The sequence below is a fragment of the Solanum pennellii genome, chromosome 9 (genome assembly GCF_001406875.1).
Source record: "Solanum pennellii chromosome 9, SPENNV200".
Taxonomy (NCBI): Eukaryota; Viridiplantae; Streptophyta; class Magnoliopsida; order Solanales; family Solanaceae; genus Solanum; species Solanum pennellii.
The window spans coordinates 10,729,974-10,802,062 of NC_028645.1; the positions used below are offsets into that span (position 1 = coordinate 10,729,974).

General features: G+C 35.7%; 4 protein-coding genes across 4 annotated transcripts in view; all 4 read left to right on the forward strand.

The window, feature by feature from the left end:
• Window positions 1-243, forward strand: part of LOC107029138 (PRA1 family protein B4-like) — a 1,033-nt gene extending 790 nt beyond the window's left edge. Inside the window, exon 1 of the mRNA XM_015230467.2 lies at window positions 1-243. This exon is cut by the window's left edge and continues 790 nt beyond it. The gene's annotated coding sequence lies outside the window, so the exon portion shown is untranslated.
• Window positions 244-3,164: 2,921 nt separating this feature from the next.
• Window positions 3,165-6,764, forward strand: LOC107031627 (probably inactive leucine-rich repeat receptor-like protein kinase IMK2). The gene is made up of 2 exons (XM_015233059.2): window positions 3,165-5,785; window positions 5,891-6,764. The coding sequence occupies exons 1-2, from the start codon at window positions 3,808-3,810 to the stop codon at window positions 6,514-6,516; spliced, it is 2,604 nt and encodes an 867-aa protein (XP_015088545.1). The 5' UTR covers window positions 3,165-3,807; the 3' UTR covers window positions 6,517-6,764.
• Window positions 6,765-14,540: 7,776 nt separating this feature from the next.
• Window positions 14,541-19,180, forward strand: LOC107029242. The gene is made up of 3 exons (XM_015230614.2): window positions 14,541-15,610; window positions 15,803-15,888; window positions 18,830-19,180. The coding sequence occupies exons 1-2, from the start codon at window positions 14,717-14,719 to the stop codon at window positions 15,848-15,850; spliced, it is 942 nt and encodes a 313-aa protein (XP_015086100.1). The 5' UTR covers window positions 14,541-14,716; the 3' UTR covers window positions 15,851-15,888; window positions 18,830-19,180.
• Window positions 19,181-19,544: 364 nt separating this feature from the next.
• On the forward strand, window positions 19,545-20,281 carry LOC107029981. The gene is made up of 2 exons (XM_015231405.2): window positions 19,545-19,961; window positions 20,100-20,281. Exons 1-2 carry the CDS (start codon window positions 19,787-19,789, stop codon window positions 20,279-20,281), a joined length of 357 nt encoding a protein of 118 aa, XP_015086891.2. The 5' UTR covers window positions 19,545-19,786.
• The last annotated feature ends 51,808 nt before the right edge of the window (window positions 20,282-72,089 follow it).

The following is a 72,089-nucleotide window of genomic DNA, read 5'->3' on the forward strand; positions in this document are numbered from 1 at the left end:
CTGTTATTAGTAGATTAACTCATAAAGAATTGATGGAAATGAGACGAGAATAATGATGTATGTATAAGACTTTACTTTTTCCGTTGAACTTGAAAATTGTAATTTGGATCCTACCAACTTGGGAGTTTAACTACTGTAATTGATTCTTGAAAATGAGTAATTTTGCACCTGAGATCTGAGATGATCAAGTCTGATAGGAAGAACAACTTTTTATAGAGTATGATCTTTAGATTGATTTATTGATTTCTGATTGACCTCGATCTATTGATATCACCTGTTATTTTGAAGAATTGGATTTGGTTGATATTGATCAGATCTGGATGATTCATATTCGTAAAGATACTTTATGAGGTAATCTCATTTGTGTTTAGGATTTATTTGTATCCAGTTCCATGTATCATAGGTTAATTCAACCTTTACAATTGTTTGGTTATTGATAAACTCGTATTGGTGGCCTTCATATTGGACTTGTTATTGATGAAAGTTATGATGTGCTTTTGTTGAAGGTCCACAGTTAATTTTGTTGTTCTCACTCATGAGTGTTGCATGATGTCTTCCCTCTTTAGGAGTCCATTACACAGGGATAGTGTGCCTACCTAAAGAATGATGTGCTTTTTATTAGAATGATTGGGCTATTTCCGTTTGTTGAGAATATTGAAATTGCGGATCAACATTAGATAATAACCACAACAGAACACCACACATTCGGAGGTGTGCCTACCGACGGAACTGATTTACTTTTCATTTACATTGAGAAATATCTCATCATATGTTTTGATTTCTCGATCAGCACAATGTGTGTTGAGACAACTATTTCTTGGTGGATTAGAATCATTCAGACTTATTCTGTTTGAGAATCTTTGAATTGCTGACGAACGCTCTAAAGGCGATTTCTGTTTGTGGTTGATTAATTATCCAATGTTGATGGAAAAAGTTGATTTATGAAAGGTGAGAGCATTTTGTTGGATGATAAATGCACTTTGAACTTTAAAGAAAGTAGCTTGCACGACAATCTTTTGGTAAAATCTTTCGCCTCTCCTCCTTAAGCATGCTTTTTTTTTATTTTTCAAATTTATCTTTTCTGATTGATGAGTTTGAAGTTAGGTCTGCTTGGGAGGTAAGTCAATCTTTGCTCACAAGTATATGATAACACATTTTTGTTAGAAGCTGAGATGGTATTATATTAGTGGAGGATATTCAGAAGGTCTACTTCCTGCCATGGAGATGATATTTTAGCAGGAAGAAAATGAAATTTTCCTGTCATGATGGTCTCTGTTTAACGGTTGTAGCTGTAAGATGCTAAACTTCTTTTAGTCATGATTTGAATGTTTTGTAACCTCAGAATACATATTTGTATTCTTCATTTTATCCGTTTCTCAATTTTCTCATGTTTTTGATTTGAAAAATATTTTTTAAATCTACTCATTTTCTTCAATGACTTGCCTCCATGTGTAAAAAGGAAGGAAAACATTTCTTAGAACTTTTCTTTTAACCTCACACCTCAATTTTCCATCCTAACTCTAGTTTGAAATATTGATTCTTGATACAAATTCGAGGTCCAACTCCTGACCTCAATTAGAGACAACACTTGGGTTTCGGGTCGGGGTAGGATCGCGTCTTGGTTTTGGTGTCAGGTCCTCATATTATTGAGATTGAGTTCTTTTGTCAGATGTCGGGTTTAGGTCTTGCAATCTCTAGTCTCTAATTGGTATTCAGGTTGGATCCTAGTTCAAAAGTCTGGTTTAGGATTGGGATTGGATTTTGGTTTGGAAGTTTGGTTTTGTTGGTGTCAGGGTCAAGTCTGGTCTCAAATTAGTTATGGAGTTTGGGTGTTGATGCTGGGGCTAGAGCCGGTTCTAGTTTTAATGCCGGGTTAGGAGTTGGGTTCAGGTTTTGGATTGAGTGTTGGTGTTGGATCTTGGATTGGTCGTGTCCAAATTGGGATGTCAGGTTCGAGACCGGTCTCAATTCAAATGTTGAGTCCTAAGTTAGGAGTTGGTGTGAGGTATTGGATCGGTTGTTGTTTGTGACTTGATTCAAGTGTCGGGCTGGATCGAGAGTTGGGATCAGGTCCTGGGTTAGGAGTGTCAGATTCTGGATTGATCTTGCGTCCTTGATTGGGGTCATGTCCTGGGTCGGGGTCGGAAGGTCATATTTTGATCTATACGTTTGCTTTGGTATTTTCATTTTTGGAATGTGCATCGAATTAAATTCAATTATTTTCAAGGTTGGTTCAATGTTGTAGAATGTTTTTTTCGATATTTCAAAAAGAACTTATGATATATAAAGAATTAAACAGGTGAAAGCATAATTCAAACATTACACCAATTTGGTACCTTTTATCTCTTTTAATCAAGTATTCTATTCACATTATAGTCGTCTATAAATAATATGGTATCTATGAGGTATTTGGTTAATTTTCAGATGTGCTTATCGATAAGAATTAGAAGGACAATGGTGATACCATAATTTTGGAAGAAACAAACTCACTACTCCTTCAAAATTTATAAATGACTCTTGGAGGAAAAGGTGCAGGAGATCAAAAACTGGTATAGACCATGAAGACTGCTTTAGAGAAGTTAACAACGTAGTAGATGACGTATCAATAATAATTAGAGGTTTGCTAACTATTGATAGATGACAAGTCTCATCATTTAGAGTCGAGATGAGAAAATCGGAAAGGCCTCCAATATGATGAACTTTTCTTTTCCCATTGTTTTGGACTTAAAACTTTTTTGGTTTCCTTCCTATTATGTATTTATTTTCTATACAAGGACACCTTATGAAAATTGATTTTATTCTTATTTTTGAAAGTACTTGCTCGGGAAATATATTTTCAAACCAATCAAACATACTATAAAAGAGAAATATATTTTCAGAACTCACTAACCAATCAAACATAATAAAATTTTTTAAAACGTTTAACAATTTCTGTAGGTATTTGCTACACTTTTTCCCCCTCATTTACATGATAAAAGAATTACTCTCTTTTTCTCAATTTATGTGACACTTTTTATTTTTCGAAAATCAAATCATTTAAGTTCGATCGAAAATTTGCATGTGGAATATTCAATTTTTTAAAAATTAAATTTATATATTTATAAACTAGGTAAAAATTAATAATTGACAATTTAAAATATATGAAAAATTTACGATCAAAGATAGACTTAATTAAATCTTGAAATTTAAAAAGTGTCATAACAAAAAAAAATATTTTACTCCGTCAAATTGTTTTAAAGATACCTTAATTTGCAAGTAATTATTCGTAATAATAACTAATAAATTAAATTGACACCAACAAAAATTCTTTTATATTATCCATATTAAAATATTTTCCAATATGAATATAGTAAATTACAATAATTAGTAAAAGTAAAGAGGAAAAGGTGGGAGAAGAGGAAGTCAAATCAAAGTAATTATAACGTTCCAATGAAATAAGGTATAGTTTTATAATAATAATTTGGCAATGTAGCCGTTAGCGTCAAACACGGGGGCATTTGGTTTCCCCAGTAATGTGGACCAGCTGAACTGAGACTCTACATACAACAACAAACAAACTAATAAAAGCAAAATATATCATCTTCATGAATTATCAAGAAAACTAGCCGTTAACCACCATAATATTCTTCTGTTCACTTTGTCTTCAACCTTAACCGTTGCTCTTAAAGATTCTCTCCATCTTCACATGCTCTGTTTCTTCTACTACTAATATCTCTTTCTTTTCCCTTTTCTCTTCATTTCATTTTGAAAAAAAGTTGATAAGCATTTCTTTCTTCTAACTTCTTCTTCTGAACTTGTTTTAAGTTTATGGATAGGTGGGATACTTCACTGAGTGGATTTTACACCTACCCTTTTCGATTCTTGAATTTATACTCAGAAATTAAAGATGGGTCTAGCTGGGTTCATGACAAGAAGAAGGAAAAATGGAAGCTTTCTTCTTCTTCTTGGAATAATACTCTGTTCTTGTTTGTTGTGATTGTATTTTCTGTTTTGCCTGTTATATCAGCTGGGAGGAATTCAGATGGGGTTATTGTGACTCAGTCTGATTTTCAAGCTTTAAGAGCTATTAAACATGAATTGATTGACTTTAGGGGAATATTGAAGAGCTGGAATGACACTGGTCTTGGAGCTTGTGCTGGTGGTTGGCTAGGAATTAAGTGTGTAAATGGGGAAGTTATAGCTATACAGTTGCCTTGGAAGGGATTGGGTGGAAGAATATCTGAAAAAATTGGGCAATTACAAGCTCTTAGAAAGCTTAGTCTTCATGACAATGTTATTGCTGGTCCTGTTCCAACTTCCCTTAGCTTCCTACCAAATCTCAGAGGTGTTTATCTGTTCAATAATCGGCTTTCGGGTTCAATCCCACCATCAATCGGAAGAAGCCCTCTTCTTCAGACTCTTGATCTTAGCAACAATCAGCTCAGTGGCACTATCTCTCCTAGTCTTGCAAACTCCACCAGGTTGTACAGACTCAACTTGAGCTACAATGCACTTTCAGGGTCAATCCCAGTAAGTTTCACTCAATCTCCTTCTCTTACTTTTCTTGCACTTGAACATAACAATCTTTCTGGATCAATTCCTGATACTTGGGGCAGTGTGGTTGTGAACAAGTCTTATCAACTTCAGTATCTTACACTTGATCACAATCTTTTATCTGGGAAGATTCCAGTTTCAATTAGTAAGTTAAGTATGCTTGAGGAGATTAATCTTAGTCATAACCATATTAATGGTACTATTCCTGATGAATTAGGTAGTCTCTTAAGGCTTACTGTTCTTAATTTATCTAATAATACCATAAATGGAACTATTCCTGCTAGTTTCTCAAACCTTTCAGCTCTTTCTACTTTGGATTTAAAGAGTAATCTTTTGGATAACCAAATCCCAGATACTATGTATAGAATGAGAAACCTGTCAGTGCTGGATTTGAGTAACAACAAATTCATTGATCATATTCCAGCTACTATTGGAAATATTTCTAGGCTCACCTCACTTGATTTGTCTGGAAACAATTTCAGTGGTGAAATTCCAGACTCTCTTGTTTCTTTGGCAAATCTGACTTCTTTGGATGTGTCTTATAACAATCTTTCTGGGATTGTTCCATCTCTTCTTTCAAGAAAGTTCAATTCAAGTGCTTTTGTTGGAAATCTAGAGCTTTGTGGATATAGTCCCTCAACTCCATGTGCTTCACCACCCCCTCTAACTGTTCCTTCTCCTGTTAGTGGGGTTGTCAAGCCTCACCGTCATCGTAAACTTAGTACCAAAGATGTCATTCTCATAGCATCAGGTGCTCTTCTAGTTGTTCTGCTTCTTTTGTGCTGCATGTTACTTTGCTGCTTGATTAGGAAAAAGGCAAATTCGAGAGCGAAAAATGGTGGCAAAGCTGGTGGCCTAGCTACCACTACAGGGAGAGGTGCAAAGTCAGTTCCTGCTGTAGGAGGGGCTGAAGTTGAATCAGGTGAAGCTGGTGGAAAGCTAGTCCATTTCGATGGACCTTTTGTGTTTGCAGCAGACGACTTGTTGTGTGCCACTGCAGAGATCATGGGGAAGAGCACTTATGGGACAGCATATAAGGCAACATTGGAGGATGGTAATCAAGTTGCGGTGAAGAGGCTACGCGAGAAGATCACGAAAGGGCAGAAAGAATTTGAAGCTGAGGTTGCTGAATTAGGAAAGATTCGACACCCAAATATTTTGGCCCTTAGAGCCTATTACTTGGGACCAAAAGGAGAAAAGCTTCTTGTGTATGATTATATGTCTAATGGAAGTCTCTCTTCCTTCCTTCATGGTAAAATTGTCTACACTGACTCACTGTTTGTTTGTATATTCCTTTTGGTGTTCCTTATCACGTCGACCAATCCTAACTCTATACATGTGTTCTCTCTATATGCAGCTAGAGGTCCCGAGACAACGATTGACTGGCCAACAAGGATGAGGATTGCTATCGGTATAACAAAAGGAATTTGCTTTCTGCATACGAAAGAAAACATAATTCATGGGAATCTTACATCAAGCAACATTTTACTTGATGAGCATAACAATCCAAAGATTGCAGATGTTGGACTCTCCAAGCTTATGACCACTGCTGGAAACACCAACGTAATTGCCACTGCAGGCACACTAGGATATCGCGCACCAGAGCTTTCTAAAATTAAGAATGCAAGCACCAAGACTGATGTCTACAGTCTTGGAGTGATCATGTTGGAGCTCTTAACAGGAAAATCCCCTAGCGAGGCAACGGATGGTCTCGATTTGCCTCAGTGGGTAGCTTCCATTGTGAAAGAGGAGTGGACTAATGAAGTGTTTGATGTGGAACTTATGAGGGATGCACCTAATATTGGTGATGAGTTGCTTAACACATTGAAACTAGCTTTACATTGTGTTGATCCTACACCAACTGCTCGACCCGAAGCTCCGCAAGTACTACAGAAATTGGAGGAGATAAAACCAGAGATGATGTTAGCAGCTACTAGTTCTGGAGATGATGGCACAACAGTTCAAGAAAAGAGTGATGAATAAACTCTGCTGCAGTTTTGGAAATTTTTGAGCTTTTCACTTGATATCTATTTGTTTATTCTTTCATTTATTTTTACAGTTAGTAGTAGAAATGTTGTTTCATATTAAGATCTACTAGTTAACTGTATATAGGAGATTGTGATTGCTTGCATAGGTTTTACTGATAAAGAAAAATATTTATTCAATTATTTCATTAAATTCATTGCAATGTACTCATAAAATAAATGCATATTTAATTTTTTTTCATGAGATAAGTGATAAATTGATGACTTGAACAATTTGCAATAATTCCATTTGATTCTTATGAAAATTGGAAACTTTTATCAAGCCTATTTTACATGTTGTTTTTACTAAAAAAAAAAATGTTATTTAATTTTTGTTTCTTATCAAATTTTCACTCTACAAGAGAATTGTCTATGATTTGTAAAAAGATGAAATTCAATCGCAACAAATCTTAACAACAAAAAGGGAAAACGGGTTTGTCATGATAACCAGATACTCTTACGTTATCATTAAGAAACATTAGTGTCAAAATTTTAAGTCTGTTTTTTAATAAAAATATTTTTGTGTTTAGTTTTATAAATTTAATAACTGTGCGAAGCAAAAATAATATCATAAAAAATAACATTAGATTTTATGATAAATTCATAAAAAAAAAGTATTTTATTTATAATATTGATGAACTTAAATAACAATAAATAAATAGTATTTGAAGTATTCTTTTTTCTTTTTTTTACCAAAACAAAATACTTTATAGCATATATTGGTGTTTTGATTGACAATTTTTTAAATTATAAGCTAAAGGTCATATGACTTGTCATAACTTGCAAATATATTTGAATACTAGAAAAATTAATATTTGGCCCAAGTTTCAATATTTGTAAATTTTTTAAATTTAATAAATTACCCCAACTTTTCATATTTTGTAAAAAAAAAAAACACCTCTCATTTATCAATTTCAAACTTATATTTAGCTACCAAATTACTTCAGTAATAACTAATAATTAATGCTCTTCGCTATCTATACGGAATTTGCTAACAAAGAATAATTTATTTTTAATGGGTTATATCATCTTGAATTAGTGACAAGTTAGATAGAATATACTAATGTATTGTTGTTGTCCATGGGTTATATCATCCTGAATTACTGACAAGTTAGATAGAATATACTAACGTATTGTTGTTGTTCATGTTATTTTGTTGATGATGATTGTTATTGCTCGCAACAAATTCTCGTAGCGCTTAATATTAATTGCAAGCAAAATAAATAAAAAAAAATGTGATTTTTATAAATAAATTTGTCAGTACAATTCTGTTACTATCTTGATTTCTTCTCTCCTAATATTTTTCCGTGATTTGAGGGTTGCAAGAAGCGTATTTGTCGAATGTAGGATGATGTAGATCTTCTTGAAATGTGTTTAATCTCTGAAAACGTCGGGAAGCACTTCGTCATTTCAAGTCGATCTCTAGGAAGAACTATGTTGACCACTCCTTCGAAGAGCTATATAGCCTATGTTGTGGCTTTCTCCAATGCTTGCTGAATGTTTGTTGGAGTCTTTTTCTTAGCATTTTCTTGAATGTCATGTATATTCTCGAATTATAATTGTTGTGGGCGGACAAAGTGTTTATGATGGGCCAAATTATGTCATTTTGATACTTGATGGATTATGCTTGATTCTTGAATTTGTCTAGAACTATCACATCATTTGGATACGTGGTGTCATATTGTTGGTCATGAATGTCTAACTATTGTGACACGTGACATGAATTTGGGCTTCAAGGTAAAATAGACTTTTAACTTAAATTGACTTAAATGGACTATTTGTAAAGTCCAAATTAATCATTCAACCCAAATAAATATGAATTTAATTCAAATTTAGTATGAATTAGATCCAATAAAAATTTTGTATCTACAATTTTCAAATACTTCCTTTGTCTCATGTTATGTGATGTAGTTTGACTCGACACGGAGTTTAAGAAAGAAAGAAAGACTTTTAAAGTTTATGGTTCGAAATGAATGATAGAAATTTGTGTGATTGTAAATCATTTCATTAAGGGTAAAGTAGACATTTTATGGTTAAATTGTTACTTAATATAGAAGTATGTCATTCTTTTTTAAGCGGACCAAAAAAGAAAGTAAGTTACATAAATTGAGACAGAGGGAGTATGTTATAAAGTTGTTTTCTAACCGTACAAATACTTTTTGTCTTTTCCAAATACAAATAAATTGTTTAAAAGTAAAGTTCATAGACTAAGTTAATCGAAACACCTTTTTAAAAGGAAAGAAAAATTTATTTATATGATTCAATTCTTTTTTTGTCCATTCCAAAAAGAATGAGACAAGTCTATATTTAATAATAATTTAATTTCGAAATACTTATTTTATCATAATGAAATAATTTATACTCACAAAGATATTTATCACTTATTTTAGAAAATAAATTTCAAAAATCAAAACAATGCATGATTTATTATCAGTAATTTAAAGTACGCCTTGCAATTTAAAGGATTTGTGGCAGTGTCAACACAATAGCCATTTTGGCTAAAACCTCGAAACTTATTAAGATTCTTTGGGACTTGTTACAATACAATGCATTATCAATAACCAATAATGTTTCTTCAGGTAGTAACAAGGGTTCTCTTCTAGAGCCCTCAATCATTTTTTACAGATAGTTTATTAACATATGCCTTTTTTTTTAATAACCAAATGAGAGAAGTATTTCTTTTCTGTTTGTAGTATATTAATTATGACATTGTCCAGAAGATATCTCCTTACTCATTTTGGATTCAATTGAAGACTAAAATTTTTTATTTATCTTTTTAAAATAAAAATGCATAATAAAAGTATGAAACAAACTAACAAAAGAAAATTTAAGGCTTCAACTTTAAGTTAGAAATTTTATAAACACATAATTACTACATTTTTCATTTTCAGTTTAATGATCAATCTTCAGTTGTGATCCCTAAGGAAGTCCTCAACTTCTAAATGAGTAATATCATCGAGCCCATCAGAAACATCATATTTCACGTGTGCATCTATATCATCATCATATTTTTGAGAAGACCCTGTCTGAGCATCATCTTTGAAAGTCAAATATGACTCCCCTCAGGCAATAGAAAAGGTGAAACCACCTTAATTTTATTTTATTTTGAAGAAATTTTGATACAGCCTGACAAAATGTTTAGGTGCCCGACAATCATTTTTAGTGACATTTTAGGTCGTAACGATGGCAGTGATTGCCCTTGGCTTTTGAATAATTATTTTGAGAACTCATACTGTTCTCCCTTTTTTATGACCACCACCTAAGCGATTATTATTTCGTCTTTTGCCCCTGTCACGCTCACACACATTATCATGACCTCAATTATTTTATCACGTATCGTGTGCTTCTATCCTGTGTGCTTTTGGTGACGGAGCAGTTCAATGGGACGAGCTTTATGATTTCTCATTTAAAGGGCATTATGTTACTCGACCACCAGAATACATGAGATTCATTCAAAGAATTTTTGAAAATCCTTTTCACGATATTGTTGCTGTGATATCCCATTAGAGGCATGAAAAGTGTAGTTAGTGTATTTTTCAACATGTCCTCATCTTTTATAATTATTTATGTAATTACATTTGAGAAGTGATTTTAAATAAAACATAGTTATATTCAATTACGATTTTTATAATCTTGAAACTGTGAGTGCATTAACTCATAACGAGCCCTTGTCAGTACCGTTGCGTTGAGATGATCATACCTCTCTTTCAAACATATCCTCAATTCAAGTGGATCTTTAAACATCAAGTACTCATCTTTCAGGCTTTCATCAAGATGATAACGAAGAAAAATCATAGCCTTTGTAAATCTCGCAAATAGAAACAGCTAGGAAAAAACTTAGAAGTTGAAATAGTCACTTTAGGAAAGTTTTAAAATCTGGAAACTTTCTTAAGTTAGGAAAAAAAATGATATTTTGGTCAACTTCAGACAGTCATAACTCCTAGATCAAGATGAGTTATGTGTAGTTCCAAATATGGTTGAAAAGCCGTTGCAATAATCTTTCCAGCGTTGTCGAGTTTGCAAAATTTTGAAATCGGATAAGTGAGTTATTCCCTTTGGAAGTTGGACTGTTGGATTAAGAAAATATCCAATCTGTAAATTTAAAGGGTAATATGTTTTTTTTTACTATCCAATTAATTAAATTCGTTTTTGATAATATTAACGGTCTAAACTAAACTTGGTCAATTTTACACTTTAGGAGAAAGGCTAGGGTTTTGGATAAAGAACACAAGAGAAGAAGAAAGGAAAAGGAACCAAGATCGCCGAGTTCGTAAAGAATAACTTGTGGATTTCGTCGGGAGTGATCCCCAAAAAGGTATGTGAGTCTTCCATAACGTTGAGTTCATTCACACACGTGTCAAACATGTTTGATTCAGCGTGATTTTAACCTAAAAAGATTGAATTTTGAATGTTCTTGAATGTTGTTCTTGAATTGCTTTCGTTCTTGAACATGGGTTGAGATTTAGGAATTCTAGACCCTTGTGTGTATGATTTGGGTACCTTAAATCTAAGGAGAATTTGAGAAAAAGAATCGATTTAAAATGATTTAAGATCAGAAAATGAGATTAAAAGTTCATCAGATTTTACCTGAAGGAACAAGTAGCGTGATGCGCCCCCTTAGTGCCAGGAAGGCTGGTGCGGCACGCCAGCAGTGTGCTAGAATGGTGCCTCAGTCATGTGAAGCTGGTGCTGCGCGCCTAAAACGTCATTTTCACCTAAATTTTGTTATTCCGTTCATTTAAACTTTTCTAAAGTGTTTTAACACTTCCTATTGATTCTAACTACTCTAAATGACTTCTAAACATATAGAAATTATCCAGAAACATGAATTACAACCTTGAATCCATAACTTCTAATTCAAAGAAAGTTTAGAGCCAAGTCTAGAAAGTTCTTAGAGTCCTTTCAATAAGTCTTTTACAAATCTTTTAACTTTGATTTAAAACTTACATATAAAGTTGTGTAAAGAGAAAAGATTAGAAAAAGAAGTTCATTTCAAGCTTCAGAAGTCTTTAACAAAAGTTTTAACTTCATTTTAAGGCTCAAGTTTCAAGTTAAGCTAAAAATAAAGAGTTGAGTTAATTTCTCAAAAGTATAAGGGAACTAAGTATTCACAAATGTTTTCACATTTAAGAAAGAAAACATTGATTCCAAGAGAGCTTTTAAGCTAAGTTTTTGAGCACTAATCTCAAATCACAGAAGAAGATGTTTTTAAACATATGCACTAAGTATATTTTTAGGAGTAGTATTGAGCACCTATATAGGGATGCGGGTTCATATTAACTCAAGTCTCCATAAACCATGTAGCCGTCATGGGTATCAAAGGGTCATACTTTTTAGATGATCACTTAAGTTAAGCTAGTGGATCCACTTAGTCAGTTAAGCTTCCTATATATACCTCCGGCAAGGTATAGGATGATCCTTGACAGTGCGAGGTAAAATGATATATCATCACTATAGCTTTGAAGTTATGGTTGTCGGTTAGAGAAGTTTCCATAACATTAGTTGCATGGTTCTTCAAGAGGTTATGCTTAGTATGAATTGGGGTAATGAGACTTCATTCATGCATTGCACAAGTAAACTTTGAGAGAAAGCATGATATATCTTTTATTATGATTATGAATTGACATCTGTTTATTTCGTATTTCTACATACATCTCAAAGTTATTTTGTAACTTTGCATACACGCAGATTTACATGTTTTAAACAGTTTTTCTTTATTATGTACTTGCTTTTAAATTGCTATATTGAAATGAGTTTATTTAAGTATTCATGAGTTGAGAAGAGCCAAGGTAAATATTTTTTTCCCCATAATTTCCTTCAAGCCTATGTTGTTTACAACTCCAACTCGCATACTCGTATATTTAATATACTGATACTAATTGGTCTGCATTGTATTATGATGCAGATGCAGATGCAGGTAATTAGGATCGACATTCCAGTGCATCGTTGATCCAGTGAGTAGTTCAAAGTTATTTGGTGAGCCTCCTTGCTTTCCGGAGGATCCATTTTCATTGATTTCTAGTTTATTTCATTAGGATGTTGTGGGGTATGTCCCAACATCCATCTCAATTATTAGAGGCTTTATAGATAGTCAGTCAGATGTTAGTTCGTTAGTTATCATTTTGTTACTGACTTATATTCATATTTGAGTTGTCATTTTGGCTAAGTTAAATGTTTATTTTAGAAACATTTTGATTTCTGTTCCAAACAGTTGAGTTAGTTAGCATTCGAAATCTTTTCTTAATGCTTTTAAGTATTCCGCTGAGTAAGTAAGCCATGCCAAGAGTTCGCTTGAGGCCAACAATAGTCTCCGAGTGTCGGTCATGTCCAGGGTGTAAGCTCGGGGCATGACAACCTTCGCTTTATCTTGATTTGATGCTTGATTTCCTTCTATTATAGTACCATCAAGGCCCCTAGCGGCAAGGTGAATTTTAACATTAGGTATCCATAGCAAATAGTTTTTTTCTCTCCAAAAATATCAAGTGCTACAAATTCAAACTTTGATAAATTGATATAATGAAACTATCATAAAATAGTTGAGTTAATAATATGATGTTGAATTCTTCATAATAAAAGATAAACTAATGTTTCAAATGAATAATAATGAGTGTAAAATATATTATTTGCATGAACACGAACGTTGCAAAAGCAAGTAAACTCATGAAGTATTGAAATAGTATTTTTTATTGTATATTTTGATTATTCTATTATACTTAATACTAGTTTCAATAGATATTACCGTTAAAATTTTGTAAGAATTATATTTTAAGTCATATTTAATGCACTATTCTTCTTTATGACACACATACTTGTCATAATGTATGGCAAGGAAATACACATGTGTATTCTAACTAGCATGCTATCATATACCTAGGTATTTAATTTAGAGTTATAAGTTTGTAGCATATAATAGCATAAAAGTATAAATCTGAAACGTATTAACTATTATGCCTGGTAAAGTATCATAATAATACCTAAAGCAATTCATTTATGTAGTAATTAAATTGTAGATTAAAGACTTATGAACTTATTAGAGATGTTTTGAACATATAGATGTATACCCGACTTGGAAAGAAATCAATTAACTTTTAGGAAAAAGATAATCCTGTATTAAGTAGGTATCAATTGGTCAGAGAATCGTATTGATAATGTTTTGTAAAATGAAAAGAAAATACAAAAATACTCAACAAAAAAGGAAAACAAATGGCAATAGAAAGTATAGAGTAGAGAGTTTTACTTGATCTCTCCAAGTGTGTTTTTCACAAGGTGAAGGATACCCTTTCATAGAATGTAGAAATCATCAATTTAAATTCTTTAACCAAATACATTAATACATCTTTAGAAGATACATTAAATAGGTACATTATGCCAGGTATAGATTTAAAGAAACATCTACACAATTAAATAGATATGTAACACTTTTGGTCTTTTTCAAAAATGAATAAAATGCATACAAAATAAAAAAAATTAAAGTAAGTCAATTCAAATACCATCTATACGTGTTTCACTTTCCTTCCATTCCAAAATAAAATAACATAACTCTACAATTAGTTGTAATTTAATTTTAAAGTACATATTTTATTATTGATGTAATAATGTGTACTCACAAAAATATTTACCACTTGTTTAGATCATAAATTTTCAAGAATCTTTCTTTTATAAACTTCTTGATAAATCAAATTATATTACTCTATTCATCTCAATCTATTTGAGTAAGTTTCATCTCAATCTATATGAGTAAGTTTGATTTGACATAAAACTTAAGAAATTTTTTTTTTTTTGAAATTTATGATCTTAAAATAAGTTATAGATATTTGTTTGATTATAAATTACTTCATCAAAATAAAATAAATATTTTAAAATTAAATTATAACTACTAGAGATGAAAACAATAGTCTTTTTTTTTCTTCAAAACTATATATTAAAAAAGAAATAAGTTTATATTGTTATATAAATAGAACAAAGGGAGTATATATAAATGGGATGGATGAAATCGGACAACATATATATCGATAGAAAAAACATTTTCCGTCTCAAAATCGGATATAATTTTTCTTTGCATTTAAAGGGTTTCCATTTGGATTTGGTACCGCCCCAATTAACAAATACGCCGGCGCCGGCGATCCTCAGATAACCAATTCTCGGTATCATCGGGAATCATGGACGATCACCATATACACAAGATTCAAATCTCCGGTACTACTCTAGCCTCTGTTCTCCACCGTTTTTTCTCATCTTCCGGTGACATCCACGGTTTACTCTTCGGCCACGTGTCATTCTCCACCACCATCTCTCTCTCCGATGACCTCACGTCCAATTTCTCCTCAGTAACCGCCATGAACTCCGCCTCATCTTCCGGCGCTGATGGACCAACTCTTACCGCCACCATCACCGATTTCCTCTCCATCCCTTCTCACTTTCCCCTCCCTTTACAGCATAAGCACCGTGAGGACCCTTCCTGCGTCCTTCTAGGGTGGTTTTCCGGTCGACGGAAAACCCCTTTGAGACCTTCTTTGAAGGATTCTACTACTACCATTTCTCTCTCTTCCTCTGTTTCTCACTCTTTTACCCCTCAAAATTCTCCGTATCCACTTTCGCTGCCACCATCTTTGTTCCTTCTGTTATCGACGCCGTTTCAGGAACAACTGATTCATACCCATGAATACAAAGCTTTCCAATACCGTATTTCGACTGATTCATTTGACCCCAAAAGCTTAGATGTTATCAATATTGGTCCTTCGTTTCGATCCCATTATGGTTCTTTCAGTCCTATTTCACCATTTCCTTCAATGACATGTGACTTGAGGGGACCTAATGCAATGGCAGAGGATGAAAAGGCGGAAACCTTGGTGGGTATTAAGAGGGGTTTGAAGGATCAGAAGGAATTGGATTTGTGTGCTGAGGGTTTTGAAATTGGGAGATTGAGCAAGTTAATGGGCTCAGATTCATCAAATTATACTGCTGAATTGGAGCATTTATATGATAAAATGCTTCTTAAGCTTGATAGTTTGGCTAGATCGGTGGAAACGAGCTCTGCTAAGGTTCTCGAACAGGTATGATTCGATAATGCAGGAGTATTTATATTTCAATCTGTTGTTATATATAGATTTTGTGAACCGCCCAGACTGTGGGGGATTACATTCGGTATGTTGTTGTATTGAATTTGTGGACTACAACTAGCTTGGTCGCATAGTTGGATACTGATGAGCTGACTCTATATTCATACTGATTTGAAATTCTGGCAGGAAAAGCATAACATGAAATTAAGGTACAAAATTGCAGGCTTGGAATGAATTTTGATAATTCAGGCTGGAATTTCTCCTTTTGTAAGGTAAGGATCTGTCGTCCTCATGCACATATATGATTTTGCCATGTTAATAAATATTGCGACGGTCCCATGTGCGCAAATTCCCTTGTCTTGTGTGCGGAGCATTTATGCATTGCAATTGTTTCATTGTGTTTCCTTATGCATTTGGTAGTGATGGTTGATTCCTTGGCCTGCAGTTGCTATCTTACCTCTCCACCACACGGTCAGCTTTTAGTGGTTTCTGTCAGTAATTCAATATAAGGATTTGGGTTACCTTACACTCTATTTGCGAATTATGTAGGTGGGACCCATCGTTAGCTTCTTGAAGTTAGACACCAACTTTCACTTAAACATCTCAAGTAGGTGATGTTCATTTTAAACACCTCCAGTAGGGTCCCGCTCTGTCATTTTGACATTTTTCTACAATCAGCGACAATATATAATGTATGTGTTGCACTCGCGAATGATGTGTAAAGCGTCAAATTAAAATTTAAATGAGGACATTTGTCCTTTATCCCCCAACTAATTCTTGAGCAATGAATTTTGAGTAAAATAAAAAGTAGCCAATGATTTGTTGACGAGTAGCATTTTTGCCTAGATAATTACAAAAAGGGGATTTAACCACTTCTAAAAAATCAATTTCGCAGAATGCCCACCCCAACCCCTCGACCCCGATCGTCTTCTCCAGCAGAATCAAACCAACCCCCCTTCGTCTTCTCCGTCATACCCAAATGTCCTTTAAATACTCTTCCATATAAATTAAGCATTTCCTTAAATCTTAAGGATTCCAATCCATATCCCATTGTAGAATTAGTTGGTGGTAGCTAAGTGGACAAAGGACTCCACAATTGCTAATTAACAACAACATACCTACTGTGATCCCACTAGTGAGTCTGGGGAGGGTGGTGGGTGTACAAGACTTTACCCTACCTTTGTCGGGGTAGAGAGGCTGTTTTCGATAGATCTCGACTCAAAAAAACTTCATTTTTTTAAAAAAGGAATAAGTTATGCCAAAAATATTGACGAAAGAGAAGTACTAACAACAAAAATAGTCAAGATAACCAAAGTAGAAGTACCATGATTGCTAATCACGGACGCATATTTGAGTGTTCACTATTTCGGCCGAATTGTGTTTTAGGGACCCTTTGAGGCTATTTTGGACCCTGTTTATGATTTCATAGACCTACTATAAAGATCCCTGTTTCTTTCTTCCGAAGGATTAGGCTTTGATGAATGATGTCCCTTTGAGTCTTGCACACTCTTGTTAGCTTAGATTAGGGTTAGCTTGGTTCTCTTCTTCAACCTCATTGAATTATTACCTTAGTTAGGTAATTCTTGTATGAGTTCTCTTTTCTTTTCTTGGATTGTTTCTTAATTTGAATGTTAATCTAGTAGACGTTTAGTTATCTTTTAAATGTTATTGATGTGAATTGATTGCATTCTGATTACTTGATTTGTCCCTTCTTCACTAGCTATCTTGGGTAGCGATTATCGTTGTATTATCCAGTTGCCCAACTTACTTCATGGTTATGTGATTGATACTTATAAGCACTTGTGGGATTACACTGGGCTTGTTGTGCTTGATACTTCTAACCCTTACCCCTATTCCATATATCCCTTTACATGTTTTTCATTTGATCTTCTTAGTGTTCTTGGGGTTTGGTTAAATTCATAACTCCTATTTTTGCATCTTCATGGGTTGAGAGTTATCTTTGCATCTTCATGGGTGATGGGTCGAGAGTTATCACTAGCTCAGTGGAGTGATGAAGGAAATAAGAGGCTCATTTTATCTTGATATATAACTATATCAAGTTTTTCATCCAAGTAGTATTGCTTCATTGGTTGGATAATTGCTTGAGAGTAAACATCAGCAGTGAATAAACAAGACGTGCTCCAGCACAAAACAGTTTTAATAGGTAGCACTAGCATAGAATAAAAAGAAATCAGTTACCACCCACCCACCCCTCAACATAAAAAACAAAATGAAATTCCCCTTCTTTGTTTACTTCTTTTATTATTTTTTTATTTTTTATATAGGTAATGTTAAGATTTTTATAAATGTAAAAGACCACTATGAAAATGCTGGAAAGGTATACATCCAATAGAAAGCTTGATTCGTAAAGAACTATTAAGAAAACATTCTTTGTTTACTCCATTCATTGTCTCTCATGAAGATTCTCAACGACTCTCATATAACGTCTTAAAGAAAACAGGTTTCTCATGGACTCATCATAGTGTAACTCATTGCATTCTCTTCTCTTAGGAAATGATTACGTCTGTAACTATGTGTTCCAAGCCTTTTTGTTGTAGTGGAACATTCAGTATTATATGCTATGCAGTTATTGCTGTCTTGATAAATTGCAATGGACATTCCGTCATCCTCTTTGCCTCTGCTCGTTATTATAGTTGTCTATTTGATGGCCCCATTAAGGCATTAACTTTGTGATGCCTAATAGGGAACTAGAGCATAGTTCTTTATACTCTAGGGTACGAGATGTTGCAGACAGATGTCCACTACGGGCTTCCTTGAACTAGTAGAAATAGATGATCCCCTTTCTATAGATGTGAACAAATCTCTGTAATTTGTTAATGATGAGGACCACAAAAGAAGGAAATGCCTGAATAAGCCAATCGACCAAATAGAGTGTTGGGGACCTCAAATTAGGAGGAATAAGACATGTAGAGTAGAACATCAGGACATTGCTCAATTGCATAGTTTGAAATTGAAAAGTTGCCATCTTTTCTTGGGGAGAAATGCTTGTTGTCCATTTCTCTAGCTGTATTATGAAGTCCAGAGTACCCGAATAGCTATGCACTCTGCATGTGAACCTATATATATTTAGGTTAAATGAATTATGAGAAGCATAATGTTTCCTTGCTTTCATGGCCTGTTTGAAGGGAAGGAAGAACCCTGTTTTATCTTTTATCTTAGATAATCTTTTTTTTTTTTTGGTCTTAATCGCAGATCAGCTGTCGGTGAGGATGGGTACTGATGAAGCCTTTAAGGAACATAATTGGTGCTTGTAGGTGTGCATTTTTGATGAACTGAGTTGTGAAGATCTTCATTACTTTTTATGCCATTCCCAATGTATTTTTAGCTATGTAAGTTTAGCTTTGTCTCTATAAAAAGACGGCCAATCGTTGTTCATATTCTCAAATCGGTTGAAATTTCTGCTTAGTTTTGGATTGAATCTCCAAGACAAATGTCTTGGACTTGGTTTATATACATTTGTACTTCTATTAAGAACATTGTTATTACCTTTATGACCCCTAGAGCAATCAGAAATAGCAAGGGAATGTTGATTCTTGATGTTGATCATATAGTTAGACATATGACTCAAGTTCGAATTTTGTTGCAAAGGAAAACCTGTTATTTAATGGAAGAAGCATAAAATGTGTGGGTCTCATTCGAAACAAAGGAACAATTCTGTGTGATTGATAAATTGGTGGAAGATGGCATTATTTAACTTGTTGCCAAGTAAAAAGAATATTAATCTTAGAAATTTGAGAACCTCTATGGGCTCAAATATCGAAAATGCCACGTAATTATCTACTTCATCAACCAAACAAAATTATTGCTATAATATTATACCAAAAATGGATAAGAATATACTATCTTGTATTTATATTTAGTTTTTTCCTGGATTTAATATCTCTATTCTATAGCTAGAAGACGGACTTTCTGAATGACAATCTGTGCTTATCAAAGTTTTATAAGGAATTGGTTACTTACTCCAATTTGGCCTAAAGTTCAAATCTTTATAGGAAACCATGTAAGAATCTACTAGAAAGGCCATTGGCAGAAAACGTTAGCTTTTGGTGACTCTTTTCAATTAGGAATTGGTTCCCTCGTTTCTTGTAGAAATAACTAATAGATGCAAGGAGGAAGAACCTAATCTTTTACTTGTTATATGTATATATAATGACTTGTGGAAACAGGAAAATAAGAAGAAGGCGCAATGGATCAGCTTCTGTTAAGGACATTTTGTCGATGTGGAAGAATCATAAGCACAAGCGTGATGCTACTCTAGATGGTGTATTGAAGAAAAGAAAAAAGAGAGTTCCCGTCAAAGGGTATAGTAGAGGTTGTATGAAAGGTAAAGGTGGACCTGAAAATTTAAATTGTAAATACAAAGGTGTTAGCCAAAGGACCTGAAATCAAAGAACCTGTTTATTATATACCAATGGACATCTAAGTAATGGCAAGAAACTTTGGTTTGGTACTTTTTCTACAGATATTGAAGCTGTTCATGCCTATGACGAGGCTGCTAAAGCTATGTATGGCCACGATGCTGTACTTAACTTTCCTGATTATTGTGTACAAAATGCTCGATTGACTAATGGCTCGTTGAGGCAAATGACGGTTGGGAAAGACAAGGCACTAACAAAAATGCCCGACAGGATAATAGCGGAATAATACCCAAGTCTACTTTCCCTTTCTCGATTTGAACCAAGAGAAGACAAACAACCACAAGCAATATGATAGTAAGGCAGCAAGTAATTCAACCAAACAAATATAACAAGGCAATAATAAACCAATCACACAAGACACCAAAATTTACGTGGAAAACCCTTCGATGTGAAGAGTAAAAAACCACGGGACCAAAAGCTCCACTATAATCACCAAGAGTTACAATATTGTTCTCCAAAATTGGCCACAAAACAAGTGCCAAACAACGAGCAACAACAAAATAAGATTGCACCAAATCTAGAGAATTAAAGGAGCAAAATCACCAATTTCGCAGCTACTGTTCACGACAGCAAAACTGAAGCTGCAGGCCACCAAATCCAACTCTGTCAGTTCCTAATCAAAGATTGAGATGAAGATAATATGCTGTCCAAAAATCAGCTCAATCGGACAAGAAACGAAGCGGGAATCGCAATTTGAAGTTGGCTGTTAGGGCTGAATTTTGACTGCGAAAACTGCTCTCTTTCTCTCTTTTTGGCTGCTGAAAAAACTCTCTGTGTATATGAAAATAAGACCTAAATAGGCTTATATTTGCCTCATAAGAATGGGCCTATGGGCAAAAATGGGTTGGTCCAAATTGGGCTTTTATTTATCCACATAGGAAGGGAAAAAGGCCCATAACCCAACAATTCTCCCCCTCACGACTATGTGGAGGAGACCGCCATCCCGGCGACCATGCAACAATCTTCAAACTTCCCTCTTGGCAAAGCTTTAGTCATCATATCGGAACCATTGTCATTTGTATGAATCTTTTCAAGCTCAAGCAACTTAGAATCCAACACATCTCGAATCCAATGGTATCTCACATCAATGTGTTTAGACCGACCATGGAACGTAGAATTCTTGCCAAGATGTATAGCACTTTGACTGTCACAATAAAGCACATACCTCTCTTGAGCACAACCAAGTTCCCCCAAGAATCTCTTCATCCAAAGCAATTCTTTACAAGCTTCAACGACAGCAATAAGCTCAGCTTCTGTAGTAGATAGAGCAACACATTTTTGCAACCTAGATTGCCAAGACACAGCTCCCCCTGCAAAAGTAACCAAGTACCCTGAAGTAGACTTGCGAGTATCAACATCACCAGCCATGTCTGAATCAGTATAACCACAAAGAATAGGCTTCCCTGTACCAAAACACAAACTCAGACTAGAAGTGCCACAGAGATATCTCATAACCCACTTCACAGCATTCCAATGTTCTCTTCCCGGATTAGAAAGAAAACGGCTAACAACTCCAACAGCGTGAGCAATATCCGGTCTTGTACAAACCATCGCATACATCAAACTACCAACAGCTGAAGCATAAGGAACTTTCTTCATATCTTCCTTCTCATCATCACTAGAAGGACACTGTTTCGTGCTCAATTTGAAGTGCATAGCTAAAGGTGTACTGACAACCTTAGCTTTGTCCATGCTGAATCTGCGAAGTACTTTCTGAATGTACTTCTCTTGTGATAATACCAATTTCTTGGCCTTTCTATCACGGACAATCTGCATGCCAAGAATCTGCCTTGCTGGTCCTAAGTCTTTCATAGCAAAAGACTTACTCAACTCTTGCTTCAACTTCTGAATCCTGCAAGTATTATGACCAACAACAAGCATGTCATCAACATAAAGCAACACAATAATAAAGTCACCATCAGAGAACTTTTGCACAAAAACACAATGGTCTGAAGAAGTCTTCTTGAAGCCCTGCTGACTCATAAAAGAACCAAACTTCCTGTACCACTGCCTGGGAGCTTGTTTCAAACCATACAAGCTCTTCTTCAATTTGCAAACATAATTCTCTTTACCCTTGACTTCAAAACCTTCCGGTTGCTCCATATAAATTTCTTCATCTAAGTCACCATGGAGGAAAGCAGTTTTAACATCCATTTGCTCAACCTCTAAATCTAGACTTGCAGCCAAGCCTAGAACCACACGAATGGATGACATCTTCACAACTGGAGAGAATATCTCATCAAAATCAACTCCCCTTTTCTGATTAAATCCCTTGACAACTAATCTAGCTTTGTACCGTGGAACTGGATTACCATCTTCATGTTTCACCCGAAAAACCCACCTGTTTTTCAAAGCTTTTCTGTCTTTAGGTAACTTAACCAAATCAAAGGTATGATTATCATGCAAGGATTTAATCTCATCTTCCATAGCATCAAACCACCTTTCTTTTTCTTCACTTTCCATGGCCTCATCAAGACTCTCAGGTTCTCCCCCATCAGTCAAGAGTACATACTCATTGGGAGAATAACGTGATGAAGGAATTCTCTCTCTACTAGATCGCTTGAGAGAACTCTCTGGAGCATCTATAATTGGTTGTTGGACAACCACATCATCTTGCACTGGAGCATCAACAACATCATGCCGGTCATTCTGAACATGATCACCATCTTCATTATCAACTTGATTTTCATCATTATGAAGATTTTCTTCCGGTGCAATAGTCAAAGGAACTGGATCAACATCAACTAAGCTCTCACTACTCTGAAAATCAGCCTTGTCAGCTTTGTCAAAATCTTCAATTGTTTGGTCTTCAAAGAACACAACATCACGGCTTCTAACAAGTTTCTTCTCAACAGGATCATAGAAACGATAGCCAAATTCATCTTGACCATAACCAATGAAGATACACTGCCTAGTTTTAACATCCAACTTTGACCTTTCATCCTTAGGAACATGTACAAAGGCTTTACACCCAAAGACTCTAAGATGATCATAAGAAACATTCTTACCAGTCCAAACTCTGTCAGGGACATCACCATCTAAAGCAACAGCAGGAGATAAATTGATAACATAAGCAGCAGTATTAAGTGCTTCTGCCCAAAAGGAATCTGACAGCTTAGCATCTGAAAGCATACATCTAACCCTCTCAACTAGAGTTCTGTTCATCCTCTCTGCTAAACCATTTAACTGAGGAGTCTTTGGAGGAGTTTTCTGATGCCTAATACCCTGCTCTCTGCAATATCTATCAAAAGGACCAATATACTCACCACCATTATCTGAGCGGATGCATTTCAATGTCTTCCCTGTTTGTCTTTCAACCAAGGCCTGAAAACTCTTGAACACATCAAGTACTTGATCCTTGGACTTCAAAGGAAATACCCAGAGTTTGCGAGAATGATCATCAATAAAAGTCACAAAGTAAAGTGCACCACCATGAGATCTTACCTTAAAAGGACCACACAAATCAGAATGTACCAACTCCAGCAAATCAAGCTTTCTTGAAGGCGGATGACTCTGAAAAGAAACTCTTTTCTGTTTACCGGCTAAGCAATGAACACATTTCTTCAACTTTGCTTGTTTCACTCCAGAAAGCAAATTTTTCTTAGCCAAACTATCAATCCCCTTCTCGCTCATATGACTCAGCCTTCTATGCCATAACTCTGATGAAGTATCATTCTCCACCAAATTTACCGAGTCTCTGGACATGGAGCCCTGAAATACATACAAGTTAGACAACTTGTCACCACGGGCCACAACCATCAAACCTCTAGTAAGCTTCCACTGGCCAACACCAAGTGTATTAACATAACCCTCATCATCAAGATATCCCACAGAAATCAAATTCAAGCGAACATCTGGAGCATGCTTGACATTATTGAGAACTAGTTTGGAACCATTGTTACTTTCCAAACAAACTGTCCCAATGCCAATAACTTCAACTTCATGATTATTGCCCATTTTCAACGTTCCAAAATTACCTGGAGTATAAGAAGAAAATAATTCCTTCTTTGGCGTGACATGAGAAGTAGCACCAGAATCCACAAACCAGCTAGACTCATCACGAACAAGATTAATGGCATTTGCATCACAAGAAACAAGAAGATCATCATTAGCAACAACAGCAACACGATTTTCATTATCGCCTTCTCTCTTTTGTTGTCTCATATCTCTCTTGTGCTTGTAACAATATTTCATGATATGCCCATTCTTGTGGCAATAGTCACATGTAATATTCTTGTATTTAGACTTTGACTTGCTTCTACTTTTACCTCTATCATTCTGACCTCTGGACTTGTTTCTCCCCCTATCTTCAGTAACCAAAACATCGGAGTGTGAAGCTGAAGAAGATGAGGCTTGAGATCTTCTTCTCATTTCTTCATTCAAGACACCACTCTTAGTATATTCCATGGTTACAACACCACTGGGAGCAGAATTAGTCAAAGAAACTCGAAGAGTTTCCCAAGAGTCTGGCAGAGTATTAAGAAGCCAAAGTCCCTGTATCTCATCATCAAACTTTACACCCATTCCGGACAGCTGGTCAAGAACACCCTGAAAATCATTAATATGATCAGAAATAGGAGTGCCCTCTTTATACCTGATATTCATTAATTGTTTCAATAGGAACAACTTGTTGTTGCCAGTCTTCGAAGCATAAAGTGTCTCGAGCTTGTCCCACAAACTTTTGGCATGTGTCTCATTCACAATATGATTTCTAACATTATCTTCAACCCATTGTCTAATATAGCCACAAACCTGCAGATGCTCAAATTCCCATTCTTCATCATTCAAAGACTGAGGCTTATTAGAAGCAAACACAGGTAAATGCATCTTCTTGACAAATAGAAGATCTTTCATCTTGCCTTTCCAAATATGATAGTTACTACCATTTAAACACACCATTTTGCTCATATTTGCCTCCATCATTCAAAACGACAATCAACAATAACCAATGCTCTGATACCACTTTGTTGGGAAAGACAAGGCACTAACAAAGAATGCCTGACAGGATAACAGCGGAAGAATACCCAAGTCTATACTTTCCCTTCTCGATTTTAACCAAGAGAAGACAAACAACCACAAGCAATATGATAGTAAGGCAGCAAGTAATTCAACCAAACAAATATAACAAGGCAATAATAAACCAATCACACAAGACACCAAGATTTACGTGGAAAACCCTTCGATGTGAAGAGTAAAAAACCACGGGACCAAAAGCTCCACTATAATCACCAAGAGTTACAATATTGTTCTCCAAAATTGGCCACAAAACAAGTGCCAAACAACGAGCAACAACAAAATAAGATTGCACCAAATCTAGAGAAATAAAGGAGCAAAATCACCAATTTCGCAACTACTGTTCACGACAGAAAAACTGAAGCTGCAGGCCACCAAATCCAACTCTGTCAGTTCCTAATCAAAGATTGAGATGAAGATAATATGCTGTCCAAAAATCAGCTCAATCGGACAAGAAACGAAGCGGGAATCGCAATTTGAAGTTGGCTGTTAGGGCTGAATTTTGACTGCGAAAACTGCTCTCTTTCTTTCTTTTTGGCTGCTGAAAAAACTGTCTGTGTATATGAAAATAATACCTAAATAGGCTTAAATTTGCCTCACAAGAATGGGCCTATTGGCAAAAATGGGTTGGTCCAAATTGGGCTTTTATTTATCCACATAGGAAGGGAAAAAGGCCATAACCCAACAATGACTTCATTGGAATCATCTGTTGAAGATTCAATAATTGAACCTCATTTACAAAAAGATGAAAAGAATCCTTTTATCTTGGCAAAAGGAATTTATGTTTTGTTAGAGCTGATGAAGATTCAAAGGCATATCATGAATGCCCCTAGACGATATGAGAGGTTTTAATTGCAGAACGACAATTGATTCAAAGTCAATTCTCGAGCCTACAGGTTCTTATGTTAAAGTTGAGACACCCTCGGAGAATGAAGTCGTGCAAACATAGAGGATTGAAACACACGAATGAAGGGTCAAATAGTTTGTGCATATTACGCCAAGAGAACAAAAGTGAAGTCAAATGACAACATGTTTCACAAGGATGTTTCGAGACCGAAGGAGAGATATGACTTTGTTGATCAAGTATTGTTGCCTTGTTCTGCCATTAAGCCACAGGACTATGATTGCTCATCAAATACATTGCGAGAACAACCATCATATTTCAGGTCATCTGAGTGCAAATGCGTGTAGTTATCTAGAATCCGTGGAGCAGTTTTTAATGGAAGACATTACATATGAAACAACAAATATATTGTATACATTTTATTTAAATGAGAATATCGATGAAAATTACATGTTCCAATCTTTCTTAAATGAAATATCTGACGTAAACAAGTTGAAGAATGAGGAGCACTCGGATTATTACAACTACAATTAACAAATGAATATACTGAACTCTCAAACAAATGGTGCAGTCCATTCAGATAGATTTGTAAATAATGAGATTGAATCAAAACTCAATTATTCCTACATCAATGTTCCGGGACTTGAGGATTATGGAACACGGACAGGAGTTAATAAGAAAGATTTGTATATTTTGAATTCTGATTTTTATATCTCAAATTTTTTAGATAATATTTTTTAAGCAATAAAAAGTGACACATACTTGTAGACATTTTTTTAAGCGCAAATCTCGTTTGCATTTTCTTATAATCAATAGAAGTATCTCATTTTGCGGATATTGAACTGTGTTCAAGCGACAAATCTCGTTTGCATTTTCTTATAATCGATAGAAGTATCTAATTTTGCAGATATTGAACTGTGTTCGCCTGTTTCTCAATTCTTGTGTTTCTGTCTGTTCTTATGTTTCTGTCTACCTAAGCAACACTTTGATGAAATTACAACTATATAAGCTCCAGACTAAACAACAAAAGGCAAAAAAGATTGACGACTAGCATTTAAAAATCTGCATGACTAACATGAGAATCTCCACATCTTTCACTAGTTGAAAGAGTTAACACCTCATCTAATTGAACCCTTTCCTGTATGATACATGTTTTAAGATATAAAAAACGACAGATACTTCTAGGCATGGCTACCGTTCAACCCCCACCCCTACCACTTCTCCTTACCTACCACCACTTCTCCATGGTTGTTTCATAACCTGCATACATGAAGTACCCAATGTATCACCACGATTTCTAGGATAGACACGACTGTCTCGAGTCTTTTCAAATCCTTATATGGGGTGATAAACCTCACAATTAACTTCCCTACTTTTCAAACTTCATGTTCAATGTGTTTCTCATTATCCTAAACTTCAATTCAAGAACTTTTTGTCTTAGGTCATCCTAAGTCGATATACTGTGCATCACCTTGAACTTTTCGAAGGCTTGTTGTACCAAATCTATAGACCAAATAGCTTCTTATCATCAAAATCAAAATAGCCTACAGTCTAGCATGTAAAACTTCACATAGGGTCATCTGGATACTAGGCTAGTAGTTGTTTGTAAGGAAATACGACTAAAGGCAAGTACTCAACCATTGACCAAGAATATACTCCGCGATTTGAAAAGTCTACTCGAACAAAATGTCAGTCTGTGGGTGAAAAGTTGCGCTAAGGTATACATGAGTACTCAAACCCTTGCACAAATTTCGATAAGTGAGCTATGAACTATGTTTTTCAATTTGAAATTATAGAAATAGATATCCCATGTAATTAAACTATCTATCGAATGTAAACATGTGCAATAATCCTTTTAGAATTGTTGGTCTTTCGAACTGGTAGAACGTGCACAGACTTAGTCAATCTATCTACAATGACCTAAATTGCGTCAAACTACCTCAAAGCACGTATTAAGCACGTTAATCACAAAATCGATAGTGATTCTTTCACATTTTCAGACCAGTATAACCATATTTTGTTGGAATTAATGCATAAATAATTAGTCTTCTCAAAATTGTCTCTTAGTTTTTCAAAAAGTCTTTTTAGAATTTCGTAGTACATGTATCTAATAAATTGTGATACATGTATTTAGTTATTTGTGCAAGACTTTTTTTTCTTCTATTTTGAGTTGTATAAATAGTTATGTAGTTGATGATTGTAATCATCTCAAGTGGCCTTAAGTAGCCTATAATAAACTTGAGCATTCTCTAAAGATATTATTTTTCCTTCCATAATTCCTACAAATTGGTATCAGAGCAGGTTTTCGTTCTTAATTTGGGGTTAGGTGAAGAAAAAAATATGGCATCCAAAACAAATAAAGGTGCTGATTCTTCAGTTGTTCTTACTCCATTTTTTGATGGAACTGATTTTGAATACTGGAAGATAAGAATGAGAACACATCTGAAAGCTGAAGGTTTGTGGACTATTGTTGCAAATGGTTTTGAAGAGTCAGGCAACGATGGTGATCTTACAGCAATAGAGATGAAAAATCTTGAGGCTAAGTATCGTCAAGATGCAGAAGCCTTGAGCAAAATCCAAATTGGAGTCTCAAGAGCATATTTGCAAAAATTGCTACTTGTGAGACTGCAAAGGAAGCTTGGGATTTTCTGAAAACTGAGGTGTATGGTGAATAAAAGGTATGCACTATAAATCTTCAAACTCTTAGAAGAGAGTTTCAAAATTTGAAGATGATAAAATCTGAAAAAATTGATGAATATTGCACAAGAGTCATGAATATTGTTAATGAAATGAGAAATCATATTGATAAAATTTTTGACCAACAAGTTGTGGAAAAGATTCTAATTAGTGTCACAAAAAAGTATGAGTACATCGTTGCTATCACTGAGGAGACGAAAAATCTTTCTAAGCTTTCCATCAAAGAGCTAGTTGGATCATTTCGTGCACACGAGAAACGAAGATTTTTTCGTGAAGATCAACCCAAAGAGACGACTTTCCAATCTAAAACAAAAGAGAATTCTCAAAATTTCTAAAAAAATCATCAGAAGAAGAATCACAAACCAAAAAAGAAGAAGGATCATGATGGTTCTTCCAAGAAGGTTGAAGAATAAGGTGAGAAAAGTTCTACTCTTTTTTGTAAAGTTTGCAAAAAGACTAATCACAATGCAGAAAAATGTTGGCACAAAGGCAAGCCCCAATGTAACTTTTGTAAAAAGTTTGGCCATGTTGAAAAGGATTGCTCGCACAAGAAACGGGAGTAAGCAAATTTTTGTGAAAAACAGGAGGAAGAAAGGGAAGAAAACCTTTTCTTTCCTTCTAAATCTGATGCTTCAACAAAAAGCAATGAATGGTATGTTGATAGTGGTTGTATTAATCACATGACTGGAGATGAAAAGACTTTTCTCTCAATTAATAATAGCATCACTACTAAAGTGAAGATGGGGAACTTAGCCTTAGTTGATGCGAAAGGTAAAGGTACTATTTCGATCGACATGAAAGGAAGCGTTAAGCAAATTCATGATGTTCTTTATGTTCCTGACTTAGAAAAAAATTTGCTTAGTGTTGGTCAACTCATGGAAAATGGTTATTCTCTTGTGTTTATAGATAATTATTGCGAAATTTATGATAAAATTGAGCCAAATCAAGTCATTGTTGAAGTAAAGATGATAAAAAGAAACTCCCCTTTGCAATTTCATTACAATGCATTAAAAATGAAATTATAGATGATTCATGGCTTTGTCATAAAAGATTTTGTCACTTGAATTTTCATGGTTTAAAGCTTCTCAAGCAAAAGGATATGGTGCAAGGCGTTCCTGAAATACATACTGAGGTGGATACATTTGAAAGTTGTATAATGGGAAAGCAACACAGGAAGTCTTTTCCAAAAGGGGTGTCTTAGAGAGCAAGTGTACTTTTGGAACTAATTCATACCGACATTAGTGGACCAATTAATACTCCATCTCTTGGAAGTCAAAGGTATTTTCTAATCTTTATTGATGTTTTATCAAGAAAGACTTGGATTTATTTCTTGAAACAAAAGTCAGAAGCATTTGCTTCAAGAAATTTAAAGCCCTTGTTGAGAAGCAAAAATATTGCAGCATCAAAACCATTCGCAGTGATCGAGGAGGTGAGTATACAAGTCGAGAATTTGAAGAATATTGCAAAAATAAAAGCATTCGGAAGCAACTTACAGCAGGGTATACTCCTCAACAAAATGGTGTATCTGAAAGAAGAAATAGAACAATTGTTGAAATGGACAAGACTATGATGAATGAGAAAGGGCTGCCAAAATATTTTTGGGCAGAAGCAGTGCATACAACAGTTCACATCCTTAACAGGTGTCCAACAAAGGCACTAAAGGACAAGACACCAGTTGAAGCTTGGAGTGGAATTAAACCTTCTATAAGTCATCAAAATTTTTGGGTGTATTTGTTATGCTCATGTACCTGCTGAGAAAAGAACAAAATTGGATGAAAAAAATTTAAAAATGTGTCTTTCTTAGTTATAGTGATGTTACAAAAGGATATAGGCTTCTCGATGTCAAAACTAACAAACTTACTGTTAGTAGTGATGTCATTTTTTGATGAAAAACAACATGAAATTGGGAGGATAGAAAGATAGAGAATACTGCTATCATATCTTAAAATCAAGAAGAGGATGAGAAAGATGAAGATGTCTCTCAAGGGGGAGAAATCCCAGATTCAGATGATGAAGAACCGCCTCCAAGAGGAACAAAAATGTTGAGTGACATTTATCAAAGATGTAATTTTGCTGGTGTTGAACCAGAAAATTATGAAGAAGCAATAAAAGCATGATGTTTGGAAGAAAGCCATGGAAGAAGAAATTCGAATGATTGAAAAAAATAATACTTGGGAGCTTGTGGCTATTCTTAGAGAAAGAGAAGTTGTAAGTCTAAAATGGATTTACAAAATCAAACTCAATCAGGAAGGAGATATTCAAAAGCAAAAAGTAAGGTTGGTTGCAAGAGGCTTCACGCAAAAACCAGGTATTGATTTTTATGAAAAAATTTCTCTCCAGTTGCTCGTCTTGAGACAATTAGAACTGTAATTGGTGTTGCTGCATAAAAGAAATGAAAGATATTTCAACTTGATGTTAAATCAACATTTCTGAATGAAAAACTTGATGAAGAGATTCATGTTGAGCAACCTCAAGGATTTTTTTTCAAGGGGGAGAAGAAAAGTTGTATAGGCTAAAAAAGCTCTTTACAGGCTGAAGCAAGCTCCAAGAGCCTGGTACAATGAAACTGATACATACTTTCTGAAAAATAATTTTTAGAGAAGTAAAAGTGAAGCCACTTTGTATGTGAAGAAAGAACATGACAGCATTATCATTGTTTGTCTCTATGTGGATGATTTACTCTTTACAGGAAATGATGTAAAGATGATGCAAAATTTCAAACAAGATATGATGCAAGCTTATGAAATGAGTGACCTTGGGTTGCTAAATTATTTCTTGGGCATCGAAGTTTCTCAAGTTAAAGAAGGAATTTTCATTTCTCAAAAGAAGTATACTAAAAGTATTCTTCAATATTTCAAAATGATGGATTGCAGGTCTGTGGCCATACCATTAGCAGCAAATGAGAAGTTTAGAAAAGATGATGGTGAAAAGAAAGTTAATAGCTCACTTTATAGGAGTTTGATTGGAAGTTTGTTATATCTTACTTCGACAAGGCCAGATATTATGTTTGCTGCTAGTTTATTATCCAGATTCATGCAAGAACCGAGCCAAAGTGCATTTTGGAGCTGCAAAGCGTGTTCTACGCTACTTGCAAGGAACAATGTATTATGGGATAATGTACAAATTTGTTGGAGATTTGAACTTAATTTGTTATTCTGATAGCAATTGGGCTGGAAGTATAGATGACATGAAGAGTACTTTTGGTTATGCTTTCTTATTTGGATCATGTATTTGTTCTTGGTTATCAAAAATTGCAAAGTGTTGTTGCTCAATTCACTGCCGAAGCAGAATATGTTTCAGCATCCAAAGCTACTTCTCAAGCTATTTGGCTTAGGAGAATATTTGAAGACATTGGTGAAAAACAAAAAAAAAGGACTGTTCTGTATTGTGATAACAAATCAGCAATTGCAATTTCCAAGAATCTAGTCAGCCATGAAAGATCAAAGTATATTTCCATCAAGTATCATTTTATCCGAGAAGCACAAGACGAAGGCGAAATTCAGTTGCATTATTGTCAGAACAACTTGCTGACATCTTCACTAAAGCAGTTCCTAGAGAAAATTTTTGCTATCTTCAAGAACGTATTGGATTTATGAAGCAAATGCATTAAGGGGGAGTGTTGGAATTAATGCATTAATGTTTAGTCTTCCAAAATTTTCTGTTAGTTTTTCAAGAAGTCTTTTTAGAATTTCGTAGTACATGTATCTAGTAAATTGTGATACATGTAGTTAGTTATTTGTGCAAGACTTTTTGTTTTCTATTTTGAGTAGTATAAAGAGTTATGTAGTTGATGATTGTAATCATCTCAAGTGGCCTTAAGTAGCCTATAATAAACTTGAGCATTCTCTGAAGATATTATTTTTCCTTCCATATTTCCTACATATTTTTCATCAAACCATTCAACTTTTGATGTTCATACTTGACTTGTTACGCATCATTAAACATGTCCAACTATGTGTTTCTTCTTATTCCTCCACTAATAGTATTGATTCAAATCTTGGTACATCTTTGTGCCAGAATGGATAGAATACCCAAAAATGAGCATATATATCCTCATATCACCCACATTAGGCACACAATTTTGAGTATTTAATTGCAGAATTCCAGCATTGATCTCGAATGAAAACTTTTGAAGCATCACCTTGTTTTACTATGTCTTTAAGGGCACTCAAATGTGGATTCTGGTAATACTAAGCCTTAATCCTTTTACTAAAATAAGGAATATTTTGCAACTGCATATAAGAAAGTACCTTGTCCAGATCAAAAGTATCCGTAATTATCATACACAATTAGCCAAATCATGATCCTCTATGCAAAAAGATCCGTTTTTCCCAAACAATCTGCAGTAAAATGGTCATTATACTTTTTACTTTGATGTCGAATTGCTAAATGGTTTAGTGCATTGGAAACTAGACTCGTAGACCTTCAATTTGATAGATAATAGGTCCTCTAACTCCTTATATGTTGTGAGATAATCTCATTCCAATTCAGGCCATAAATATTATTAAATCAAAACTTCCTTATATGCCGTCAATGGAAATTTTTGTTTCAAGGCCAGGAACATTTTCCCTCGGATGACAATAACATATATGGAATTATATAAAACAATACAAGAGCTCACATAACACCAAGTAACATACCTCAATCACTCAAATATGGTATCTGTTATGAAAATAATCTGAATGACTGTTTAGGTGAAGGTATCTAGATTTCATTTCCTCTTCAGCTCCCCACATCATCTCTTCTACATTACGATTCTGCCGCAAAACTATTACTGAAGCTATATCCTTATTTCTCAATTGCTTCTTATTTAGAAGTCTACTATGGCAATAGGGACTTTTTTCATAAGATAGCTCCTCTAAAATTTGAACTTCTGTTGTTGGCACTATACGTGTTGGTTCTTCGATACACTTTCATGACATAGAAACATGATAAGTTGTATTGCCTCTAACTCTAGAGGAAACTCCATCTCATAGGAACTCGCCTATTCGTCGCAAGATGGGATAAGACCCACTATTCTTGTTATCTCAAGTATTCAGGTTTGGAAAAACAGTAATAGAAAAAGATGAAGCAGGCTGAAAATAAATAGACGGAGTCCAGATCCACTGTATTTCCTTAATATATATTTAATCGCATCAAGTAATTTGAGGTTGTAGATTAATTCCTCCCAAGATAAAACTAATTAACTATTAGAAAAGTAGTGGTACTTCAAACTTCAATAATCACCGCGAAATTAAGAACAACAACGAGAGCAATCACAGACTCACTCGATCTACAATTTGATTTGAAGAATTTTTCAGTGTTTGAAAATCAAGAAAAATCTCTCAATTTATAGACAATTGCAACAACAAACACGTCTGTTCGTACAATGGTGTGAGCGCATCTTTCAGACATGTCTTTCCAGAACGTTGGGTCTTTTAGTAAAAATAAGTCTATTAGAAAGGAACAGGTCCCTTTAGAACGACTTTACCATTGCACGTGAATTTTAAAACAATTCTGTTACGCGAAACTAATTCTCTTAGATAATTTATAAGAAAAAGAAAATTAATCAATGAGATTGATTTAATAAATTTTGCCTAAAAATATTATCAACCAATCATTATCCAAATCAAAATCCAAAGCCAAAGGCGAAGTTGAGCGAGCGATGACGGCATGATGGGACACATTTTTCTTAATCCTTTAAAATCTAAATGAAGTTGTTTGAAACAAATTTTAAACATATGGAAAATAAATAAAACCACATAAATAAAATCTGAAGAAACATGATTTTATTCATCAAGATAGCGTGTACATTTCTATTGATCCCTTGATTCTACTCTCTTAGGAATTATCCATGATTCGAGGGCCGTTAGTGGCATATTTTTCGAACTAAGATGATTTAGATTTGACCTCTCTTTATGAATAATCCATCAATTTGTGGATTATTTGAGATCTTGATCTCTTTATGAAATTTCCAAGATGTCTTTTAAGAGAATTTAGTACCCTTTATATAGGCATAAACTAGGGTTTAGGGTTGAGTAGCTTCCAAAAATTCTAATTTGAGTTGAACACAATTAGTAGAGTCCCACCTCGAATTGAATGCATCTTGTAGAGTTCCAAAAAATTTCAATGTCTACAAATGCCCCCTGCTTAAAGACTTGTCGGAGTGTAGACTTGATGAAACTCAAAGACGGTGTTTGAAGTAGTCATCTTCCACCTTTGCAGCTTCAGATTTTCAGATTTTATTTAAGAGAGAAGAGATGAAGGGCAGATTTGGTCCCACTGGGCGTGCCAATTTTGTTTGCAAGAAATATTAAACATATGAAAAATAAATAAACCACACAAATAAAATATGAAGAAACATGATTTTATTCATCAAGATAGCGGGTATAATTCTGTTGATCCCTTGATTCTACTCTGCTACGATTTATCCATGATCCGAGGGCCGTTAGTGGTGTATTTATTGAACTAAGATGATTTAGATTTGACCTCTCTTTATGAATAATCCATCAATTTGTGGATTATTCGAGATCTTGATCTCTTTATGGAATTTCTGATATGCCTTTTAAGAGAATTTAGTACCCTTTATATAGACATAAATTAGGGTTTAGGGTTGAGTAGCCTCCAAGAATTCTAATTTGAGTTAAACACAATTTGTAGAGTTCCACCACGAATTGAATTCATCTTATAGAGTTCCACAAAATTTCAATTTTGTTTGCAACAAATTTTTAACATATGAAAAATAAACAAACCACACAAATAAAATCTGAAGAAACTTAATTTTATTGATTAAGATAGCGGGTACAATTCTTTGATCCCTTTATTCTACTCTCCTAGGATTTATCCATGATTCGAGGGCCGTTAGTGGCGTATTTCTCGAACTAGGATAATTTCGATTTGACCTCTCTATGTGAATAATCCATCAATTTGAAGAGTGTTCGAGATCTTGATCTCTTTATGGAATTTCCGAGATGCCTTTTAAGAGAATTAGTACCCTTTATATAGGTATAAAATAGGTTTAGGGTTAAGTAGCCTCCGAGAATCCTAATTTGAATTGAACACAATTTTTAGGGTCCCAACTCAAATTGAACGCATCTTGTAAAGTCCACAAAATTTCAATGTCTACAAATGCCCCCTGCTTCAAGGCTTGACGGAGTGTAGACTTGCTGAAACTCAAAGACGAGGCTTGAAGTACTCATTCTTCCACCTTTGTAGCTTCAGATTTTCAGACTTGATTTAAGAGATAAGAGATGAAGGGCAGATTTGGTCCCGCTGGGCGTGCCAAGATTTGTAGACAATAAAATTCACGTCGAGAAAACAATAATCAAAAACGAAAGATTATAGCAACAATCGATTATTATTTCAAGTGTGAGTGTTACAATCTCTATGATTCCTCTAAATTCGCCTTTTCAAATATAATTTCAAGGGATTTAAAGCTTGATCTTGATCTTGGGATTTATCTTGATCTCTATTTTGATCTTGATCTTGGCCTTGAACATGAACTTGGACTTGATCTTGATCTTGGACTTGAACTTTATTTTGGTCTTGATTTTCTAGTTGAATTCAAGGGCTAGGAGTTTGATCTTGAATTCGGTGATCTTGATCTTGATTGTTGTTGAACTTGATCTTGACTTCTTCTTGGACTTGGACTTGATCTTGATCTTGACTTTAACTTTATCTTGATCTTGACTTTCTAGTTGAATTCAAAGGCTTGGAGCTTGATCTTGAATCCGGTGGTCTTGATCTTGATTATTCTTAAACTGATCTTGGGCTTGAACTTGGAATTGTACTTAGACTTGATCTTGATCTTGATTTTAAATTTATCTTGATCTTGACTTTCTAGTTAATTTAAGGGCTTAGAGCTTGATCTTGAATCTGCTGGTCTTGATCTTGATCGTTCTTGAACTTGATCTTGGACTGAACTTGACTTAGACTTGATCTTGATCTTGACTTGAACTTTATCTTAGATCTTGACTGTCTAATTGAATTCAAGGTCTTGGAGCTTGATCTTGAATCCGGTGGTCTTGATCTTGATCATTCTTGAACTTGATCTTGATCTTGACTTGAACTTTATCTTGATCTTAACCTTCTAGTTGAATTCAAGGGCTTGAAGCTTGATCTTAAATCCGGTGGTCTTGATCTTGATTGTTCTTGAACTTGATCTTGGACTTGAACTTGGACTTGATTTTGATCTTGACTTTCTAGTTGAATTCAAGGGCTTGGAGCTTGATCTTGAATTCGTTGGTCTTGATCTTGATCGTTCTTAAACTTGATCTTGACTTCTTCAAATCTTGAACTTGAACACTTGAATTCTTGAACTTGTAGAGAAATTTATGACTTTTGATCCATGAGCTTTCTCTAGCTTCTTGTTTAGAATTCTTGGTTCTCTTTTTTCTGAATTATGAGACCCCTATTTATAGTTTTAAAATAGAGGAGTTGCGATTGGAACAGGAATCCCTTCGTCCAATCAGATTAAAGTGAAATATCATATGGGCTTTATGGAGCGGGCTTTCCATTTGAAATGACCTTTCATTTTCTCTCCAAATTGGTTCCCCCACATTTCCAATTCCTGATTCATTCTTGTTTACACCTTGCTAAAACCCAACAATTCCTCACATGAATGGGTAATGGATATTGTTGAAACGTATGCATGAAAAACTCGTGTGTCTCATAAGTAAGGGTTAATCGCATGTGGATAGTAGTTACCCTTTGAACTCTCTATAGTGAAAATATATAGAATATACTCGGTCAATAGGTATATTTGATATCTTTAGACCATCGATATTTGGTATATACCTAGGTAACATAAGTCACACAATAAAACTTTGAACTATTTTTGGTTCTGTTTGTTTCAGCCATAAGCATGTCTTGATTAATAAGTGCTTAAAAAACTGGCCTTACCAAATTCTCCTTGAAGAGACTAACATTTAATACTTGCATATGTGGTTTCTAAATGTATTATCCTGTAGATACACTATTTGATATTCCCTTATCAAACTTAGAAACCATTAAAAAGTCTTTATCCCTTTTATCGCGGTTACTGAACATTGTCTTCTCATGAAAATGAACCATAAAATAATTTTTGATAATGTTGAACAATCATCTATGACTTTGTTTGATCTCCTTGAACCTATATCACGGGATCTCCTGTCTTCTATACAGCCACGATGACTTGTTCTTGGTGATAGTCTCATTCACTTTGATGATCTCTCAACGCCCTCAATTAGTTAGGCCTTTTTGTAAGTGGACCCAACACATTATCCGTGGACTTTACATACTTAATTGTGATAAATCCCTAAAGAATAGTTTTCTAACAGAGTTGTGTCTTCATGGTATGTGACGAGGCTTGTCGTTATACATAACGTTTTGCAGCCCTTGTTATTGCAGCTTGACTATCTCAGTGTATGCATATGAGCCATTGGTTTGGGCCAAAATGGAATATATTCTAAGAAATTTCGGAGCTATTCATCTTTTTCACCTACCTTGTCTAAGGCGATGTACTCAAACTCCATTGTAGAGTAAGCTATACATGTTTGTTAGTGTGATTTTCAAGATATTGCTCCTCCACCAATAGTGAAAACATATCACTTGTAGATTTTACTTCAGTTAGCCTAGTAATCTAATTTATTGTCACAACCCAGACCGTTGTGATTGACACCCACACTAACCCTCCAGTGGGAGAACAGTTACTATGACCCAACTAACCAAGTTAACAAAAATCAAGACATTAAGAGATACAAAAGCAAGTTTAAATGACTAATGAAATATGAAGTTCCCATAAACTCTGGGAGTTCAACTACATCTAACAACTAAAAACTAATGTGGAAGTTAAACCCTAGAACTGAAACTCATTGTACAAAAACTACTAATCAACAAGCCTAAGAAATTGGGGTACAACCCCGAAAATAACATAAGCAAAATTACTAAAACAACCCGAGTCCAAAGAAATTGACTAAACTAAGCTGAAGGACCCATGATAGCATGAAAGAACTGGCTCACCCTTGATTCGGTCTCGATCATTGATCTTCTAGCTGAGGTCTATCGTACCGCGCAAAGATGTCTTATACTAAAAAGAGAACGAGCAAGTCCACTATCAGTAAAAAACCATAATGTACTGGTAGAATTACACGACCACTCTAATAAGTGAAATAAATGTAAGAAATTTTAATGCAGTAAACACAGATATACAAAATATATCGATCAATTATTACTTAAAGAGAAATGTTCAGTTCCATATTATCAATAACAAGTAGACAAGAACACATCAATCACAAGCGGTTCTCTCATAAAACCCACACCCAAACTGTAAGTGTTTTGAAACGTGACACCCGATCCAAATTATATGCCAGAACGTGAAACACTATTCAATATACGTGTCTAAATGTGACATGCGATCCAATATATGTGTTGGAATGTGACACCCTAATTCGATTCCGTAATTTGATACTGTAAAGTCGTAGAAGTTTCTTAACGTCTTGGCTATCCACTCATTCGATCAAATTCATAATTAATTATTTCATTCATTATTATATTTTCTTAAACCTCACCTGACTTAGATTTCACCCAAATCTAGACTAAGCGAGGAAATTCCAAGTCACTACTCAAAAGTTTTCTGGACCAAATTTCCCATATTGGATTTTGTATAACGATAGGAACAAGTCATTACAATAGATACCAAATTATTCATCACTCGTCCTCGAGTGATCAAACTAGGAAAAACTAGCTAAAGTAAGGGTAGAGTAGTATCTAAACCGTCGAACAACTAGAGATACTTTTCTCGTATGTCCTTCTCGGTTTCCCAAGTAGCTTCCTCAACCGAACGATGCTTCCTTTGGACTTTCACTGACAATATTTCCTTGGTTCTCAACTTCGGGATATCGTGATCAAGAATTACAAATGGCCTCTTATACTAGAGGTCCTTGTCTAACGAAACCTAGTCCCATTTTATGATGTAATCCACATCCCCATGATACTTCTTCAACATGGACACATGAAGCACTGGATGAAATGCAGATAAGCTAGGAGGTAAGGAAATCTATAAGCCACTTGTCACGACCCAACCTACCGGGCCGTGCGGGTACCACTCTAACATTTAAGTTGGAGAACCCTTATACCTCAAACATTTATACGTGCGAAAAATTAATGAAACACATATATAGTAGAGATAAAAATATGTATAACAACTCTTTTTAACGAACTAGTTAAGACTTGTAAAGTAATTAATAACCCCAAAGATCTAGTATAACAGGCACAATAGCTACAACGAGTAAAAATCTGGACAACATACCAAAAGACACAACTCCCACTATGCGGAAAGAGAATGGAAGCTGCTGGAGAATCTCTTCGTCTTCACCTAATGGAACATCACCAATCCTGCATCCCGACTATGCTAAAAGACATAGCAAGAGTAGTAACAGTACAACCTCATGTACCGATAGGCATTATCAATCAATCTGACGCCCACCTCATAATATAAGAAATAAATAATAAGCTCATGGATTAAATCAATCACTTCTCCAACCTTACCCTCTTTTAGAACACCATCTATCTATATCAATGCTTTGAATACTAAGCCTTTTACCAACAACTAACACTTCCAATTTTATCATCAGATCATAGCCTAAACATGCTAACCCTATCAAGTATTTCCAAATGCTACCACCTTCCTTTCCTACCAGTCAATCATGTATTGCCCTTAATTCTTATCACCTTACCTAACCAAGCAAATAATTTAGTTACCTCAACTCTAACCTTATCCCACTCTCTTTTGGTACTTTTCCCAACGAACACCTTTCGCTATCCATCACTCACCCCAAGAACACCTTGAACTTTCCCTATTGCCTAAAAAGTATACAAATAGAACATATCCACGTCACCACCCCTTCTTATGCATGCACATAGTTCCACCTACACCCGTTCATCAAAGATTTCACACACGCCCAATATGTAATATAAAATGCTTCACAAAACACATTTCATCGCAATTAATTGGTCTTCTCAAGAAGCCCAATTCAATGATCCTCTCAAGGAACCAGCACCCAAACTGTTAGCTTGCCAGAATGTGAAAATCCAATCCCATAATTGTTAGCTTTCCAGAACGTGGAAATTCGATCCCATTATTGTGCGAGAACATGAAAATCCGATCCCATAATTGTGCCGGAACGTGGCAACCCGATCCAATCGTTGTGCCAGAATGTGGCAACCTGATCCTATATTTAGCTTGCCAAAACGTGGAAATTTGATCCCCAATCACATACAACAATCACAAACATAAGTATATCATCAAGATCATACAACAAGAGGTGTTTCATGGAATACAATTATTTAATTATTCTCATTTATGATTACGATGATCAATAATGCAACATTTGCATACATACATGCATAAAATGAAGCAATTACAAACATATATCACACCTACATGAAATCACAACCATCACCTACGAGTTACTCCTCAATTCTTAACATGCAATGGACCAAGTTCAGTCCTAGCTCTTCATTAGGGTTTGTTATTAGGGTTTAATCCCAATTCACCAAAATTCATCAATTTTCCAACTTCACTAGATCGAACATGGCGTATACTATGATCTTCTTCCATTATGCTTGATACCCTTATTTTTGAAGTAATTCTATTTAAGAAATAATTCCAAAAAACCCCACATCTCATCAAAGTTACCCCTTAAGTTCTAACCTTAATTACGTAGAACTATAATAATTTTTCTAGGGAATTCACTCGGTGCGCGAAGTTCTACACACAATCCATATTATTGACTTCATACATTACATGGTAAGCACGGAGTTACAAATATTCAATGCATAAAACCTAACCTACCTAGTCGCCAAGCAGTTGCACAGAGATTTTGATTTCGTTCCTAGCTTTTTCGGACTCATTACGACGATTTTCCCCAAGAATTTTCAAGATTTCGCCATCCCCATACTAGAAAGATCATTCTCCTTATTTTCCAAGCATAGAACGGTTTTTTATGTGGTTTCTAGGGTAATTTACGACTTTTCAAGGTATTTTAGGAATATGGGAAAAGTAAGATTTCTCGTAATTAAGATTTCATTCTTGCCGATCCCGCTGCAGTGCTGTCGCGCCAGCAATATCTAGCCCGCTGAGCAGGACATGGTACACATTTTTTCAAATTTTGTCCTTCTTAAATAACAATTGTTCGCGTCGTCATACCGTTGTCTCTACGCAGTCAAGAATCTCATATGGGCTAATGTGTTAATGATTAAGCTTGCCCTTCTTGCGGAATCTCATTAATCTTTTAACGGGTGACACCTTGAGAAAAACTTATTTACCGGCCTAAAAGGCTATGTTTCTTACCTTACGGTCTGCATACTTCTGCTATCAACTATGGGCTGCTAGAAGCTTAGTTTGGATGCTTCTTACCTTATCTTGAGCATATTTAACTAAATCAACCCCAAAGGTTTCTCATCTATAGCCTCAAGTCATCCTATGGGTGATTTACATTCTCTTCCGTAAAGTGCCTCGAACGGTGCCATATTAATGTTGGAGTGGTAACTGTTATGATAGGAGAACTCTCACAAAGGTAGAAACTTATTCTTATGTCCTCCAAAGTCAATTACACATGCCCTCAACATGTCCTCTAACACTTTAATCGTCCATTATGATTGTCTGTCCATTTGCGGATGGAAGGTTGTGCTAAAAGTGAGTTGCGTTACCAACTATTCATGCAATTTTCCCAAAAACTTAGATGTGAATTATGTACCATGGTCTGAAATGATAGAAAAAGGCGCTCGGTGTAGCCTCACTATCTCCTTTATATACACCTTAGCCAACTGCTGGACATTATAGTCTACTCTGACTGGAATGAAGTGGGCTGACTTAGTCAGTTTGTCAACCACTACCCAACTAGAATCAAACTTTCCCAAGGTCTTGAGAAGACCAACTACAAAATCCATAGATATCCTTTCCCACTTCCATTCTGAAAATGGCATTCGCTGAGCAAAGTCACAAGACTGTGGTGCTTATATTTTACCTGTTGACAGTTCTGGCACATAGCCACAAACTCAACTGTGTCTTTCTTCATTCCAGGACACTAATAAAGTCTTTTCAAAACTCTGCACATCTTGGTCATACCAAGATGGATGAAACACCGTGAACCATGTGATTCTATTAACATATTCTAAATTAAGTCATCCACTCGAGAAACACGAATCATTCCCTTAAAATTGAACACCCCACCATGTCAGAGTTGTATCTTGTGTCTTGACAATCACTGCATTCTTTCAGAGCTCATTAAAACTCTCATCCTCAAACTGTTTGACCTTAATCTTCTCAACGAATGTGGGACTAACCTCAATGTTTGCTAACACCAACCTTTCTATGAGTTGCCCAACCACATGAACTAAGACATTAAAGTTTGAATCTCTTTGCCCAAAGGTTACTTGGATGCACTCAAGCAATCTAAACTTCCATACTCACTGTCTTTTGGCCTAACGTGTCTACCACCACGTTAGCCTTAGCCAAGATTATACTAGATGGTAATATCATAGTCTTAGAGACTCTATCCATCTTATCTATCTCATATTTATGTCATTTATGTTAATACATGTGGTAGGCTACAGTGGTCCATAAATACCTCACACTTGACACCACAAAGGTAATGTCTCTAGATCTTGAGAGCAAACACTACCGCTGCTAAATCCAAATCATGTGGTGGGTAATTTCTCTTATGCACTTTCAACTACCGCAATTCATAAACTATGACATTTTTATGCTAAATCAACATAGCATCCAAACCCAAATGTAAAGCATGATAATAGACAATAATATCTTAACCTTCTACTGGTAATGCCAAAATAGGTGTTGTGGTCAGAAGAGTCTTGAGCCTTTGAAAGATCTCTTTTCACATTTGTGAGTCCAATCGAAAGGTACCTCCTTTTTGTTCAACCTTGTTAGATGTGCGACGATAGAAGCAAAATTCTTCACAAACCTATGATCATAGCTTCCTAATTTCAGTTACAGAACCAAACTACACTAAGATAGTCGACATGCTATGCCATACTCTTTAAATAAACCAAAATTTTATCAATAAAAAATAGAACAAACGAACCGAGAAATGATTTGAACACACCATTAATCAAACTCATCAAAGCTGCAGACACATTTGTCAACCCAAACAACATCAATAGAAACTCATAGTGCCCATAGCAGGTTCTAAATGCCTTTTTTTTTTTTGGTAAATCTTTGGTTCCAATCTTTAAATGATGGTAACTAGACCTTAGATGTATCTTAGAGAAAACTAATGCGCGCTGCAACTGTTCAAAAAGATCATTTATCCGAGCTAGTGGATATCTTTTACGAATAGTGACTCTATTCAACTGTCTGTAGTCTCTGCACATTCTCATACTACCATCATTTTTCCTAACAAATAAGACTAGAGCACCCTGCGGAAAGCACTCGGAAGGATGAATCATGTATTAAGAAGCTCCTGAATTTGAGGTTTAAGCTTTCTCAACTCTAACGGAACTATGCAAAAATGAGGAATGTAGTGGGGTGAGTTCTAGTTTCCAAGTCAATGCAGAAATCTATATCTCTATTGGGGGGCATACCAGGAAAATTGGTAGGTAACACTTCCATGAATTCAGATAATACAGTACTACACTCAATAGGGGAGACTCAACCTAAATATCTAAATATAATCCAAGTACGCTAAACACCCTGTGTTATCAGCTTTCTAACCCAAATGGAGGATATAACTTTAGTTGGGTTCGGCTTGTACACCTCTCCCCACTCTAAATTTTCTCCCATGATTTCTAGAGGCACAGACTTAGAATTACAATTAATCACATCATAATAGGGGGATAACCAATTCATGCCCAAGATTATATCAAAATATTTCATATCTAAAATAAATTAATCAGCCCAAGTTTTGAAATCCATAAATAGAATAGGACAAGCACGATATACATGAGTGAGTATGACAGACTCTCCAAGTGGGATAAAAATATAGATGGGGGGAATCAAGTATATCACAAATCTGACATCTCGTTACTTGAAATAACTTAAGCTAAGAAACCAAGCATAATCATTTTTGGAAATAAATAGGAAAATCTGGGAAATTTCACTAGTGTAAAAGTGATGTTTTCGGTCATTTTCAAACGGCCATAACTCCCAGCTCATGAGAATTTATGGTGAGTTCTTTATATGGTTTGAAAGATCTTTTCAACGGCACTGAGTTTGCACATTTTTGATGTCGTATAAGAGAGATATTCCTTTCAGAAGTTGGGTTGTTGGGCAGAGGAAAGTCCAATCCGGATTTTAGTAAGGTAAAGTAGTCTTTTCACCTAGTTTTCCTAACTCATTTTAGGGGTTTATTAAAGGTAAAACAAAGTGTTAATTCAGTTTTAGAAAAGTTTAGAACACTTAGGGATTGGGAGAAAAGAGAAGAGAAAGAGGAAGATCAATAACTCTGCAAGAACACCAAGAATCGTTGTGTGGATTTCGTCGGGGGGGGGGGGATCCTTGTCGAGGTATATGAGATCTTTCCGTGTTGGGTTCATTAAACACACACCAATATGCTTAATTTTAGAAAGTTTCATATATATTGAATGATAAATCTTGAAGTGCTTGATGAACAAATTGTTAAATCCTTATTGGTTGGGTTGTAGAATACCTTTAGTGGTTTGGTTTGTGTTTCCGGGTTGTTTTACGAGTCTAAACTATTGGGTATTGAGTATGATAGTGATTCTAAGTGTTTGGGGGAATATACATGGAAGTTTGGGAGGTTTATAATTGAAAATTGGAGAAGAAAAGTTGGAAAACCCGTTTGATAGGCCCTGGGGCACCGCGCCTACAAGAGCCCCTCAGTACAGACTCTGTCCGTCAGGCTCCGGCGCGCCGCGCCAGCCAAAGCGCTTGAGTACAACCTTTAGCCTGTGCGCCTCTCAGAGTATCAGGGTCATCTGGAGTTCCCATTTCTCCTCCATCTTTTTGTACGAGTTCCTAAGTGATGTACCTATAAATCCTAGTTGATTCCAACACTCTAAAGTACTATTAAACGTCATGAAATCATCCATAAACATGAGATCATGATCCTTGAATCCATAGTCTAATTCAAGGGAAGTTAAGAGTCAAGTCTAAAAGTTAAGAAGCAAGTCAAAGTAAGTTTCTAAGGCATTCAAGAGTCTTGAACAAACATTTTAACTTTGTTTTAAGGTTCAAACAATGAGTTGACCAAAGAGTAAGAAGTTGAGTTAAGTTTTCAAAAGCTATAAGGGAACTAAGTATTCCCTAAGAGTTAAGTTTCAATTTAAGCAAAGAGTAGGAGGTGAGTTCATTTATCATGAGTTATAAGGGAACTACGTACTCCTTAAAAGTTTATAAATGTTTTTTACATTTAAGTTGAAAGAGGAACTTCCCAAAAGAGTTTTGAGAAATAAAAAGGGGAACATTGTTTCCAAGAGGGCTTTTTAAAGCTAAAAAGGGGTTGAGCAAATTATCTCAACCCAAGAGGAAAGAGGATATTTTAAAAGCATGAGCTAAAGTATAATTCGGGAGTAGTATTGAGCACCGATGTGGGGACGAGAGTTCATATTAACTCAACTCTCCATGTAAACCATGTAGCTATCATGGGTATCAACGAGTCATACTTTTTAGATGATCACGTGCGGTTAGCCAGTGGATCCACTAGGTTGAGAATTTGATATCTTCACAAAAATAATATAACCACATATGTTACCGCCTAGCCAAGAATAGTAGGTCCGCTTATCAAACTAAAGGGATTAGGAACGAATTTTCTCAGTATCAACAAGACTAAAGATTTTACGAGTTTGTCATCAATAAAAGGGTTGGACCAAGTATTAACTTGGAATAAATGTACTAAAATAATAACTGAATTTTTCATCAATATCAGGTCTATTATCGAGTCGTATTATTTTCATCTTTCCTAGAAGCAGTTGTTTATGAATAAATTGATATGTATTTTAAAAGACAAATTATATCTGATATCATATTTGATATTTTTGAAAGATATATGTTTAATATCATACTTAAATACTCTACATTGTTAGATGCACAATTCATGTATGGTAATACTAGAAAATATATAAAATAATATTAGCACAAAACTAATTATTTAGATATTGAAGCTTTGAATATTTGTACTTGAAATGTCATTTTTATGTTATAAAATATTTATGTATGTGTTAGGTGTTATTAGTATGAAATAATAGTTGAAACATTTCATTAAAAGCCAAATTCATGATTTTCTAGTGTGTGAATATATGTAAGTCGAAGTTGAACAAACTATGTTTATCGATTTACTGCGCTACAAATATCAAAAATGAACTTTAAAATATAAAATTATTGTATTATGATAATAACATGACATTTTACATATCAAAAATCAAAATTAACAGCCGATTTTTTTGGATATCCTATACCACAATAGATCGCTAGGAGGGACTTAACACTTTGTTTGGATGATTATTACGTATGATTTCATAATTTATTGTATAATAATGTTGTGTGTATTACATGGTACTATATTATATTATTTTAATGAATACAATATTTGGATAGACTGTATCGTTTTGATCAGTCGTTGTATAATGTCATACATCTACACTCTGAACGATAAATCTATAAGAAAAGTAGGATACAAGATCAAACTACTATGAATAGTAAGTGGATGATAAAATATAATTGTTAAATAACAAGTAAAGATAAAATGAGAATGAAATAATAAGGTAACGACACGATCATACCAAATAGGTTGTTACACAAAATAAATGTTGTCGTCTTTACCTGATGTTGGGATTAAACAATACGATAAAATAAAATTTAAGTGCTAATCATACTAAACATTGTATTTAAACTCAGAATACAATGGATACGAACCATCCAAAAAAAAGGTGTGAGGGTATTGAATTTTAGGCTTTTGCATAATTTTAAAAATAGCCATAACTTCCTAAAACTTGAAATATGACCCCTCATCAATTTCCAAGAAAATAAGGTCTAAGCCGTTAAATTTTCAGTCACTTTCTTCTAGTACTCTCTGAACTTTCTTGATTAAACCCTGCAAACTATTCCAACAAATACGTAAAAAGCATGAGAATGACTCATTCTCATCTTCCTTCAAACGGAGAAGTAGGCATTCACATTATTTTTTGGAAAAAATTTCATGTGTTGAAAGATTCTCGATAATATATAATAATACTCCCTCTATCCCATTTTATGTGACACTTTTTATTTTTCGAGAGTCAAACAATTTAACTTTGACCGGATATTTGCGTATGAAATCTTTAAATTTTTTGAAATGAAATTTATATATATGTAAACTATGTAAAGAGTACACTATAAGTCACAATAATTGATAATTCAAATTGATAAAAGGATCTATGAAAAACTTACGGTCAAAGGTAGACTTGTTTGAATCTCGAAATGCAAAAAGTGCCACATAAAATGGGATGGAGGAATAATTATTATAATGATCTGGTTGGTCATTTCTTGGAATTTTCATAAAATTACTATTTTACCTCTACCAATTTAGCCACGAGTCATTTTTCAATTGAAATTGGTTTCGAGTTTTGAGTTAAAAGTTATTAATTATGGAATTTCGGATATTTGAAAGGCTAAAGTTGTCAAAAAGTGGTTTCCGCTGTCTTTTGGAGTTTCGAGTGTCACAATAGAATTTCGTCAATTTCATCAGTTTCAGATTATGGAAATTAGTCTAAGAGAGTTGTCAGTTTCAGATTCAGAGTTTTGAGGATTTGAGGTCCTAAGTTAGTAAATTGTGGATTTTAACCTTTTGGATTGATTTTGATCAACATTCGGGAATCAAATACTCAGATTAGAATTTCGAGAGTTCCATTGGATTCATGGGATGAATTTAGACCTAGGTAAGGTCTTGGTTGAATTTTAGAAGTCCCGAGCTTAATTTGGCCTTTGTAGTCGTTATGTTCCTTTTTTGTGACTTACACGGACTCGGGTCAAGCAGACCTTGGATTCGTGTTTTAATGGTTCTATTGAGTCTGAAATATCGAGTTTAGTCAGTTGCATATATGGTTTGTGTATATGGTGTTTTCAATGAATCTTGAAGGTCAATTTGTGTATGGTGGGCCTCGCTTTTGCGCAGGGTACCTCGCGATTGTGAGGTTCGCGTTATCGAAACCCTCGTTGTGAAAGCCAAGGGCCCTTTTTGGACGACGTTCACTTAAGGGAACCATGGGTTACGATCACAATGGGCGTGGAAGTGAACCCTGGTTCACGAAAGTGAGACCCCTATTTGTAGAGTTCTCTTAAGCGATGTTAGAGATCCTTTTTGGCCTGCCATTTATGGGTTTACCCTAATTTCCCCCATTTTGAGCTTTGGAAAATTCTTGCAGACGATTTTTAAGAGATTTTTCGTGCGAAATAATTGGGTAAGTCTTTGTAGCCTTAAAACGTCATTTTCCTTTTATCATTTATGAACTTTAATATCAAAACTTGAAGTTTTGATTGACAAATGACAAGGTTTTTGAAGAGCTTTAGTTCTATGGTAAAATAGTGACTACGAACAATTCCTTTATCAATATGGTTTTCACCAATGAATTACAAATGCCTTGGATAACATTTTCAAGTAAAAATTTTCATATTTAAACCTCAATCTCGGAATTGGGTTTTTGGAGTTGATATTACCCATTTTACAAAGTGAATGATTTGGCTGTTATTATTTTGTGGAATCTTATTGTGATTACTCGATTGAATTAGATTGTGTGGATTTGGACATTGTTCAGAATGGAAAGACTCAAGTCTTGTATTGACTTTTGATTGAATTGAGGCAAGTTCTTTCTAAACCTTGCATAAAACTAGTAGAGTCGTATATTTTCCTTCATTGTGTGTGTTTGGGAGTAATGGGAATGAGGAGATAGTTCAATTAGTCCTCTTGATTGATCTTATTGAATAGAAGGGGATTAATGAAAAAGGCAACGTGTTGATCATAATGTTTTGTGAATTGCCTTGTAGTGGAACCTCAATGTGTTTATTATACTGATGAATTGCTTTGATGACATTATTGTAGACTTGAATTGTTTGAGTTGTTGTCTCTTCCTTATGGTGTGAAATTACTTATTTATACTGATTTCTTGGCACCGTGATGAGATATGTGATGATTATGATTTATGTCGAAGGAAAATGATTCTGACAAGTGATATGATGTAAAGCCGAGGGGGAATGGTTTCACCTAGTGATATGATATAAAGCCGAACGAAAATTGTTCCGACTAGTGATGTTGTGCGGAAAGATATATTATAAAATCGAAGGAAAATAATTCCAACTAGTGATATGATGTGAAGCCCGAAAATAATTTCAGTTAGTAATATTTTGCCGAAGGAAATTGATTCCGGCAAGAATTTGACTATTGTGATTTGGTGCATTTTGACACTTCCTCTTCAATATAATCCATCATAAATAATTTCCAAGAAAATAAGGTCTAATCGTTCAATTTTCAGTCACTTTCTCTTTCTAATACTGTCTGAACTTTCTTGATAAAAACCCTGCATACTATTCCAACAAATATGTAGAAATTGCATGAGAATGACTGCACTTTCTCATTCTCATTATTTTCTGGAAAAAACTTTGATGTACTAAAACTATTCCAACGTATTTGAAATTGTTAATCTGTTGGTATTTTGAAAGATGAGAAAGTTGCATCAAACAGGTAACGTCAACATGTTCCAGCGAATTCAAGGTTGCATGCAGAATACATGTTTTAGCAAACCCAAGTAGCAAAGGGAATTTCCGTTGAACAAAGTTTTTATTACTTATTTAAGGAAAATTGATAATGTTTTCTTACTTATTTTGGAAACGTTATGCGTAAGTTCTTCCTGTTAGTTTTTCTAATTAAGGAAAAATTGCTGGACATGTTTACATGTATCCAAGTCAAGTGCAAATAGGAGTTCTACCTGAAGAGGGACTTCGAATTTTGAGGGGGCAGTGATGAAGAAGTCCAAGTAGAGTTTGGTTTACAAACGCGTTCGAATTGGCGACTTAGTACAAGTTCAACAACGCAGAAATCTATTTAAGGAAATTATGTTTTCTTATCTAAATAAGGAAAGTGTTCTTTCTTATTTGTTTAAGGAAATTATGTTTTCTTATTAAACAAGGAAAGTGTGCCTTATTATTTATTTAATGCGAAGTTGTTAAAGTTGAGTTCAACAAAGATTTGTTGAAGTTAATATTCAATATCTGTAGAAACGAAGTCGTATAGAAGTCGACAAGGATTTATAGAAGACAAATACAAGTTGAATCGTACAAGGATTCGTTGAAGTTCTGATCTATAAATAGGGAGCTATTTGCATCAGAAAAGATTGCACACTTACATAGAGAGAAGATGAAGACACTATCAAGAGGTTTGAGATTTATTGGGAGTGTTGCAATTTGTGAGGAAAAATTGTAAGATTGTATTCAAGAGTCTTTTCTACCATCTAAGTTTTGTCAGTAGGAGTTGTTCGACAAGTTGTAGAACTTGAAGAACATTAGAAGATATAAAATCGGGGGGTTTTGTGTCTTTGTGTAGCTAGAAATTAGAGTTTATAATTTCTTAGTTAGGAATTAGATTTTATAATTCCTTAGGTTACATAGCTTTGTAATCTTTTGTTTAAACTTGAAGTTTAATAAAATGGAGTTAAATCCTACAGAGGTGTAGGTCGTGGTTTTTACCCTTAAGAGTTGGGGTTTTCCGGAATAAAATATTGTGCTATTATTTTATTTGCTTCACAAAACGTAAACTGCTGTAATCTGCAAAGGAACAGATAGAATAAACATGTTCCTTAAGCGATTTTGGGGGTCAGAATTCCAACAATTGGTATAGAGAAGGTTATCTTTTAAGAGTTTAATAACTCAAGATAAGATCATTATGAATTCTGCACCTCCTCTTGGGCATGGTCAAGGACAACACATCAACAGACCACCATTATTTAATGAAGAATACTACTCTCGGTGGAAGACAAGGATGGAAGACTTCATTCAAGTGGAAGATTACGAACTATGTGTTAGGATTACTAATGGACTATTAACTCCTACTATTACTGATAGTGAAGGGATAAGGTACCTAAACCTACAGAAAAATACGGTGAAGCTAACTACAAGATACTAGGGAAGAATGCAAAAGCTAAGTGCATTCTCTAGTTGTACCTCTGCAAAACAAATATGGGACACTTCACAAAACGCTCACGAAAGTACAAATCAAGTTCGTAAATTCAGAATTGCCAGACTTTGTTCTGAATATGAAACCTTCAAGATGAAATTTGGAGAATTACTTCAAAATATGATCACCTGATTTACCACTGTAGTAAACGAGTAAATATTCTTGGGCAAAGTATACACCACTGACGAACAGATAGACAAAGTACTTAGGCTCTGCCTAGATCACGGGAAATAAAAGTTACTACAATCAGAGAAGCCAAGGATCAAACCAATATGACCTTGGATGAATTAGTAGGAAATCTCAAAACTTATGAGATGAATGTTGACAAAAGAGGTGAAGAAAACAAAGAGAAAAATATTGGATTTAAAGCAACTGAAAGTGATGAATCAGGTATGGATAATGATGAGTTGTCACTCATAAGTAGAAACTTCATGAAATTCTTCAAAAGGGGCTTAAATTCTTAAAAAAAAAGTAACACACTAAAGAAAAGAATACAGAGAAATCACAAAGTGAAGGATGCTTCAAGTGTGGAAAAACTGACCATCAAATTAAGAACTGTCCTATGTGGGAGGTAGAATGGGGAAAAGAAAGATCTTAAAAGGAGAAGAGAGAACTTTTAAACAAAAGAAAAAATAAAGAGAAGCAGCAAGCGACGTATGTTGCTTGGGGAATAGGTTCAGTGAGGTATAACGAAGATGATGAAGATCTGGCTTTGATGGCTATAGAAGAATCAAAAACTGAACCTGAATAAAACTCTGAAGGAAAGGAGGTAAATCTTTTTGATTTAAAAGATTAAATTAGTAAAGTTCTCTAAGAAAAAACTATCCTTCTTATTACTCACTTCAATTGATACAATTCAAGAACTAGTTAAAACCAAGAATTAATTGTTAGCTTCCATGATTAGTTTAAAGTTTGCGTATATTGATCTTGAAAAAGTTAATTCTGATCTCAAGAAAGAAAATCAACTCCTAAAGGAACAGGTACAACAACTTGAAACCTGTACCTTGGCTCTTAAATCTGAAATTCTGAAACATAGTGTTACTGAGAATGAAAAAGAAAAAAATAGTGGTAACCAAATCAGATGTGACCAAGATCTAATGAGGTTAAACAATGAATTATCTTTTGAAAGGGAAAATTCTAGGAGAATGATACTTGAATTGTCTAGGATAAAAACTGATTCGGAAAAAGCTAATAAATGGAAAAAATCTTCCATGATAGTAACACATCTAGGTAGCAATACTCGAAACATAAGAACCGGAACAGGATATGAACAATCTATGATTGGAAATTCATTGTTATGTATTATTTGTGGTAATATAGGCCACTCTAAGGAAAATTGTCCGAAATATAGAGTTATTTTAGAAAATAAAGCAAGAGGAACTTATAAAATGTTCAAAGGAACAAATATACTCAAAGGAAAAATAATCTACCCAAGTGGCCTCATAGAGATCTTATTCATCCTTTTTATTAATACAAAGGACCCAAGCTAGTCTGGGTTCCTAAATCTAACCTTTGAATTTGCAGGAAAAGTGAGAGGAAGCAAACAACATTCACCAATTGAACATGTTGTTTCAGATGTATAATTGAAACTAGAAAAAATTCCTCTCACTTGAAAAAAAAAGGAATGGATGAATAACATTGATTGAGAAAAAAAAGAGGTTGAAGAAAAAAGAAAAAAAAGTGAAAGACTGAATAAGCATATGAAAGGAACAGGTCCAACCTACGCAGTATCTAACAGTTATGCGCACTTAGATGATCAATTGATCAAAAATATGATCAACCAAGGAAAACTCTTTCAAAAGGTAAAATTTGGAACTTGGGTATGATTAAGGTCACATGAGTATCCCTAAATGGCTAATGAACTTTGCGCATTCTGCCCTCTAATCTTGAATTCTATGATTAGTTTTGTACATTAAGTTTATGTATCCATACCACTTTCGAAGTCATGCTACTCATGCACTATAACATTGTATATGCATCTAGCACAGGAGAGAGACTTAGTAAATTGAAGCAAAATTCAGCATTATCTAGAGATCTAAGGTATGTGCACTACAATTATTCATGATTAAATATAATGTCAATGCACTTAAACCTATTTCTTCCACTTATATCAAAAGATATTCATGCCCTAAATACTACCAAAACAAATATCTTCTTAAAAAGCCTTATCCCAATGTGATGGTCTATGGTTGAGATGAATTTGATGGAGGAAACCTCTACTTTGGTGGCTTATAAATATAGATTGAGAAAGTAGAGTGTGATGGTTCTTAGGGGGAATCTTTTGTATTGATTAAAGTCTTGGAGGATTAACATTGTGAGGGGGAATATTTTGGGGACCCTACACTTGAACAAAGTTCACTTGTTAGGCTCAACTTGGGTGCATCTAGTGAGGACGAATAGATGGGAGACCCATTTGTCGAACCTAGTTCTTCTATTGGGAACCATATAAACTGGAATTTCGGATTGATATAAATTTTTTTATAGTTGGTGCTGCACCTAATAGTACACATCCATGGAATAGATTGAGAGAACATGTTCCTTTACAAGTGATATTCAAGAAAATTTGTTCCTCTTACTGACTCTATTGAAATTAAAGATGAGTGAACTATTGTTTCTGCAGAGGGAACATGATTGATTGAACAAGTTCGTTAAAAGTGATATAAAAAGAGGGAAAAAAGGATTGAGCGTGCATAGACCAAGGTACCTTTGAAAAGATATTTTTGCTACTGAAAAATGAATTTTATTTATCTCATCTTTTGATATTACCTATCCACTCTAGCCTTTAACTTCCAAATTTTTTTCTCATCACAAGTTCTTGATTCTATGTTAAATTTTGATTACATTTGTGGTGTGTATGCTTTTTGATTAATGCTAATGTTGGGTTTGAGTTTTTGATTAATGCTTCCAGGATAGTGGTGCACTTCACTACCATGACTTAGAAAGTACTCAATGTGGTTGATGTGAACTTATATTCCTCGGAATTTAACCTAGCGCTCTGATACAAACTTTGTCACGACCGAAATCTAAACCCCAGACGAGACCGGCGTCGTTGACCTCTCAGAGGTCGCAGACAAGCCTACTTACGTCATTCTTACTTTACATAGGTTAATTTTAGCGGAAAATTTGAAACTTATTGTTTCTTAACATACTTATAAAAACATTCTCATAAATATGTAATTGTTCACCATCAACCATCTAACATTAAGAGAGAAGCAACTGAAAGAAATAGTTCAATTCTTATTAAGTGTATAATTTCCAAAATGACACCAATATGTAGTCTGAATAAAAACAGGAAAGAAACACTAGTAGAACATGCTCCACTAGCTCAACTCTAAAACTAAAATTGAATATAAAACAACAACATCCTCGAAAGCATGAGGACCTACCAAAGGCGGATGAATGATGAATGTCCGGATAACTGCAGCGAAGATCCTGTAGCTCTATCGTCCACCTGTGCCTGCACCTAAAATAGTAGAGTTTGTATAGGGTTAGTACACACTTGTACTAAGTATGGGTATATGCAAGCACACACCAAGGACATGCATGAGAAAGAATAGATCTTTCCTAACAACATGATTTTTTGAAGTCAAGTCAGTGGACTTGCCAATTTGAGATTAGGAATGTTTCCAAATTTGGATTAGGAAAGTCAGTGAGCTTTCCAGATTTGGAATAGGGAAGTTATGCCATGAGAATAACATACATTATCATACTTTTCACATTTTCACACAGCACATAACATTTACACATAGCACATATCATATAGCATACAACACATTTTGCATGTAGCACATAACTTCTTTAATATCATTCATTCATATGCGATGAGACCTTGGAATCATGGACTTAACATCAAGACATCTCAGAAATGAGGGCTGAACATATGGGACCTTAACTAGGGAGTCTTCATTAGCAAACACAGAGTATGCTTCGTTCATTCGTACGTACTCCATTTCATTTCATTCATAGGCCAGTGTAAACACCAGCTATACCTAGGATGTATTTTAATAATTTCATTAGGTTCGTCGTTCAATGACCAAGAATGACCTAATATCTTTACTTGAATCTAACTCACCTTTTGATTATCCAATCCTAACACGTTTGGTATCATTCATTCCATTATGTGCATCCTTTGAGACTGGCCTCATTCATTCAATGAGAACTTTAACTTTAACTGACATAGATCATGTGAGCATCATGAAGTCCAGTGTCTCCCCCACACCAAAAAGAGGTAGAATCACCGGCCAAAGTGACCCAAAACATGCTAGCGTACATGGGAATTTAACCTCGCCAGATCCCTATATTGGCTGTATAGGTTTGAAGACTAGGAGATATAAGGAGACTCACACCCGGCAAGCCGGACAGTCTCATCTCATGAGAGTTACCTGAACCTCCGCCCTTCTCGAAAGAAGGCATCACCGCTCATAGCTAGTCTATCGGTGCTCAATATAAAAGTTCCATTACATTCATATCATACATCGTGGAAGATGGCTTCTAGTATGAGGACGTCATAGCTCATTAGATGATTTCTCATCTCATCATTAGTATTGAGTGTGTTAAGCTCAATACTCTCATTAGAGTGTTCATAGAGACTGGTCGCTTCATTATCTTACACTGTCATAGGTGAGTACATATTGGTAACATTAACTTAGGCTCATTTGAGATTTCTCTCATCATTTACATTAGCCTCATATCATGTTGTCACCACATTCATTATCATTATCACCTTTGCTTTTCATAGTTACTCACCTCTTATTACGTGAATTTTTATTTCATCATATGCCAATGCACTTGGCCATTTCATCATTTCATTACATACATCTTAGGTTCACTTACTTTGGAGCGTAAGTTTAGACTTATGTGTCTATACATACAAGTCATGGGGCTCATTCATAGTTCTTTAAGTGATTCATACATTCCTAATGTTATGTATTACAAGTCTTATGTATCTTGTATATATGCCAAGATCTTAATTTCATCTAAGTAGGTGGCATTATTCTTGGATATTTTGTTCACGTATGACTTATTTATCAATACGGAAGTTTGGGAAAGGGAACCCAAGTTCGAATCTCTTGGATAACACTTTACATTTTCATTGATTTTATTTTTAATCTCCATGATATTGGGACTCTAGATTAAACCCCAACATTAATAATATATCTTTAATTCTCAACTTGGTTTCCCTCTTGAATTGGCCAAAGGGTTGTGGGTTCGAACCCCCACAACCCCTTTTTATATTTCATTAACATCACATTGCTCATTTTCGCCCAACCCAAGAGGTTGTGGGATCAAACCCCAACAACCTCTTTTATTTTTGTTATTTATTTCGCTGGAATAGGGAGGTTGTGGGTTCGAACCCCCACAACCTCCTTATTTTAATTTAAATTTGCCAGAGGATGTGAGGTGGTGGGATCGAACCCCCACAAACTCCTATTTTTTTAATTTAAATTTTGCTAGGCTAAGCGTTTTTAGTAGTGAGGTTGTGGGCTCGAGCCCCTACAGCCTCACCTCATTTTTCTTAATTAATTTTTGCTCCTCTCCTTTCTATCCCTTAGGTCGTGGGTTCGATTCCCACGCCTCACACTTTCTTTTTCTTTAGTTCTCTTATTTCATTCGCTACCTGGAGGTCGTGGGTTTGATTCTCACACCTCCCTTTTAATTTAATTAAATCATTCCTCTCCTTTCTCAAACCAGTAGCTAGGTTCGATTCCCCCCAGCCACATTTTCTCTTCTTTTCTCGCGAAAACCAGTAGGTAAAGGGTGAGGTCACAGGTTCGAATCCTGGTGGCCTCACCTCTTTTAAATGTATTAAATTTCCAGATTTCAACCCCCCTTTTGAACGAAATTTAAAGTACACTAAGCTGGAAATTTAGTCAAAATTTTTAGCTTCCATTCATCAACCATTTCATGTTAGTTTCTTAGGGCATTTCACCAAGCATTTAGTGTGTAGTTAGGTGTAGTTTAGGGGTTACATTAGTCAAGCGTTTTCACTCAAAATTTATAACTTCACACACCATATAAACATCACATTGTGCACAACTTTAAAACATAAAATACAAGAAACAACATGCCTTTACATGTCCCAAAACAGTGACTACTTCACTGCCACATGTTGCACACACACATCACCTTTTTCACATGATTTTGAACAACATAATCATTATTAACACAATTTTGAACATGCATACTTAAACATAAACATCACGAAAACACATTTCATCCCTTTTTTGTACCAACAAACATACCCAACCTAAAGTTCATGGGAGCTAGTGACAAAGAAATGCAAAAGGGGAACAATCCTAGTTTTCGGAATGATTATCTTGAATCTTAAGGTGTATCTTGGGAAAAGGACCAAGAGGAAAGAAACCCATACCTTAATTTTCTTGTTCAAACATGAAGTTGCTGCGCAAAACCCTCTCCAAAATCAGTCCAAGCTTCCTCAACGTCCACACCACTCGACGCACAACTTATCTTTGCCTTGACGTTTTGGTTACGTTGTTATTCTTAAAATTTCATGTGAGTTCTTCAAGTGTGAAGAAATCTTGATGTATTTTCAGTTCTTCACCTTAATGTGGCAGAGAACAAATGTGAAAGAGAGTTTTTTGAGCGTGGAGAGGTGATAGACGTGAGGGAGTGAACGTGTAAGGTTGTTTAGGATTAGAGGATGACTTAGTCAATTTAGGACTCTACTTAACAAACAAAAATCTGATTTATTTAATTATACGTGAAAGGACAATTTTTCCCTTCCAAAAATCAGATTTTAATTGATAATTAAATCATCAATTCGTTGCTTCCAATGGGGCTCGAACCCGAGTGACACCCTTTCGCAAAAAAAAGTCACTTCGGGTCGACCCAACCCGAATTGATTATTTAAATTAAATTAATTAATTAATTCCTTAGGGTAATTACAATATTAACCTTGGCCTGGAAAACACCATTTTACCCCTGGGCCTTCAAAACTGAAGATTTCTTCTTTTTAAGTCCGGTAAAGACTCTTTCGATTAAATCTTCGTTTTCGAGAGCCTTACTTGGTTGGTTCCAACCTTTCCAAGTTCATCTAACTCCCCAAGTTAGTTGGCTTGGTCGTAGTAAGGGTTCTGAGGTCTGGTTCTACGCGTATCAACCCGTGTGAACCTTGGTTTAATCGCAAGCATTCTTGACACCTTAAGTATTTATCTTATTCATTTATTTTTAGGGTTGTTACATTATCCCCCCCTCTTAGGAACATTCGTCCCCGAATGACACTATCACTGCATATTGTAATGCCAGTCAGATCATAACATAATCACTATGCACAGTCAAGCAATAATAACAAAGTACGGAGATATAAGAAAAACATAGACTTAAGATTAGGAAATCTAACCTCAAGAGCTGAAAAGATAAGGGCAGCGGGATCTCATGTCGCCCTCAGCCTCCCACGTAGCCCCCTCAACAAGATGATTTCTCCACAATACCTTCACTGTGGCTATCTCCTTGTTCCTCAACCGCTTGACCTGTCTGTCTAAGATCTCAACAGGTACCTCCTCGTAAGACACGTCTTCATCAACCCCCAAACCTTCCACAGGTAGAATTGATGCTGGATCACCTAGGCACTTCTTCAACATAGAGACATGAAAGACTGAATGGACAGAAGCTAGCTCCGCAGGCAATGCTAACTCATAGGCCACTTCACCAACACGCTGTAGGATCTCATATGGCCCCACATACCTCGGACTCAGCTTCCCTTTTCTCCAAATCTCATCACCCCTTTCATAGGTGATATCTTCAAGTAAACCTGGTCACCAACATCAAATTCTAAGGGCCGCTTTCTGTTGTCTGCATATGATTTCTGTCGGCTGTAAGCAGTAGCCAACCTGTCCCTAATCACTCTAACCTTCTCTAAGGCTTCATGAATGATCTCTGGACCCAAAATGGATGAATCTCCAACCTTGAACCACCCAACTGGATATCTACACCTCCTACCATACAGTGCCTCAAACGGTGCCATCCCAATGCTGGAGTGATAGCTATTATTATACGAGCACTCTATCAAAGGCAGGTGGTCATCCCAGCTACCTCTGAAGTCAATCAAACACGCCCTCAACATGTCCTCCAATGTCTGAATGGTGCGCTCTTCTTTCCCATCACTCTGAGGATGATTGGCGGTACTAAGATTAACCTGCGTGCCCAAGATTTTTTGGAAAGATCTCCCGAAATGTGAAGTAAACTGAGCTCCTCTATCTGAAATAATAGACAAAGGAATCCCATGCCACCTCACAATCTCATCAACATAAAGTCTCGCATAATCCTCGGCTCTGTAGGTAGACTTTACAGGAATAAAGTGAGCAGACTTAGTCAATATGTTTACAATAACCCATATGGAGTAATGCTGACTCCTAATCCTCGAAAGACCAACCACGAAGTCCATATTAATGGCTTCCAACTTCCAAGTTGGAACCTTAATAATCTGAGTCAGACCACCAGGCTTAAGATGCTCTGCCTTAACTTGATGACAATTAGGACACTTAGCCACGTATTCTGCAATGTCTTTCTTCATGCCATCCCACCAATAGATCTGCTTAAGATTATGATACATCTTGGTGGAACCTGGATGTATGGAATACATGGAATCATGGGCCTCTGCCATAATCCTGGTCCGCAAATCATCCACATCTGGTACACACAGCCTGTCCTAGTATCTAAGTATGCCATCACCTCCCAAAGCCAAAGACTCATTCATTTTTAACAACACTGAGTCCTTCAACTCCATCAACATAGGATCAAGATGCTGACCCTTCTTGACTTCAACTACCAAGGATGATTCAGAACTAGGATGAACTGAACCACCCCCCACTAGTAGAGTCAACCAAACATATACCCAGTCTGGCCACTCTATGTACCTATTTAGCCAACTCCTTCTTCTCGTCCTCAACGTGGGATGTACTCCCCATGCTCAAAGCATCAACCACAACATTAGCCTTACCTGGATAGTAGTGCATATTCATGTCATAATCCTTCAACAACTCCAACCATCTCCGCTGACGTTGATTCAACTCCCTCTGTGTGAACACGTACTGGAGACTCTTATGGTATGTGAACACATCCACATGCACTCCATACATATAATTCCTCCATAACTTCAGTGCAAACACCACAGCTGCCAACTCCAGGTCATGAGTGGGATAATTCTTTGAGCTGTCTAGAAGCTAGGCTATCACCTTACCAGCTTGCATCAGAACAAAACCAAAACCACACCAAGATGCATCACAATAAACAGTGTAATTCTCACCACATTGAGGCGGAGTAAGCACCGGGACTGAGGTGAGTCTTTCCTTGAGCTCATGGAAACTGTTCTCACAAGTCTCCGTCCATTCAAACTTGGATTTGTTCTTCGTGAAAGTTGTCAGTGGGGAACCAATGGAATAAAAGCCCTCCACAAACCTGCGGTAGTAACCATCCAATCCCAGAAAAAATCTATGGATTTCAGTGGGAGTAAGGAGCTTTGGCCAGTTCTTAACAGCTTCAGTCTTTCTGGGGTCCACCTCTACACCTTGATCGGACACAACATGACCCAGAAAGGTCACTAATGTCAGCCAGAATTCACAGTTGCTAAATTTGGCATACAACTGATGCTATTGAAGTACCTGCAAGGTTAGTCTCAAATATTGTTCATGCTCTTTCTTGGTCTTAGAGTAGATGAGAATGTCATTAATGAATACTATGACGAAAGAGTCAAGGTATTCACGGAAGACCTTGTTCATGAGATCCATAAATGTAGCAGGTGCATTCGTGAGACCAAATGACATGATAAAGAACTCATAATGACCATAACGGGTACGAAAGGGTGTCTTTGGGACATCTCCATCCCTAACCCTAAGCTGATGATACCCTGAACGAAGATCAATCTTAGAGAAGAAACTAGACCCTTGGAGCTGATCGAACAAATCATCTATTCTGGGAAGTGGATACTTATTCTTTATAGTGACTTTGTTGAGTTGCTGATAATAGATACACATTCTAAGGGTTCCATCCCTCTTTTTCACAAACAACACTGGAGTGCCCCAAGGGGATATGCTCGGCTGAATGAAACCCTTATCAGTGAGATCTTTTAACTGCAACTTCAACTCTTTGAATTCTGTTGGAGCCATTCTATAAGGAGGAATTGAGATTGGTTTAATATCCGGTGCTAAGTCGATACCAAAGTCAATCTCTCGAAGGGGAGGGACTCCAGGCAAATTCTTTAGGAAACACATTTAGGAACTCATTCACTACAGGCACTGAGTCTATGGAAGGAATGTCATGATCTAAGTCATTAACACTCATAAGATGACATAGTAACCCCTTGGACATCATTTTATTGGCCTTAAGATTTGAAATCAAGGGATTACGACGACTTGAATTGTACCTCTCCCAGACTAACTCTTCTTCATTGGGGAAGCAAAATATCACCACTCTACTACGACTGCCCAAGCAAGCATAACAACTGTGAAGCCAGTCCATGCCAAGAATAACATCAAAATCATGCATGGGTAGTTCAATCGAATCCGCACACATAGTCCTACCACATACAACTATTGGGCAATCCTTGTATACTCTATCAGTTCTTACACTTTCTCCTAAAGGCGTACTAACCACTATAGGATTATGCAGAACTTCAGGTAGTATTTTAAAAGTAAGATCAAGCAGAGGAGTCACAAAAGAAAGCGTAGACCCTGGATCAAGTAGATCGTAACAGAAGTTGAGAATACTTGCAGCATACCTGTGACCACATCATCGGACTTCTCCTGCTCCTCCCTGCCTTCAGGGCATAGAATATGTTCCTCTTGGGAGGCTCGGCTGCTGCTGCACTCTATGGGTTAGTCCTAGGCTGAGCATTACCTTCAGCTTGACCTTTGTTCTGTGGATAGTCTCTGACCATGTGTCCACTCTTACCACAACAGAAGCAGGGATTAGTGCCCTGTCTGCACTCTCAACTGTGAGCTCGGCCACACTTAGCACAGTTCTTCTTAGGACACTGCATCTCACCTCCATTGCCCCTCTTGGGTTTAGGTCTGCTTCCTCTAGGTGATGTACTCCTCTGAGAGTTAGAATTCCCAGAACTCTGTTGCCCCTTCTTGAACCTGGGCTGCTCACAGACGCCAAACTTGTTTCTGTGGCCTCCATGGCTGGGACCTGCCTGGTATTGAGGCCTAGGCCTCCTAACAGCACGAACACCTCTCTTTTTGCGGTTGTCCTCCACCTGCTGGACATGCACCATTAACCTACAAAGGTCAATATTATCATGGAGCATCACAGACCGACACTCCTCCTCCAAGTGTCCATTGATTCTCGTGAGGAACCTGCTCATCTCATCCCTGCTGTTCGAAACCAGGGAAGTAGCATACCTGGATAATTTCAACAATGCTCAGTACTCTCCTCATTCTTGCCATTAAATACTAAGAAAAGTAACATACCTTGATAGCTTAACAAACTTCAGGGAATACTCCCCGACTGTCATAGAGCGTTGTTTAAGGTTGATGAACTCCTCAACCTTGGCTTCCCTCATCTCTCCGGGGAAGAACCTCTCTAAAAATGTTGTCTTGAACAGCTCCCAAGTGACTGGCACTCCACCCAAAACACGGCTATCTTGACAAATCTTGCACCAAGTGTGTGCAACATCCTTGAGCTGATAGGAACCCAACTCAGCCTTCTTAGTATATATGGCCCCCATAGCTACCATAATCTTATGTACTTTATCCACAAACTCCTGAGGATCCTCTGATGTCTTAGACCCTACGAAAATAGGAGGGTTCATCCTCGTGAAGTCTCGCAGCTTGTTAGCCATGCTGTGAAATGGTATGTTCTCTCTCTGAACATCCTTCCGGTTGACTTAGGAAGTCATAGCCTTAGCCTGCATCGTTATGGACTGTGCTATCTGAGCCAGAGATGCCCTCACCTCAGCATCAGTCAACCCAGATGGGTTAACTGGCAAGTCCACTCCTTCAGCTGGAGCGTGGGGTGGATTCTGATTACCCCTAGCAGCTGCTCCTCCCCTCCTATGACCCTTAGCTCTCCAAGTGTTCATCTCTGAAAAAAAAACAAGGATTGATGTTATACACGCTCTTAACACCAATAACTCAGACATTAGGAAAAGCACGATGAGATCAGAACAAGGGAAATTTTTGTACGCATCATGCAGTCTCTAATTCAGGATACTAGTGCACTTCACTACCATGACTTAGAAACTACTCAATGTGGTTGATGTGAACTTATATTCCTTGGAATTTAACCTACCGCTCTGATACCAACTTTGTCACGACCGGAATCTAGACCCCAGACGAGACCGACGTGGTTGACCGCTCAGAGGTCGCAGACAAGCCTACTTACATCATTCTTACTTTACATAGGTCAATTTTAGCAGAAAATTTGAAACTTTTTGTTTCTTAACATACTTATAAAAATATTCTCATAAATACGTAATTGTTCACCATCAACCATCTAAGATTAAGAGATAAGCAACTGAAAGAAATAGTTCAGTTCTTATTAAGTGTATAATTGTCAAAATAGCACCAATACATAGTCTGAATAAAAATAGGAAAGAAACGCTAGTGGAACATGCTCCACTAGCTACACTCTAAAACTAAACTAGAATATAAAACAACAACATCCTCGAAAGCAGGAGGACCTACCAAAGCCGAATGAATGATGAATGTCTGGATAAGTGCAGCAAAGATCCTGTAGCTCTATCGTCCACTTGTGCCTGCACCTAAAATAGTAGAGTTTGTATAGGTTTAGTACACACTTGTACTAAGTATGGGTATATGCAAGCACATACCAAGGACATGCATGAGAAAGAATAGCTCTTTCCTAACAACATGATTTTTGGAATTCAAGTTAATGGACTTGCCAATTTGAGATTAGGATTGTTTCCAAATTTGGATTAGGAAAGTCAGTGAGCTTTCCAGATTTGGAAAATGAAAGTTATGCCATGAGAATAACATACATCATCATACTTTTCACATTTTCACACAGCACACAACATTTACACATAGCACATATCATATACCATACAACACATTTTGCATGTAGCATATAACTTCTTTAATATCATTCATTCACATGTGATGAGACGTTGGAATCATGGACTTAACATCAAGACATCTCAGAAATGAGGGCTCAACAGATGGGACCTCAACTAGGGAGTCTTCATTAGCAAACACAGAGTCTGCTTCGTTCATTCATACGTACTCCATTTCATTTCATTCATAGGCCAGTGTAAACACCAGCTATACCTAGCGTACATGGGAATTTAAACCCTCCAGATCCAAAGTGACCCAAAATATGCTAGCGTACATGGGAATTTAACCCCACCAGATCCCTATATTGGTTGTATATGTTCGAAGACTAGGAGATATAAGGAGACTCATACCCGGCAAGCCGGACAGTCTCATCTCATGAGAGTTACGTGAACCTCCACCCTTCCCGAAAGAAGGCATCACCGCTCATAGCTAGTCTATCAGTTCTCAATATAAAAGTTACATTACATTTATCTCATACGTCGTGGAAACTGGCTTCTAGTGTGAGGACGTCATAGCTCATTAGATGATTTCTTATCTCATCATTAGTATTGAGTGTGTTAAGCTCAATACTCTAATTAGAGTGTTCATAGAGACTGGTCTCTTCATTATCTTACACTCTCATAGGTGAGTACGTATTGGTAACATTTACTTAGGCTCAATTGAGATTGCTCTCATCATTTAAATTAGCCTCATATCATGTTGTCACCATATCCATTATCATTAGCACCTTTTCTTTTCATAGTTACTCACCTATTATTACGTGAATGTTCATGTCATCATATGCCAATGCACTTGGCCATTTTGTGTATCTTACACTCATACTTAACCCTTCTAGGGTTCATCATTTCATTACATACATCTTAGGTTCACTTACTTTAGAACGTATGTTAGACTTATGTGTCTATATATACAAGCCATGGGGCTTCATTTATAGTTCTTTAAGTGATTCATACATTCCTAAGATTATGTAGTTTAATTCTTATGTATCTTGTATATATGCCAAGATCTTGATTTGATCTAAGTAGTTGCATTATTCTTGGATATTTTGTTAACGTATGACTTATATCAATACGGAAGTTTGGGCAAGGGAACCCAAGTTCGAATCTCTTGGATAACACTTTACATTTTCATTGATTTTATTTTTAATCTCTATGATATTGGGACTCTATATCAAACCCCAACATTAATAATATATCTTTAATTCTCTACTTGGTTTTCCACTTAAATTGGCCGAAGGGTTGTGGGTTCGAACCCCCACAACCACTTTTTATATTTCATTAACATCACACTGCTTATTTTCACCCAACCCAAGAGGTTGTGGGATCAAACCCCAACAACCTCTTTTATTTTTGTTATTTATTTCGCTGGAATAGGGAGGTTGTGGGTTCGAACCCCACATCCTCCTTATTTTAATTTAAATTCGCTAGAAGCTGTGAGGTGGATTTAAATTTTGCTAGGCTAAGCGTTTTTGTTAGTGAGGTTGTGGATCGAGCCCCCACAACCTCACCTCGTTTTTCTTAATTAATTTTTGCTCCTCTCCTTTCTATCCCTGAGGTTGTGGGTTCGATTCCCATGCCTTACACTTTCTTTTTCTTTAGTTATCTTCTTTCACTAGATACCTGGAGGTCATGGGTTCGGTTCCCACGCCTACCATTTAATTTAATTAAATCATTTCTCTTCTTTCTTAAACTAGTAGCAGATTCGATTCCCCCCTAGCCCCATTTTCTTTTCTTTTCTCGCGAAAACCAATAGCTAAAGGGTGAGGTCACAGGTTCGAATCCTAGTGGCCTCACCTCTTTTAAATGTATTAAATTTCAAGATTTCAACCCCTCTTTAGAATGAAATTTAAAGTACACTAAGCTGGAAATTTATTCAAAATTTTTAGCTTCCATTCATCAGCAATTTCATGTTAGTTTCTTAGGGCATTTCACCAAGCATTTAGCGTGCAGTTAGGTGTAGTGTAGGGGTTACATTAGTCAAGCGTTTTCACTCAAAATTTGTAACTTCACACACCATATGAACATCACATTGTGCACAACTTTAACACATAAAATACAAGAAACAACATGCCTTTACACGTCCCAAAACAGTGACCACTTCACTGCCACACGTTGCACACACACATCACCTTTTTGATATGATTTCGAACAACATAATAATTATTCACACAATTTAGAACATGCATACTTAAACATAAACATCATGAAAACACATTTCATCCGTACTCTCTACCAGCAAACATACCCAACCTAAAGTTAGATGGGAGCTAGTAACAGGGACAAGCAAAAGGGGAACGATCCTAGTTTTTGGAATGATTATCTTGAATCTTAAGGGGTATCTTGGGAAAGGGACCAAGAGGAAAGAAAACAATACCTTAATTTGCTTGTTAAAACGTGAAGTTTCTGCCCAAAACCCTCTCCAAAATCAGTCCAAGCTTCCTCAACGTCCATACCACTCGACTAACAACTTCTCTTTGCCTTAACGTTTTTGTTACTTTGTTTTTCTTAAAATTTCATGTGAGTTCTTCAAGTGTGAAGAATGTATTTTCAGTTCTTCACCTTAATTTGGCAGAGAACAAACGTGAAAGAGAGTTTTCTTAGCGTGGAGAGGTGATAGACGTGAGAGGGTGAATGTGTAAAGTTGTTTAGGATTAGAGGATGACTTAGTCAATTTAGGACTCTCCTTAACAAACAAAAATGTGATTTATTTAACTATACGTGAAAGGACAATTTTTCCCTTACAAAAAAACAGATTTTAATTGATAACTAAATCATCAATTCGTTGCTTCCAATGGGGCTCGAACCTGAGTGACACCCTTTCGCGAAAAAAAGTCACTTCGGGTCGACCCAACCCGAATTAATTCTCTAAATGAAATTAATTATTTTAATTAATTAAATGATTAATTCCTTTGGGTAATTACAATATTAACCTTGGCCTGGAAAAGACCATTTTACCCCTGGGCCCTCAAAACTTAAGATTTCTTGTTTTTAAGCCCGGTAAAGACTTCTCCGATTAAATCTTCATTTTAGAGAGCCTTAATTGGTTAGTTCCAACCTTTCCAAGCTCATCTAACTCCCCAAGTTAGTTGGCTTGGTCATAGTAAGGGTTCTGAGGTCTGGTTCTACGCGTATCAATCCGTGTGAACCTTGGTCTAATCACAAGCATTCTTGACACCTTAAGTATTTATCTTATTAATTTTTTTTAGTGTTGTTACAGTTTCAGGTTCATGTCTATATCATTGTTTGTGCAAACTCTTTGTTATAGCTAACTGAGTTCTTGATTTTTTATGTGTTTGAGTAGGAGATAGCCAGTGACCATGAGTATCAAATTTGATTCTCTTAGTATGGTGTATGCCTTCACAATGTTTTATTTTTGCCTGATGTAAAATGGGGGAAGCAACTGCATATGAGTTATGTGTACCTATTCAATGCAAGCAGATAAAAACTTTTATAGTCAAAAAGGGGGAATTCGTTAAAATCTCGTTGTTTTGAAGTATGACAAAGTTAAGGAGTTGTAGACGTAACATGACAAAAGGGAGAAAATACATGTTTATTTGCTGTGTTCGTAATGTATGTTTGTCATTATCAAAAAAGGGAAATTTTTTAATCTCTTTGTATTTTGAAAGATGGCAAAGTTGCACCGAACAGGTAACATCAACATGTTTCAGCGAATTCAAGGTTGCATAAGGAATACACATTTTAGCCAAACCAAGTCCAAAATGGAATTGGCGTTCAACAAAGTTTTTCTTACTTATTTAAGGAAAATTGATAATGTTTTCTTACTTATTTAAGGAAACCTTATGCGTAAGTTTTTCCTAGAAGTTTTACTAATTAAGGAAAAATTGCTGGACATGTTTACATGTATCCAAGTCAAGTGCAACTAGGAGTTCTACGTGAAGAGGGACTTCGAATTTTGAGGCGGCAGTGATGAAGAAGTCCAAGTAGAGTTTGGTTTACAAATGCGTTCGAATTGGCGGCTTAGTACAAGTTCAACAACGCAGAAATCTATTTAAGGAAATTATGTTTTCTTATTTAAATAAGGAAAGTGTGCTTATTTAAATAAGGAAAGTGTGCTTTCTTATTTATTCAAGGAAAATATGTTTTCTTATTAAACAAGGAAAGTGTGCCTTATTATTTATTTAAGGAGAAGTTTTTAAAGTTGAGTTCAACAAAGATTTGTTGAAGTTGATATGCAGTATCTGTAGAAACAAAGTCCGAGTAGAAGTCAACAAGGATTTGTAGAAGACAAATACAAGTTGAATCGTACAAGGATTCGTTGAAGTTCTGATCAATAAATAGGGAGCTATTTGCATCAGAAAAGATTGTGCACTTACATAGAGAGAAGATCAAAATACGATCAAGAGTTTTGAGATTTATTGGGAGTGTTGTAATCTTTTGTTGAGACTTGAAGTTTAATTAAGTGGAGTTAAGTCCTACAGAGGTGTAGGTCGTGGTTTTTACCCTTAAGAAGTGGGTTTTTCCGCGATAAAGTATTGTTCTATTATTTTATTTGCTTCACAAAACATAACTGCTATAATCTGCAAAGGAACATATAGAATAAACCTGTTCCTTAAGCGATTTTGGGAGTCAGAATTCGAGCAGAAACTCTATTACAATTTACTAACGTATTTGACACTCTATTCCAAATCCAATGTACTAAAAGATTCTCCATATATAATTGGCTGCATATAAAGTTGTCAATTCTCTTCCACATGAAAAGTCTGACGTACCTATAAAAGGACCGGTGAATCAAAGTATTAAAAATCACAACAAACACATAATACTTATTTACTTCCCTATATAGTCTTCTTTAACAATGGCTCCTAATTGTGTGATGATTGTTTCTCTGATGACATTTATTTGCTTTTCACTATGTTTTGGTGATGATGTTATGTTACAAACACACAACAATCTCATAACCAAACCTTACTGCAATGACAGTTGTGGAAATGTCAACATCCCTTTCCCATTTGGTATGACACGAAATTGCAGATTAAACAATTAGTTCCTTGTCACTTGTGATTACACCTTTCAACTAGCTCCCCGTCTTTTTTTCAATGACATCACTATTCAAATCACAAGCATATCTCTCTCTGGGCAACTTACATTCTTCCAACTCATATCCAAATATTGTTATAAATATGGGGTAAACACGGAGAATAACACTCCATGGATATCATTAACACCATTGCTTGCTGTTAGCAACACCGCGAATATGTTAATAGCGATTGGCTGTGACACATATGTTATAGTTCAGGGTTATTATTCAAAGTTTAAAAGTATGACGACTATGCATTACTCCTACATAACAGGATGTACGTCCATGTGCAATAGTCTTGATGATGCTGATAATAACACATGTTCCGGAGTTGGTTGTTGCAAGACATCCATCCCTAAGGCAGCATGGAATGTTACTATAATAATTAAGCAATTATGATAATTACACTTATATGAACGATAACCCTAGTTGCAGCTACGCTTTTGTGGTTGAAGATACTAACCCTTATGCTAATTTTTCAAAGAATAACCTCGAAAGTTTGAAGAACATGGATAAACTTCCACTTGTTCTAGATTGGGTAATTGGTAAAGGAACATGTGAAATAGCTAAGAGAAACTCGACTGCACATGGATGTAAGAGTAAGAACAACTATTGTTATAATGATTCAAATGGATATTGATGTTTCTGCAAGCAAGGATATGATGGGAATCCATACCTGAAAGATGGTTGTCAAAGTATGTATATATATAGGAAAAATAATATCTTTAGAAAATGCTCAAGTTTATTATAGGCTACTTAAGGCCACTTGAGATGATTACAATCATCAACTACATCACTATTTATACTACTCAAAATAGAAAACAAAAAGTCTTGCACAAATAACTAAATACATGTATCACAATTTACTAGATACATGTACTACGAAATTCTAAAAAGACTTCTTGAAAATCTAAGAGACAATTTTGGAAGACTAAACATTGATGCATTAATTCCAACACTCCCCCTTAATGCATTTGCTTGATAACTCCAATGCGATCTCATAGATAGAAAATTTTTTCTCTAGGAAGTGCTTTGGTGAAGATGTCAGCAAGTTGTTCTCCTGTCTGACAATAATGCAACTGAATTTCACCTTTCTCTTGTGCTTCTCGGATAAAATGATACTTGATGGAAATATGCTTTGATCTTTCATGGCTGACTGGATTCTCGGCAATTGCAATTGCTGATCTGTTATCATAATACAGAACAGTCCTTTTTTTTTGTTTTTCACCAATGTCTTCAATTATTCTCCTAAGCCAAATAGCTTGAGAAGTAGCCTTGGATGCTGAAACATATTCTGCTTCGGCAGTGGATTGAGCAACAACACTTTGCTTTTTTGATAACCAAGAACAAATGCTTGATCCAAATTAGAAAGCATAACCAGAAGTACTCTTCATGTCATCTATACTTCCAGCCCAATCACTCTCAGAATAACCAATTAAGTTCAAATTTCCACCAAATTTGTACATTATCCCATAATCCATTGTTCCTTGCAAGTAGCGTAGAACACGCTTTGCAGCTCCAAAATGCACTGGGCTTGGTTCTTGCATGAATCTGGATAATAAACTAGCAGCAAACATAATATGTGGCCTTGTTGAAGTAAGATATAGCAAACCTCCAATCAAACTCCTAAAAAGTGAGCTATTAACTTTCTTTTCTCCATCATCTTTTCTAAACTTCTCATTTGCTGCTAATGGTATGGCCACAGACCTGCAATCCATCATTTTGAAATATTGAAGAATACTTTTTGTATACTTCTTTTGAGAAATGAAAATTTCTTCTTTCACTTGAGAAACTTCGATGCCCAAGAAATTTTTTAGCAACCCAAGGTCACTCATTTCATAAGCTTGCATCATATCTTGTTTGCAATTTTGCATCATCTTTACATCATTTCCTATAAAGAGCAAATCATCCACATAGAGACAAACAATGATAATGCTGCCATGTTCTTTCTTCACATACAATGTGGCTTCACTTTTACTTCTCTGAAAATTATTTTTCAGAAAGTATGTATCAATTTCATTGTACCAGGCTCTTGGAGCTTGCTTCAGCCCGTATAGAGCTTTTTTAGCCTGTACAACTTTTCTTCTCCCCTTGAACAAAAAATCCTTGAGGTTCCTCAACATAAATCTCTTCATCAAGTTTTCCATTCAGAAATGCTGATTTAACAGCAAGTTGAAATATTTTCCATTTCTTTTGTGCAGCAACAACAATTACAGTTCAAATTGTCTCAAGACGAGCAACTGGAGAGAAAGTTTCATAAAAATCAATACC

Bases quoted from the DNA above. Each gene is read 5' to 3' on its own strand.
- LOC107029242 (XM_015230614.2), top strand. From the start codon at position 14,717: ATGGACGATCACCATATACACAAGATTCAAATCTCCGGTACTACTCTA. The intron at 15,611-15,802 runs GTATGATTCGAT...AAATTCTGGCAG, and splicing joins CTGCTAAGGTTCTCGAACAG to GAAAAGCATAACATGAAATT.
- LOC107031627 (XM_015233059.2), top strand. From the start codon at position 3,808: ATGGATAGGTGGGATACTTCACTGAGTGGATTTTACACCTACCCTTTT. The intron at 5,786-5,890 runs GTAAAATTGTCT...CTCTATATGCAG, and splicing joins TCTCTCTTCCTTCCTTCATG to CTAGAGGTCCCGAGACAACG.
- LOC107029981 (XM_015231405.2), top strand. From the start codon at position 19,787: ATGACTTGTGGAAACAGGAAAATAAGAAGAAGGCGCAATGGATCAGCT. The intron at 19,962-20,099 runs GTAAAGGTGGAC...CTTTTTCTACAG, and splicing joins TAGTAGAGGTTGTATGAAAG to ATATTGAAGCTGTTCATGCC.